Here is a 60948-nt window from a genome sequence, read left to right as displayed (position 1 = left end):
CCCTCTTTTTTGCTCTTTTCCTTCTCTTTTGCTCTCTCTTACCCTCTCTTTAGCTCTTTCCCATTTCTTTTGCTCTCTCCCCCTCTCTTTCTATCTCCTTCCCCTCTCTCTCTATCTCTCTCTTGCGCGCATGCGACCGTGTCCGACGCTGTCCCGCCCCCCGCCATGCCGACCATGCCCCGTTCACGCTTGGCCACACCTGCTCACATCCCGACCACGCCCACTCATGTCCGGTCATGCCCACTTCCGCCCACCGTCACCATGCTGCAGCAGATCAGGTAGACTCTAAGGCCATGTGTGTTTGTCCTCGTGCTGTCTCTATTGCGCATGACAGCTTTGGACAAACACACTTGGCCTTTCATATTATAGGATATATATATATATATAAATATATATGTGTGTGTGTGTGTGTGTGTGTGTGTGTTTGTGTATTTTTTTGTATATTTTAGTACATCTATAATAATTATTTACATAAATTATTAATATGTTTCAATATTTTATGTTTAATAAATACATAGTGCACCTTAAGACTTCTCATATCTAGTTAGAGCACATGAAGAATTAGTGTACTCCTGTAGGGTTTGCGCACATAAGTCCTACAGGAGTACACTAATTCTCCATGTGCGCTAACTTTATGTTTTTTGAATCAGGTCTTGACATGTATAGAGTCCCTCACATTTATTTTTTAATAGATTCTAAAGTACCATTATTTGGTATGAAGCCTTGAAAAGTTGCATTTGCAATCAGACCAAAAATAGATACAGAGAGGATTACACATCTGATGGAACAGCTATACTTGAACTTGTAACACACTCTTAGTGGAGTACACCAAAATTTCCATTTATGAAGCAAAATTAGGTATGTCAGGATTTGTGCTGACTATAAATGTATAATTAGCAAAGCAGTACAAGAACATCCCTGCAAAGTTGAAAATAAAAATGTTAATGCTTTTTTTTTTGTCAAATTGGCTATGGCACAAGCATACTAGCAGCTACTTGTGGATGACGAGGTTGCTGATGCACAAACAATAATAATGCACAAAGGGCGTTTTAAGCAAAATGTTTGCAGTTTGGAGAATCCATTGCTCAAGGCATAGTTCAGAAAGTAATAGAGGACCTCCTATCAGTACTTCCAGGTGTGGTACCCTATTTTGATGATGTCCTAATTGAAGCAGATTGCATACAGTCATTAGCCACACAATTGCAACTTGTTTTAAAGAGCTTTTTGATGTTGGTCTAAAATTTAAAAAAGTGTGTTTTTGGTGTCACCAGCGTAGATGTTCTAGGTTACAGAACTGATACTAAATTAAACTGATTTGAAGGCCAAAGCTATCGATAAAGCTTCAGTTTCAACAAATAAACAAGAACTTCAAGCAAGGGTTACCTAATTTAAACTTGTTTATACCTGATAAAGCCACTGTTGCTGAACCTCTTCATCTTCTACTAGATATAGATGCCATGTAGAAATGGACACACATTCATAATAAAGATTTCAATAATGGAAAGAAACTGTTATGATTTGGAAAAAGCTTGGCTAGACATCCTGTGCCAGGAGAAGACATTTTCACCCTCCCCCTTGGTTGAATAAGTGCCTTCACACTATGGGAGTAAAAATTAAAATACTGGGTATTTTGCACCCCAGTTCAACCTAAAGTAGTAAAAGCCACACTACTTTGTATGTATAGAGAAAGAGGATTTTTATTTTAATCCTGAGAAAAATAAACATAGTATTTTATTTTAAGTTAAAGTTCTCAAACTACATAATACAGGGGACTATAAAAAAATATTTTAGCTACTTTCAACAAAATTAGAATCTTTTCTCACAAACGGTATCTACTGTATAATAGTGATGTGAAGCTATACATTGTGTGGATTCATGTGCAAATAAAACAATACACTTTTTTGTTTATGATAACTAAAATAGTTTAAAATATGAAATAGCGATTACTAAAATCTAGTTTCTATAACAACTATAGACACATACTTTAGTTTATTTGTACATAAAAAATAAATGTAAAAAAATAAGATTCTTGATTAACATTTGTAGTATGCTAAAAATCATTATCCCAATTTAATTTGTTTTCTTAATTTTTTTTAAAAAAATTTGGAAAGATTATTTTAATACAGAGTATGTCTGATAAACCATAGTACTTTGATTTTACTGGATAAAAATATGAATTGCAGTTTACATCTCCCAAGACCACATAGGATAAACTTCTGATTACTAAATTATACATATACTGTATCAAGACACGATAAAGGGACATGAAACCCAATGTTTTTTGTTTCATGGGTCGGACAGAGAATAACATTTTAAAAAAAGTTTTCAATTTACTTCTATTATAAAATTTGCTTTGTTGAAGAAATATCTAGATAGGTAGCGTGCACAAGTCTGGAGAACTACATGACAGGAAATAGTGCTGCCCTCTAGTGCTCTTGCTAATGCATGAAATGGTTTAAAAACTGTTGCTATATAGTACTGCAGACACGTGCACGCTCCTGAACTTACCTTCCTGCTTTTCAATAAAGGATAACAAGAAAATTATTTTTTTTTTTTAAATATTGTATGCTCTATCTGAATCATGTCCCTTTAACAAGAGGGCTATCTAACATATTTATAGAAGCTCAAAAACCCACTAAACAAATGTTTTTACACAGTGTAATTTTTTTTTTTACTCATGTTCTCTGTACTGACCTTGGTTCAAAGTTCATTAAGATATTATCAAGTAATCGATATTCTCCCATATAAAAGGGACCAAGTTCGGAATCGTCCCTTTTTGGTGTAATCTGCTCAATTACCTATTGAAGAGCTAAGCCTGTGACAAACACAGTTACTAGAAACAGAACTACCAGGAAACCAACTAAAATCAGCCAATAAAAAGTAAGTACGATGTGCTCTCAGATATCCCAAAGACTGTGTATTTTTATGTTGCTTAGATACAAACCAGCACTGGCTGGGGAACAGACCTGATGGGGTTTTTATATTGTTTTTAGATATGATTCAGTACTTATGGACTGTTACAGTCATAGCAGCATTCCTGTTGGGGTTTGTTTCCCATGGTCAGTCAGAAACCTGCTCTGTTGTACAAGGACTTCCTGGTCTCAATGGTAGGGATGGTAGAGATGGATTCAAAGGGGAACCAGGTGAGTCAATACAGGGACTGAATCATTTAATGTTACTTAAAAAATGGCATCTATGTATGTTCCACACTGGGAAATATGAACCAACATGAAACAAATTGTATTTCACAGATACTGTATACAGATGGATTGATTGATGATAGATAGATAAATAGATAGATAATGATCCTTAATTTAAATCATTAGTCCATAGTCAGTGTCACAAATACATTTTTAATGTAAAAAAATACTTTATTTATTTTCTTTTTTTACTAATATCAATATTATTTTACTCAAAAGGTTAAATAAGTAACAATATTATGCACCTCTCTGTCTGTCTAGCTTTGTGGCTTCTGTATTACAAACATTGTTTTCTGTAAATGCCATCAATAGGACCAACATGCTTTATAATTATAGGTCCAACTGGAGCAGTAGGGGTAAGAGGTATTGCTGGCGCTCCTGGGAAACAAGGGCCAAAGGGAGAAAGAGGAACTGATGGTGCCCCAGGTAATGATATCAATTGTGCAATATCATATTATTATTATTATTAATATTATTATTATTATTATTACATAGACATTAAAACAATATATATATAGTGATACAAAAATTACAAATATTAATAAATAAACTAAATATGAATAAACTAATCCACTTTATCTGTCCATCACAATTAGGAAAAATTGGCACTCAAGGACTTTTGGGCCAAAAGGGGGAAAAGGGTGACAGTGCAGTGTCAGGTAAGTATTTATTATGTATATACAGATAACATTATTAAGAAACATTATTGAGTTAAAGGAAATTAGTAATGTTTATTTACAGAATTTTGTATTTAATATAAACCCTACTCAAATGAAAACAGATACATTCAGTGGTGAATTTGTTTTTGCCTTCTTGTAAATTTCCCTTATTATTGGCAAAAAGATCAAACCATGGGGTTGATCAAAATCCTTTAGAAAAACATCTAATGGTATTTAACATAAAATGTAGATTTTTGTAGATAAATAATTTGATACATTTTTCTAAAGGATGGTAACCCAATGTTGGTTATATTATAAAAAAAATCATTAAAATTATGTACTTTTAAATTTTTGAAACATAACAAATGTGTAAAAAAAAGTAATAATTAAAATGTCTCTCATTAAGATTTTTGTTTAAGTGTAGTTTAGAAATGTAATTAAAATAACAGTCAATACCTTATAAAGGATTTTTTTTAAGATGTTAAACACAATAATGTAGAAAACCTTATCTTATGATTATTAACAGAAAAACACCATTAAACTCTGTGATATTTAAAAATAAATAATTTCATAGTTTGCTTTTTAAAAGGATTTTGATTGACTCCTTCATTCATTACAAAGCACATACCAGTTCCTACATTTATTTGTTTCAATTGAAAAAACAAATTGTGTTCAGACCTACAAAAAAAAATCTACATTCCACATTTAAATCTATTTATTTATTATAAATACATTTGTATGTTTGGTTGTTTTGTGTTCACTACAATAGTTACCACATGAATAAAAATAAAATTATGGTTTAGAGGAATTATATGTTTATGTTGTTTCTTACAGAATGTTCGGTGTTTGCCCAGGTAACATGTCCTGATGATTAAACTTTACCAAAATACTATGATGTAATTCTATTTAATTTCAATTAAAGAAAATGCCAAGCTTTATAATTTTAAGCAATTCAAAATTTAGACCTTCTTAAAGCATCAGTGATGTTTTAATATGTGTATGGTATCATCTTAGGTCTACTTTTATTTATGCTGTGAACAACATGCGTAATACACCTATTAATGTCTTGACTATTTCACATTGTAGCATTGGAAGCGCTTAAACGACAAGTAGAATCTATCAGTGGACAGCTGAACAGTATGCAACAAAGCCTGTTAGCTCAGAAAAAAGGTTAGTGTACTGAATTATTCTATTCTTTTTAATATCCAAAATAAATTAAGATATGCTTAGGGGTCAAAGGAATAAGATCCAAACTTTATTACAGACAATTAAAAATCACACATGGTGAAAAACTTTTGATTACGTGTTCCACATAGTTACAATGCTTAGTTATAGAACTTTCTGATAGTTCATTATATTTTTATTTTTTAATAAGCTATGATGAATTTGCTATTTAAATACATATTTAAACATATATAGAAAATAAGAGAGTGAACACAAGAAACAGCGAATACACAAAGAAAATTGAGATTCATTAGACAAATTTACTCAGTATCTAAAGTGACATAAAATAAAAAAATTATATTTTATGATTCAAATAGAGCATAAAATGTTCTATTATAAACAACTTTCCAATTTACTTCCATTATCAATGTTGCTTCATTCTCTTGGTATCCTTTATTGAAGGAGCAGCAATGCACTACTTGGAGCTAACTGAACACATCAGTAAGCCAATGATAAGAGGCATATATGAGCAGCCACCAATCAGCAACTAGTTACCAGCTCCTGAGCCTACCTAGGTATGCTTCTCATCAAAGAATAGAAGTGAGCAAAGCAATTTTTTTTTAAAAAAAAACATTGTATACTCTTTCTGAATCATGAAAGAAAATGTTTGGGTTTTATGTCTCTTTAACATAAATATTTTTTTAGTTTATATTTGTGTCTTTTTCAGGTGTGCTTTGCAGATATAGAAAAGGGTATTTTTACAAAGTCACTCATGATATTGTACAAAATTATTATAAGAAAGTATTCTAATCTACATTGCTCAGAGTGCAAGAGTGCAAGAGTGCTATATTTTAGTAGATGGTAAACAGTGACTGTATAATGTTATTAATTTGATTATCTTTAATTAATCACAGTTCATTCAGAGATATATACCTCACATCAGTGAGTCTCAACTTTTTATTTCATGGGGGCTGCAGAATTTTTTTAACATCCTTAAGAGATGTATATATATTTATGACTATTAACCCATTAAGGACAAATAATTTTCCCAATCTCCTTGCTTAATGAGAGAGGCAATTTTGGCATTTTTATTCCGTATTGGTTTCACCATAATTATCTCCTTTCTTGGTAACTACATATTATATACTGTGTTTTAACAGACAAACAAGGCTTTCTTGTGATACCCTATATGGGTACAAAAATAACAATACATATTAATTTAACACTAAAAATGAAAAACAAAACTAGTATTGCAACAAAAAAAAACCACCCCAAAATAGATTATTTGGTCCTGATTTTAAGAATACCTCATATGTCTAGGTTTCCGAATAATTTATAACAAATAGAGGCCAAATACTGCAAAGATGGAATTATTGGTTGAATACTAAAAGATTGCAACATTTTCTATGCTTGTACTGTACTTTAAATAGGGATCGACAAATTCAAAACCTCTAAGTTAAAATATATATTTGTAAAAGCACCCTGAGCATTTACATAGAGAAATTTACACACACACAACATTAAAAGGGACAGTCTAGTCAAAATGAAACTTTCATGATTCGGATAGGGCATGCAATTTTAAACAACTTTCCAATTTACTTTTATAATCAACTTTGCTTTGTTCTATTGGTATTATTAGTTGAAAGCTAAACCTAGGTAGGCTAAGCCCTTAAAGGCAGCCTCTTATCTGAGTCCATTTGACAGTTTTTCACAGCTAGAGGGTGTAAATTCATGTGTACTATATAGATAACATTGAACTCATGCACATGGAGTTATATAAGAGTTAGCACTAAATGCCTGAAGTTAATAGATAATAAATAAATGGTCATGTGATAGGGGGGCAGTCTATAGAGGCTTAGATACAAGGTAATCACAGAGGTAAAAAGTATATTAATATAACTGTGTTGGTTATGTAAAACTGGGGAATGGGTAATAAAGGGTTAAACAGTTAAAAATTATTGAGTAGATTGTCCCTTTAAATACCCCTATGAGTACAGTGTTATCACAGTGTATACCTTGAACTAGTTTTTGGGCACTTATAGGGTGGAACTTCAGTGCTGCCCATTTCAGATTCCTGACCTGCAATTTTACCAGATTAATTTAGTGGACCCATGTCTCATTTCAAACTCTTCAGAAGTACAAAGACTCAAGACAGTCCCATCATGGCATAACATTTTCCAAAGTAGACATCCAAGGCTACTACATATTGGGTACATTGAATATATTCAGGTTGCCATTTCCCCACCAATAGCTGAAACATTTAGTGGAATCATATTTTCTGCTGCGTTTTTTACACACAAAACACATTTTTGTTGTTCGTTTTACAAGCAAGATGTTACTATAAAGACCCCATATTTGCATTTTACTACTCCCCCCAAGTACAGTGGTATCCTAATGTACACATTCACCTGGTTTTTTGACTTTTCTAGGTTGCAATTTCAGTGCTACTCAGTTCAGATGCCAGGCATACAATTTAGCCAGATTAATTTATTAGGCCTATGCCTAATTTGGAGCTCTTCAGAACCCCCCAGACTCAAATTAGTCCCATCATGGCATGCTATTTTCAATAGTAGGCACCCAAGGCTACTAAATATAGAGTAGGGTTATTAATGTTGCCTTTCTACCACCAATAGGTGATACATTTTTTGGAAGCTTTTTTTCCCCTTTGTTTTTTCAACTCAAATCACATTTGTGTTGTGAATTTTACAAATATGATGTGTCTTATTACTATACAACCCCATATTTGTATTTTACAACTCCACCCCAGTACAACAGTACTCTCAATGTACACCTTGACCTGGATCTTGGGCAGTTATAGGGTACAATTTTAGTTCTGACCATCTCAGATTCCAAACTTACAATTTTGTTTGAATTATTTACTGGGCCCATGTCTCTTTAGAAGCCCCACATTCATATAATTTTTAAAAGGAGACGCCCAAGACTACTACATATTGGGCTAATTGATCTTTACTCTTAATGAGATTTTAGATAATTTCTTAATGTTTTTGCTATCACTCAGTTTAAACAGACATACAGCCTTTTTATTCACCTATATATATATATATATATCTCAGGCTAACAATGGTATTGAGCTGGTTGTTTGTTCCTGTGAGTGTGCTTCTCTCTGTACACACACACACACACACAGAAGCACACTCACAGGAACGAACAACTGGCTCAATACCATTTTTAGCCTGTTCTATGGCACTTTACCACCTGGGTGCAGCATGCTTTCCACAGAGTAGAACTTTCCTGTAGCATATCAGTCTGAGCCCGACTATTACGGTCAGTCCAGCACCAAAATACCAGGCAATTCCTCTCTGAACAAGGAACACAGCAACCCCAGACAATCGTTTTGGCCTTTGTTGGGCCTCGTCAGTGAGGTGTAGCCATATTCTTCTAAGCACACTGAGCAAGGAGTCCACATCTGGTTTCCCCTTTTTCCCATAGGGAGACTAAATACACACAGAGAGAAGCACACTCACAGGAAGGAACAACCGGCTCAATACCATTGTTAGCCTGTTCTTTGGCGATTTACCACCTGGGTGCAGCTTCTTTTAGCCCAGTAATGCTTTTCACAGAGTAGAACTTTCCTGTAGTATATCAGTCTGATCCCGCCTATTACGGTCAGACCAGCAGCGAAATACCAGGCAATTCCTCTCTGAACAAGGAACACAGCAACCCCAGACGATTGTTTCGGCCTTCATTGGGCCTCGTCTAGGGTTGCAACCCGCCCCGGTTTCACTGGGATAGTCCCACTCTGAGGCTCTGTGTCCCGTGTCCCGGAACTAGCCTCAAATGCCCCGGGCTAAACGCTCCCCTGGCGAAGCAGTGAGCAAAGTGACTTTAAAAACCATTAGCTGGCCAGAGGAGCGCTTAGCCCAGGGTTACAAAAATGGGTAGGTGGAGTGTGCTGCCTGCAGGAGAGACGGTAATTAGTGTGGGACAGTGGGAGGGGGAAGAGGGAGGAGGGGAGTCATCACATCCGGCTGCAGGTGTTGGTGCGGTGGCCACGCAGCGGGCTGTCTGCCTGCAGAAACATGGCCAGACCACGACCTCCGTCGACTGTAGGTCCACTGCAGCAGCAGCAGCCTTCCTGGAGCCCTGGCCCCGGCTGGCCCTAAGCCCACAAGAGCAGTGCAGCCATTCACAGAGAAACTGTGAGTAATATTTGGCTGTGTCTGCTGTTTTTTTCTAATTGGTATGGTCCTTTTTTGTGGGGGCTTAATTATGTGTAAATATAATATTATATATATATATATATATATATATATATATGTAGTGGGTAGAAGAGGGAGGGGGCACACAAAGAGGCAGATCTGGGTGCAGTATGTTATGGCTTCACAGACAGAAAATTTATGTACATACAGATGGCCACTCACTTGATACTACCTCAATCGATATAAGGTAAGAGTTTAGCGTGGGGGCTATAATTAGCCTTCTCCTTGTCCAGTATATAGCGTTGTTTCTCACTGCTCTGGAGTATCCAGTGTAAAGATATTTCTCCCCTGTTGGTGCAACTTTTAATCCTTGTTCTAGACCGGTTTATTTCTTCTCTATTTTCCCTTTTATTTGTATCAGGGGGGAAGGAGTGAGGGAGCTATTTAGCTGGATAGAGCAGACTGATTGATATATGTAAAATCCAAGTTTATTACAATCCCCAATGTGAGGGGCAAAAACCACACTGGTGTTTCACTAAAATACCACTGCAATCTTGTAAAACACTTCACAACACACTTGAAAACGAACAAAATAAAATCAGCGTATTCTGATCTGCATAGAAAGTACTGCTGCTGCAGTGTGTGCTCTAGGCTTTGGGCTTGTTAGCAGAAGATAAACCGCAACTCGCCTCTATGCCTATAGTGCTACACAAGCAGAGCGTGTTTGTGTCGGGGGCAGAGCCTGAAGCGTTTTGCGACGCTATTGCTGCTCGCTTCTTCAGAGGTGGAGCCGCCCCCCTACATCTCTAAAACTTATACACGTAGGTCCTTAAATGTGTACACAGCATCAGCCATTTTGACTACTGGCAACTAGTAATATACTGTGGGCTGTTACATTTCAGTAAAATATTTATCAGCCTGTTATTTTGCAATGCTTGTACGAGTACTTATTTCACCTGATATCACTTTAATTATTTGCTGATGAGAATTCATTTCATTCTTTTGCAAGTTTATCCTGTGACTATGAGGAGTAATCTAAGACCTTAAAACAATGTTTTAAGGCTAAAGACTACCCTGATAATCTAGTAGAGAAAGCATATAATGGGGCAAGAACTGCAAATAGAGATACTATGATTAATATAGAAAAACAGGTAGTGACAGCTGAACAAGAGGGTTTGGGACAAACCTCTATAAAAAATAAGAAAAAAAGAGTTTTCAATTTTGTTACCACTTTTAATGAGGGACATTCAAACATTAGAAAGATTTTACGAAAAATTGGGGTATTCTAAGGAAAGATCCACTTTTAAAAGAAAAGATTGGAAATAAGCCGGAAGTAATTTTTAAAAAGAATAGAAGTATAAAGAATATTATAGCACCCAGTAGAGATTTATACACACTATGGCCTTAAATGACTTTTTTAAATGTTTTAGAAAGAACTGTGTTTGCTGTGATCATGTAAATATCTCAAAAGAGTACAATAAACAGATAGGTATAGACCAAAGAGGTAAACTACACAAAATAAAAGGAAGGCTGAACTGCAGGTCAGACTTTGTGGTCTACATGATAGAATGTAAATACAATACCTCTTTGAAATACATAGGAAGAACTAAACGCTCTCTGAAAATCAGATGTTTAGAACATATTCAAAATATTGAAGCAGGAACACTGAAAACCCCACTTATCAAACATTTTAAAGAACATCACAAAAGTGATCCTTCACAATTTTATTTCAAAGCGATAGAACAGGTACAAGTAGGACCTAAAGGTAGCAGCAGATTATTGGCTTTGAGAAAGAGAGAGACCTTCTGGATCCATGCTCTAGGGAGTTTGGCTCCAGGAGGTCTAAACAAAGATATAGATCTAGCCGCATTCCTCTAATATAATTTAAAGGGGAGATAACAGTTTTTTGAGATATGCCTTAGTAAGTGTAAATACAGGTACATAAAAGATTCAGCAAGTACAGAATATGAGCAGGCAAGTGTCAAGAGAACAGTGACACCTTTCATTTGGGTGATAGGAGATTTAATGTACTATTCTCATCACATAAATTATAATATATATATATATATATATATCCTTCACATATACAGATATATATATAGATGTTAAAGTAGGTGTATATCATATACATATATCAGGAATAGACATAACAGAATTCTTTCTAATACAAATTTTCATATACAGATGGATTCTATCCATAGAACCTACAGGCATCCAATTAGTTTTTATTAGTTTTTTATAGAATTGATGAATTTTAACTTCAATGACACATTTTAAGGGGTTTTGTAGGGGATTTGAAATTTTAAATACTTTCTTAGATTCATTATAATGTTATATGAGCTTGGGATAAGTATTTTATCTATATAAGGCTGTAAGATAATATTATAATTATGCCCCATTTTTATATATATATATATTCTCACTTGAAACTTGCAAAAGAATGAAATGAATTCTCATCAGCAAATAATTAAAGTGATATCAGGTGAAATAAGTACTCGTACAAGCATTGCAAAATAACAGGCTGATAAATATTTTACTGAAATGTAACAGCCCACAGTATATTACTAGTTGCCAGTAGTCAAAATGGCTGATGCTGTGTACACATTCAAGGACCTACGTGTATAAGTTTAGAGATGTAGGGGGGCGGCCCCACCTCTGAAGAAGCGAGCAGCAATAGCGTCGCAAAACGCTTCAGGCTCTGCCCCCGACACAAACACGCTCTGCTTGTGTAGCACTATAGGCATAGAGGCGAGTTGCGGTTTATCTTCTGCTAACAAGCCCAAAGCCTAGAGCACACACTGCAGCAGCAGTACTTTCTATGCAGATCAGAATACGCTGATTTTATTTTGTTCGTTTTCAAGTGTGTTGTGAAGTGTTTTACAAGATTGCAGTGGTATTTTAGTGAAACACCAGTGTGGTTTTTGCCCCTCACATTGGGGATTGTAATAAACTTGTAATCAATCAGTCTGCTCTATCCAGCTAAATAGCTCCCTCACTCCTTCCCCCCTGATACAAATAAAAGGGAAAATAGAGAAAAAAATAAACCGGTCTAGAACAAGGATTAAAAGTTGCACCGGCAGGGGAGAAATATCTTTACACTGGATACTCCAGAGCAGTGAGGAACAACGCTGGATACTGGACAAGGAGAAGGCTAATTATAGTCCCCACGCTAAACTCTTACCTTATATCGATTGAGGTAGTATCAAGTCAGTGGCCATCTGTATGTACATAAGTTTTCTGTCTGTGAAGCCATAACATACTGCACCCAGATCTGCCTTTGTGTGCGCCCCCTCCCTCTTCTACCCACTTCAGATTGCACTGAGATCTCCTAGGGGACACTCGGTTATAATTTTGGAAAAAGGCTGCAAGAAAAGTGGATCCAATCCTCATCTATATAAAGATTAACTTTTTTTTCACTCTGGTTTGATTTTTACAATATAGAGGAGGACAGTGTTGACCCATTTGTTACATGCCAAGTAATAGATACTTTTTATTTGTAAACTTACAGGTATTTAGATACTGCTGTAGGTTACAATTTGATGTAATTTGGTCACACTGTATACATTGTGTGGTAACTGTCCTCCTACCTGTTGAGCTCTGATATTTTCTGTGTGCTTTTTATATATATATATATATATATATATATATATATATATATATATATATATATATGTAAACACTGATAGAGTATGAGCGCACTAAGAGATTCTATAATAGCTCAATGCGAGAAATAAGACAGAAGTTCAATATGTATAAGTACCTGTGTATTGCTAGTTCAAAGCACGCTGAGGAGAGCAGGCAAGTGTTGATTGCTGGAGATATGCAGCTGTGGCGTTCTGAGCCCGGTCTGTGTTGCACTCCAAACAACAAATAGAAATCCAAAGACAGTTGAACGCTCAAATAGCGCAAGGAACTCCACAGTTAAAAAACACTACTTTTATTGATACAAAGTTAAAAACATAACAGCAAAAAACGCAGCTGTGTTGAAGCACTATAAAAGAAAATAGACACAATGTCAGCGATCAGGACCCCACGCAGACATGTTTCGTGCGGTTGCGCACTTGATCACTGCTTGATAGCAGTCTTGACCGCTCATTGCTTTATAGCTCTTTTCTTAAAGGAACAGTCACATTGTATTTGACAATTGTGTCTTCTCATACTATTCTCTTTTTCACATTTATTGAACAATTTTTTGGAGAAAGATTTTTTTTGAAAATTTTGTTTATGAAATTTAAAGTTGATAAATATATGTTAACTTTGTTCACCTTTACTTAGGAAGAAGTTTCTTTTATATCTACTTTGTTATAATTATTTAGCCAAAATTAGTTGTAAATTCTTATGCGGCTAGTATTTTCTTAGAAAACCATTAATTTGTTGGTAAAATTTGGTGACTTAATGTAGAATAATATTTTAGAATAATATTTATAGAGAAACATATTTATCTGCACTTCTTTTATCAACAATAGATTCTCTCTTGGTAATGTATTAGTTCAAATTTCATAATGTTTCTGTAAGAATATACAGTTAAGTCAGAATTTATGTTTGTATGGGAATTGATGTGCATTACTGAAAATAGGATTCTAAAGAAATGCTATGTGAACTAACATAAGTTTTTTGATTTGTCATTTTTCATTACTATACAACACAAGAGATTAAACTTGTTAAAAATAGAAAATAACAAATGGCTTAAAAATAAACATTAAAAAACTTTTGAAGTTTCAGTTTACAAATAAATCAAAATCCCTTCTCATGTTAAGTCCTAGTGGGTTACAAGTGTTGAGTGTAAATATCCAAAATACCTCACGCTTGTTTAATTTATCTTCCCTGTCTCCCCCTCGTTTCCATAAAGGAACATGATCAATGCCTTGGAGTTTTAATAATGAGGCATCAGAATTGTGGAGGGTTTTAAAGTTTTAAAACATTTATACTAAATGCAATAGAGTACCTCTTGACACATAATTTTTTTGCGTTTGGCAATGATTTCTTTCTCCAAAAACGTGGAACAGCTATGGGGGCAAAATTTGCCCCATCATACGCCAACCTTTTCATGGGTTTGTGGGAGCTGTTCCACATCTTTGGAGAGAGAAATCCTCACAGAGAAAAGGTTGTACATTTTTACAGGTACATAGATGATTTGCTTTTCATCTATGATGGTGAGACAAAAGAAGTTGAAGAATTCTGTGCTTATCTTAATGAAAACAGGTGTGGCTTAAAATTTATAGGAGAGCATAGTCCAAAGTCTATACATTTTCTAGATCTCACATTACTAGCTGATGAGGAAAGTGAAACAATAGTTTCAACCCTTTATAGAAAGCCAACAGCAGGAAACACCTCATTACTCTTTGAATCATGCCACCCCAGACATGTCCTAAGAAGCATTCCAAAAGGCGAATATATTAGGGCCAAAAGAAATTGTTCCAAGGAGGAAGATTATACTAATCAGTGTGCTATTATAACAGAAAGACTAAAGCAGAGAGGCTATAGTGAGGACACCTTAATCAAAGCTAAAGAAAGTGTACAGCAAAGATCAATAGAGGATTTACTTAAATACAAAGCAAGAGAAACCAATTTGAAAGATAGCGAGAAACCAAGATTTATCACCACATACAGCACAGATTATAAAAATATCAGTAAAATCATAAAAGAAACTATTCCCATTTTACATTCTGATCCAGTGCTAAAAGCAATAACCAGCAATGGTGTAGACGTAATATCCAAAAGAGGAAAAGCATTATCAAATTACCTTTCCCCATCTAATCTTCCAGTTAAACAAAATAAGTGTTGGTTAAAAGAGAGAAAAGGTTTCTTCAAATGCAGAAGAAATATTTGCAAAACTTCTAATCACGTAATTGAGGGAAGCAATTTTACCTCTCATGCTACACAGCTAAAATATAACATCAAATACTACATTAATTGTTCAACTACACATGTAGTGTATCTACTAAAATGTGAACTTTGTAACATTCAATATGTAGGTAAAACGATGCGCAGTATAAAAGACAGATTCTTACAACACTTAAGGTCGATTGAGGATGATGATACGGATACTCAGGTATCCAGACACTTTAAAACCCTCCACAATTCTGATGTCTCATTATTAAAACTTCAAGGCATTGATCATGTTCCTTTAAGGAAACAAGGGGAGACAGGGAAGATAAATTAAACAAGCGTGAGGTATTTTGGATATTTACACTCAACATTTGTAACCCACTAGGACTTAACATGAGAAGGGATTTTGATTTATTTGTAAACTGAAACTTCAAAAGTTTTTTAATGTTTATTTTTAAGCCATTTGTTATTTTCTATTTTTAACAAGTTTAATCTCTTGTGTTGTATAGTAATGAAAAATGACAAATCAAAAAACTTATGTTAGTTCACATAGCATTTCTTTAGAATCCTATTTTCAGTAATGCACATCAATTCCCATACAAACATAAATTCTGACTTAACTGTATATTCTTACAGAAACATTATGAAATTTGAACTAATACATTACCAAGAGAGAATCTATTGTTGATAAAAGAAGTGCAGATAAATATGTTTCTCTATAAATATTATTCTAAAATATTATTCTACATTAAGTCACCAAATTTTACCAACAAATTAATGGTTTTCTAAGAAAATACTAGCCGCATAAGAATTTACAACTAATTTTGGCTAAATAATTATAACAAAGTAGATATAAAAGAAACTTCTTCCTAAGTAAAGGTGAACAAAGTTAACATATATTTATCAACTTTAAATTTCATAAACAAAATTTTCAAAAAAATCTTTCTCCAAAAAATTGTTCAATAAATGTGAAAAAGAGAATAGTATGAGAAGACACAATTGTTAAATACAATGTGACTGTTCCTTTAAGAAAAGAGCTATAAAGCAATGAGCGGTCAAGACTGCTATCAAGCAGTGATCAAGTGCGCAACTGCACAAAACATGTCTGCGTGGGGTCCTGATCGCTGACATTGTGTCTATTTTCTTTTATAGTGCTTCAACACAGCTGCGTTTTTTTGCTGTTATGTTTTTAACTTTGTATCAATAAAAGTAATGTTTTTTAACTGTGGAGTTCTTTGCGCTATTTGAACGTTCAACTGTCTTTGGATTTATATATATATATATATATGTATATTTTATATAATAAAAAATGATTTCATAACGAATTTGAGGCCGTGAGAAGCTACGCCCCAAGCCACACCCTCTCCTCACCCACTTAAAAAGTATCCAGGAATTTTCTGGACAAAAGGTGACAACCCTAGCCTCGTCAGTGAGGTGTAGCCATATTCCTCTAAGCACACTGAGCAAGGATTCCACGTCTGGTTTCCCCTTTTTCCCATAGGGAGACTAAATACACACAGAGAGAAGCACACTCACAGGAACGAACATCCAGCTCAATACTATTGTTAGCCTGTTCTATGGCGATTTACCACCTGGGTGAAGTTTTTAAGCCCAGTAATGCTTTTCACAGAGTAGAACTTTCCTGTAGTATATCAGTCTGTTCCCGCCTATTACGGTCATTCCAGCACCGAAATACCAGGCAATTCCTCTCTGAACAAGGAACACAGCAACCCCAGACAATCATTTCAGCCTTAATTGTGCCTCGTCAGTGAGGTGTAGCCATATTCTTCTAAGCACACTGAGCAAGGAGTCCATGTCTGGTTTCCCCTTTTTCCCATAGGGAGACTAAATACACACAGAGAGAAGCACACTCACAGGAACAAACAACTGGCTCAATACCATTGCAGTCATCTGTGGATAGTCTCCTACATATTGGTGAAGTGTTGTATCATTAGTTAGTAAATGCCAGTTTTTATTCAGAGTGTCTTTTACTTTGCTCCAATGGGCATTATATTTAGTGATGAACCTGATCTTATTTTCTTCATTTGTGTCATCTCTGTTCTTACATTTATATAACAGGTCTTTTCTTTGGTGTTGGGAGGCTCTATAAAGAGCTCTCTTAATGCACCTTTTGGAGTAGCCTCTATCATGGAATCGGGTCGCCATCTCTTTGGCTTGTTTTTTAAATGTTTTTTCATCAGAACATATTCTACGAAGCCGCAGAAATTGTCCGTAGGGGATGCCCTTTTTCAAATTTGTGGGGTGGTGGCTCGACCCCAGGAGGAGGCTATTGGTTGCCGTGGGTTTGCGAAAGACTTCTGTCTCAATTTTCCCTTCTTTTTTGCTAATTTTCAAATCCAGAAAATCAATTGAGTTTAAGTCATGATTACAGGTAAGAAAAATGTTACGGTCATTACAGTTCAAAAGAGAATAAATGTCATCAATTCATCCTCAGTGCCATCCCATAATAGCAGAATATCATCAACATATCTGATCCAGAGGGCCACATGTGCATCAACCACTTCGGAGTAGTCCCCAAATACAATTTGGCTCTCCCAGCCGCCAAGGTGTAAACAGGCGTAGGTTGGTGCACATGTGGCCCCCATGGCGGTACCTTGTATCTGTTTGTAGCACTTTGCATCAAAGATGAAGATATTGTTGTCCAACACAAATTTTAATAAGTCAATTACAAATTTGGTATGTTTCTTATAGCCAAGACCCCTTGTATTGAGAAATTCTTCACATGTTTTAAGACCCACATCATGCGGGATAGAGGAGTATAGGGATTCAACATCCAGGGACACTAAAATAGTGTCTTCCTGAATGTTGATCCCATCCAGTTTTTTTATTACGTCTGTTGAGTCTTGTACAAAAGTACGAAGATCATTGACAAATGGCTGTAAAAAATGATCTACATATTTACTAATTCCTTCCGTAGGACCTCCTATCCCTGATATTATGGGACGTCCCGGAGGGTTGGTGAGGGATTTATGTAGTTTGGGAGTCCAGTAAAATACTGGAATTTTAGGTTTTTGATTGAATAAAAAACTAAACTCATGGCTAGTGATTAAATTATTTCTACGAGCATCATTTAGCATAAACAGTAATTCGTTATGGGATTTGTGGAATTCATCAATTGAGGATTTTGAATATTGTTTAGGATCTGATAGCTGTCTCATGGCCTCTTTAATGTAGAGGTCCTGATTAAGGATGACAATATTGCCGCCCTTGTCGGCCGGCTTTATGATAAGTTCAGGGTGTCTAGTAAGCTCATTAAGGGCTTTACGTTCCCGTTTGGTGAGATTATCGTTAACAATGCCTGTACTTTCAATTTTCATCAGATCAGCCGTAACGTTTTGTACAAAAACGGAAATGTTGGGGATAGATGAAAAAGAGGGCATGTAGGTAGATTTTTTCTTAAAGTTAGTTTTAGGGTGTATGTCAGTAATTTCATTACTTTGTTCAGAGAACAAAGTTTCTAGATTATGGAGTGCCTCTGTTTCTTGTCTACAAGACAAGTCTATCTGAGTTTTAGGAGTCATAATCTTTTTTAATGCTAACTTCCTAGCAAAAAGGTGTAAGTCTTTAGTGACCTCAAATAGGTCTAAGCTATTAGTAGGGCAGAAACTAAGGCCCTTTTCTAATACTTTAATGTGTTCACAATTTAAAGGGAAGGATGAGAGATTAACTATACCCATTTTTTGTGAGTGTGGATAGGGGCCTAATAGAGATTTATTTCCTACTAGTTGTATCTCAGACGGTTTCTCGTCATCATGTATTGACTTTGATGTCGTCTGTTCTCTCTCCCTCTCATTCCTCTCCTTTCCTGAGGCCTCCCCGTGCCTCTTCTTCCCTCCTCGTCTGGTCCTACCCCTAAAGGGTGTACCTGTGAGGTATTTTCGTTATTGTTTTTATTTTCCCCATCAGAATCCATATCGGAGTTATCTGTGTTTCTTTATTTAATTTGTCAAATGATGAATCATTTTCAAATTTATGTAGACATTCATAGATATCATCTACGTCTGTTTTACATTTCTCAAGTTTCTTAGCGTCTTCTTCTATTATTAGTGCAATGAGATCCAATGAACATTGTTCTTGTAGCTTTTTCATATTCTACCACTTTTTGATACCACACTTAGACATGGCATTTAAATTATCAGAGGAACGTTGGTCCACTGATATTAATGAAGCATTTACACTAACAGGAGATGTGCAGATAGAAGCAGAGGATGATGCTATCCATGACGTTATTTCTGCATTTAAGCTTTATAAAAAAAGACTAACCAAACAGATTAAAATTAAATGGGAACATCAAAGCCTTAGCAATTATTTAAAAATGGAAATAATTCCAAGAGGCCTTAGGATACGATTAGATCCAGGTATTAATCTGAGAGGTTTAGATGCAGATAATGACTTCATAACTAAGTGGAATGAAATATTAACCAAATGTTCATTGGATCTCATTGCACTAATAATAGAAGAAGACGCTAAGAAACTTGAGAAATGTAAAACAGACGTAGATGATATCTATGAATGTCTACATAAATTTGAAAATGATTCATCATTTGACAAATTAAATAAAGAAACACAGAAACTTATTGAGAAACTACAAAGCGAAATAAAATCACGCAAAAGAAGGAAATTAATAAGGGACCAGGAAGACTATAGAAAAAATAAAATCTACATCTATAGAAACCACATTAATTCTCGAAACTATTATGATTCAGGTACTGATAACTCCGATATGGATTCTGATGGGGAAAATAAAAACAATAACGAAAATACCTCACAGGTACACCCTTTAGGGGTAGGACCAGACGAGGAGGGAAGAAGAGGCACGGGGAGGCCTCAGGAAAGGAGAGGAATGAGAGGGAGAGAGAACAGACGACATCAAAGTCAATACATGATGACGAGAAACCGTCTGAGATACAACTAGTAGGAAATAAATCTCTATTAGGCCCCTATCCACACTCACAAAAAATGGGTATAGTTAATCTCTCATCCTTCCCTTTAAATTGTGAACACATTAAAGTATTAGAAAAGGGCCTTAGTTTCTGCCCTACTAATAGCTTAGACCTATTTGAGGTCACTAAAGACTTACACCTTTTTGCTAGGAAGTTAGCATTAAAAAAGATTATGACTCCTAAAACTCAGATAGACTTGTCTTGTAGACAAGAAACAGAGGCACTCCATAATCTAGAAACTTTGTTCTCTGAACAAAGTAATGAAATTACTGACATACACCCTAAAACTAACTTTAAGAAAAAATCTACCTACATGCCCTCTTTTTCATCTATCCCCAACATTTCCGTTTTTGTACAAAACGTTACGGCTGATCTGATGAAAATTGAAAGTACAGGCATTGTTAACGATAATCTCACCAAACGGGAACGTAAAGCCCTTAATGAGCTTACTAGACACCCTGAACTTATCATAAAGCCGGCCGACAAGGGCGGCAATATTGTCATCCTTAATCAGGACCTCTACATTAAAGAGGCCATGAGACAGCTATCAGATCCTAAACAATATTCAAAATCCTCAATTGATGAATTCCACAAATCCCATAACGAATTACTGTTTATGCTAAATGATGCTCGTAGAAATAATTTAATCACTAGCCATGAGTTTAGTTTTTTATTCAATCAAAAACCTAAAATTCCAGTATTTTACTGGACTCCCAAACTACATAAATCCCTCACCAACCCTCCGGGACGTCCCATAATATCAGGGATAGGAGGTCCTACGGAAGGAATTAGTAAATATGTAGATCATTTTTTACAGCCATTTGTCAATGATCTTCGTACTTTTGTACAAGACTCAACAGACGTAATAAAAAAACTGGATGGGATCAACATTCAGGAAGACACTATTTTAGTGTCCCTGGATGTTGAATCCCTATACTCCTCTATCCCGCATGATGTGGGTCTTAAAACATGTGAAGAATTTCTCAATACAAGGGGTCTTGGCTATAAGAAACATACCAAATTTGTAATTGACTTATTAAAATTTGTGTTGGACAACAATATCTTCATCTTTGATGCAAAGTGCTACAAACAGATACAAGGTACCGCCATGGGGGCCACATGTGCACCAACCTACGCCTGTTTACACCTTGGCGGCTGGGAGAACCAAATTGTATTTGGGGACTACTCCGAAGTGGTTGATGCACATGTGGCCCTCTGGATCAGATATGTTGATGATATTCTGCTATTATGGGATGGCACTGAGGATGAATTGATGACATTTATTTCTCTTTTGAACTGTAATGACCGTAACATTTTTCTTACCTGTAATCATGACTTAAACTCAATTGATTTTCTGGATTTGAAAATTAGCAAAAAAGAAGGGAAAATTGAGACAGAAGTCTTTCGCAAACCCACGGCAACCAATAGCCTCCTCCTGGGGTCGAGCCACCACCCCACAAATTTGAAAAAGGGCATCCCCTACGGACAATTTCTGCGGCTTCGTAGAATATGTTCTGATGAAAAAACATTTAAAAAACAAGCCAAAGAGATGGCGACCCGATTCCATGATAGAGGCTACTCCAAAAGGTGCATTAAGAGAGCTCTTTATAGAGCCTCCCAACACCAAAGAAAAGACCTGTTATATAAATGTAAGAACAGAGATGACACAAATGAAGAAAATAAGATCAGGTTCATCACTAAATATAATGCCCATTGGAGCAAAGTAAAAGACACTCTGAATAAATACTGGCATTTACTAACTAATGATACAACACTTCACCAATATGTAGGAGACTATCCACAGATGACTGCAAGGCGTTGCAATAATCTAAAAGACATGTTGGTTAAAAGTGAATTCAATAAAGTTCCAACCTATAATTGGTTGGAACAAAATGCACAGAAAATTGTAGGCAGCACTCCATGTGGCCACTGTGTCTGCTGTCAATACATGCAGAGAAGTAAAACATTCAATACAAATACAGGACATATATATAAAATCAACTCCTTCATTAACTGCTCCACAAAAGGAGTTATATATTTACTTTACTGTTCCTGTAAAAGTTTTTACGTTGGTAAAACTTTTAGAGAACTTCGCTCACGAATTTCTGAACATAGGGACGATATTAAACAATGCAATATTGACAGCCCTGTGGCAAGACACTATGCACAATTTCATGAATCTAAAACTGATGATTTGAATTTCATTGGAATTGAATCCGTAAAACTTAGTATGCGTGGCGGGGATATTGACAATATCCTGCTACGTAAAGAAACAAAATGGATATATAAACTAAATACCTTAGCACCTCATGGCCTCAATGAAAAATTAGAGTTTGCTTCATTTTTAGTTTAATCCTCTGTGGATATGTGCACATCATCCTGTGTGTGACAACATAGTCTTTGGTAGTATCAAAAATTAAAAATTATGAATGGCGTAATTGTAATACTAAATACAAAAAACCATAGTCTTATTTACGCAATCTGAACATACACACACACTAGTAACATAACAGATTAGATGTATAATATAATCTTCCAATGTATCGAATGTAAGTATGCAAGCATGAGTGTTTAAACATAAATGTATCCTTGTATATAACCCTTTGCTGTACTGATCTACAAAAAAGCAAAATGTTGCTACAAAGTATCAAAGCCGTTTTGAATGACAGATTTCTCTACCAATGACATTCACTACCAGGGCGGCCAAATTCTTATAAATCAGCACAGCCACTGACGTGACGTCAGCACCCGGAAGAAGCTCCATGCTGCTGTATTGAAAGGAGTGAAACGAGCTTTAAGACTCGTCGGTTTGCAGCACTCTGTCAGAGGACCTTTTGCCTGACTGTGGTCTACCCCTTGTCTCATCTGGATATTTCTGTGTCTCAGGAGCTACAATTCAGGGTAGAGCAACCGCGTGAAAAAGACAGGTACTCCAATGAACTGTTATCTATTTGCACTTTACACATGCCTGTGAAAAAGACGCGGCGAGGGTAAGCTCCCCTTGACTCCTGATGACCTCACGCTACTATGTACATTTAGACACGAAGGGGTAAGACTGTATCCACTTGGTCTGTGCATCTTTAAGGACATGCACTATACTGCGGATTACAATTATATATCACCTATACATGCAAAGTGACGAACATTTGCCTATTTTTGTATACTGGTGCACCAGTCCCCTGCACGGCCCATCTGACATTTTTATGCATCTTCTATATCCCTGTATGTATGTGATTGTATGTTTGGATGTATGCACTTATTTAATGTAATTTTATTAAATTTATTTGTATTTAAGAATTCGCCCTAGTCTTTTACTTATTATATACAGCTGTGCTCTCTTTTGCCTAGACTTTTAGTTACCTGTATTTTAGGTTTCTACTCTCTTATTTACGTTGTTAGATATTCACTTTTCTAGGATGCACCTGTATCTTTTATTGACTAATTAAGAGTGCTACTCACCCTGTTTTTCGATTGTCTGGGGTTGCTGTGTTCCTTGTTCAGAGAAGAGTTGCCTGGTATTTCGGCGCTGGACTGACCGTAATAGGCGGGATCAGACTGATATACTACAGGAAAGTTCTACTCTGTGAAAAGCATTACTGGGCTAAAAGAAGCTGCACCCAGGTGGTACATCACCAAAGAACAGGCTAACAATGGTATTGAGCTGGTTGTTCGTTCCTGTGAGTGTGCTTCTCTTTGTGTGTATTTAGTCTCCCTATGGGAAAAAGGGGAATCCAGACGTTGAATCCTTGCTCAGTGTGCTTAGAAGAATATGGCTACACCTCACTGACGAGGCTCAATAAAGGCCAAAACGATCATCTGGAATTGCTGTGTTCCTTGTTCAGAGATGAATTGCCTGGTATTTTGGTGCTGGACTGACCTTAATAGGCGGGATCAGACTGATATGCTACAGGAAAGTTCTACTCTGTGAAAAGCATTACTGGGCTAAAAGAAGCTGCACCCAGGTAGTAAAGTGCCAAAGAACAGGCAAACAATGGTATTGAGGCAGTTGTTTGTTCCTGTGAGTGTGCTTCTCTCTGTGTGTGTATATATAAATATTTATTTATATATATATTACTAGTCACTGAAAAAACACCAACACTTGATGTCTGTTTTATTTTATAGTTTTGTGTTCTGGGAAAACAAAGTGTCAATCTTGAGCATGTATTTTTGTCTTGCATCTAAGACAGCTGAAGAGGGAACTACCGCCATCCTCCAAATGTTCTGTCACTCAGTAAAACAGCTAACACCAATTCCTTTTAAGTTGTAAAGAGGTCCAGGCCAAAAAAGATAACCTTGAATTCCAGCGGTTTTGAACTAGATCTTATTAACAAGATAAAGGTTTGATTTGCTGGAAATTTGATTATATAAAGGTTTCTCTGTCTACAGAACTTGGAAAAAATAAAAGCACATCATATTCAAAAATCACTTTCATTTAAAATAAAAAATGCCTTCAGCTCCGCCAAGACTACAATGAAATTCCCAGCAAGCAGAACAACCCTGACAAATATGTGCTTTGAATTTCCAGAACATGGGGCCAATTTATCATTGCACAAGCATTTCTCGTGAAATACTTGTGCAATATCGCCCCTTGCAGGGTGTCAATCATTCTGATCGTATCAGATCAGGCTGATTGCTGTCCACTGCCTCAGAGGTGGCAGACGAGTTAATGAGCAGCGATCTTTAGACCGCTGCTTCTTAACTTTTGTTTTCGGCGAGCCTAAAGGTTTGCTCGGAAAATTCTGCATTCGCAGAAAGATAAATGGGCCCCCATATGTTTACTTAGCTCCAAAGTCAAGCTTTTTTTCCAGGGCAAAATCAATGTTCATTTAACTTATGGTGGTAAAGTGAATCAGAGAACTCTGACTATGATATGCAAATATGGAAATAAGATTCCCTTGGCTGCAACTAAGCTCTTTTTCTGCTGGTGTGAACTTATTAGTGAGAAAAGAGAAGAAAAGACAAGAGAAGAAAAGCAAAGAAAAGAAGCTGGAAAGATTGACAGCATAAAAATACAAGGGAATATTCTTATTCTTCTAAGGTCTGGCAGAAATAAGTATCAGTTTAAGCAATTTGCAGAGACTTTCTACATTAAAGAAAAAAAGACTAAGGGCTAGATGTGAAGTGAAGTACTGGTTTATTGTGCGCCATTTATTGTTCAAATATGCATGGTCAGACCTATGGTTCATTTTTTAAATGTGCCCCAACTGCCCCCCAAAAAATCTGTAGTGCCTTTTGTAAAATACAAAATTGTAGCATCTTTTGTTTTTAAAAAATAACTGCACAAAGCAGTTTTAAGGGGCTAAATTTGGCAGATGTGTGGTGTTAGAAAAAAAAGACCTGTACATTGCGGTGAATAGCGACTGTGTTTTCTCAATAAATATATATGTATATGCTTATATAAGAGCTAGGAAAGGGAGGGCACTCTCAGGATTTATATACATCAAAGTTAGTTTATTGTTTATAACAACAACGTTAGAAAGTCATAAGGATAGGTCGACGTTTTGGCTTACATAGAAGCCTTCATAAAGGCTTCTATGTAAGCCGAAACGTCGACCTATCCTTATGACTTTCTAACGTTGTTGTTATAAACAATAAACTAACTTTGATGTATATAAATCCTGAGAGTGCCCTCCCTTTCCTAGCTCTTATCTACAATCCATTGAGGATTGCACCCAGGTGCTTCATTATTAGTTGAAGCTGGAGTGCTGGAACACGTGCTAATTGGATTATATGCTTATATACATATATATGCATGTGTTAATATGTGTATATATACATATAAACACATAAACATATATGTATATAATCATATACTGTACATATATATTTATATTTGCTGCCCATCGATGCGCAAATTACCCACTTCGCTGTGCTAGGTTCTCATGTCGTCTGTGACGGCATGAGAACGAGGCTCCTATTGGAGCCTATGAAAGGGTGCTCTCATGAGCGCAAATCTTTGGTGCATAGTGAACGCGAGGTCGCATTGCACCTAACTTGTAATACCATATTCCATTTACACTGGTATTACTCAGTGGAACACAAATATTGCTTTTGTGGAAGCAATATTTTGCGCTCCCTTTATAATCTAGCCCAAAATGTCCTGTTGCTACTCTAGGTAGTAAGCTTAGAGGTTTGGAATCTCCTGCCACTGGTAGGGGAAAAAATAGTTTTATTTGTTTTTTGTTGTTTATTGTATATATTGTATATATGAGTATAAGTATTGCTTCTATTAAAGGGACAGTCTAGTCAAAATTAAGGTTTCATCATTCAGATGGGGCATTCAGTTTTAAACAACTTTCCAATTCACTTTTATCATCAAATTTGGTTTGTTCTCTTGGTTTTCTTAGTTGAAAACTAAATCTAGCTAATTTCTAAGTCCTTGACCATTTATAAATTAAAAGATGCCTTCAGAGTCAATGGGAGTACCGACAAAAGTTTTACTTTTTCCAGTAAATGTGGGTCTGTGAAATCTAGAATAGATTTGGTTTTTTTAATTCTAGCAATATACAGATGCAATTCTTCAAGACCAAGGAATTACATTTCTCTGATCATGCGTTTATTAAATATGATTTGAGTCTCCAGGTTAGGATAGAGTATGGAAATGGTATGTGGAAACTGAATGTGAGTTTGGTGGATGATGAAGATATAAGGAGTCAGTTTTTTTAAAAAGTATAAGTGGATAAAGAAAAGAAAATGGGCTTTTGTGAATGTTCTTGAATTGCAGGAATGGGGGAAGGCTGAGTTAAAGAGATTTTTTATTAAGAAGGGATGTGAGAAGCCTAGGAATGGAAGGATTGAGTATGAACAATGACAGTGGAGACTGGAGTATCTTAATGAATTAAGGAGATTGGGTTTGGGTGTGCATGATGAATTATAGGAAGCTAAGTAGGTTATTAGGAAATGTATGACTGAAAAAGGAATAAAGATTGTTATGCAAGCCAGGATGGAGGCATATGAGAAGGATGAGTCTTGCTCCAGTTATTTATTTAAAGGGACAGTCTACACCAGATTTTTTATTGTTTAAAAAGATAGATCATCCCTTTATTACCCATTCCCCAGTTTTGCATAAACAACACAGTTATATTAATATATGTTTTACCTCTGTGATTACTTTGTATCTAAGCATCTGCAGACTGCCCCCTTATCTCAGTGCTTTTGACAGACATGCAGTTTAGCCAATCAGCGCAGACTCCCAAATAACTCCACGGGAGTGAGAACAATGTGTATCTATATGACACACATGAACTAGTACTAACTGTGAAAAACTTTCAAAATGCTCTGAGCTAAGAGGCGGTTTTCAACAGTTTAGAAATCAGTTTAAGCCTAGCTAGGTTTAGCTTTTCAAAAATACCACCAAGAGAACACAGCAAATTTAATGATAAAGTCAATTGGAAAGTTGTTTAAAATTGCATGCCCTATCTGAATCACGATAGTTTAATTTTGACTAGACTGTCCCTTTAAGATAGTTTTTACTGGAAAAGATGGCTTTTCTGGAGTTCTGTTATGGAGAAGTTGAGTAGGAAAAAGATTGTTCATGTGTAAGACAAAGGAGGAAAAATGTACCTGATATTGAGAGGTTTTTGATTGTAAAGTATGTAAGTATGTGTATAATTTTGAGTATGAAAGATAGTATTGTAGGGTGTATGATGAGGTATGCTGCAAGTGGGGTGTAACGAAGATCTGGGTTGTGTGTTACAAATAATAGAAGACCTGAGTGTTTTGCATCACCATGGTTTTATGTGAGGATAGAAAAATATTTAAGAAAGTATCAGTTTGCGAATGTTTCAAAAGGATGTGTTGAGTGATATTAAGAAGGTAATGGCATTCTTACAAGAGAGGGATAAAAAAAATGTGATTGGGGTTTTGAGAGTGTGCAGGTATGGAAGAATGTGAGTGACAAATTGTTGGTAAATATAAAGAATGATGTATCATGCATGACTGTGTATGGGTGAATGCCTACAAGGTAATTTCAAAGGCTTAGAATGTTAGTTTATTCAGAAGGGTCGATTTATCAAGCTCCGTATGGAGCTTGATGCCCCTTGTCTAAAGACCACTGCTCCATAACTTGTCTGCCTGCTCTGAGGCCGCGGACAGGAATCAACGATCGGGTTGATTGACACCCCCTGCTAGCAGCCGATTGGCCGCAAATCTGCAGGGGGCAGCATTGCACCAGCAGTTCACAAGAACTATTTAACCACATAGAAAAGAGAGAGTAGAAACCTCAAAATATGAGGTATCTAAAAGTCTAGGCAAAAAACTGCACAACTGTGAAGAATAAAGACAGTCATCAGATTCTTAAAGTGCAAAACGTTTAATAAAAATATATAAATATATATATAGCTTCATGCATCCAAACATTCAATCCACATACATACAGGGGATCCCCGGATGGCAATTGGAAAAACATAAAGGCCGTGGGTAAATCTAGTACACCAGTATCCAACAGGATTAAATGTCATGAAGATATCACGTATATGTTATAATCCACAGATAGAGTGACCGTCCCCAAAAGTTTCTCAAGTCAGGTGAGTAAGGTCTATACCCCTATATCATATTAGAGTATAACTACGTTAGAGTGTTAGAAGCCAGGGGGAGCTGTGCATCACCGCGTCTTTTTCACAGGTGCGCTAACATGCCAAACAGCAGTGTGATAGATGCAAGTTCACATTGATACCTGTCTTTTTCACGCGGTTGCTCTTCCCTCAGCGGTTGCTCCCATAACGTAGCATCTTCTGGGGTAGACCAAGAGCGGGCCAAGGATCCACTGAAAAAGTGCTGCAAACCGACGAGTCTTAGAGCTCATTTCACTCCTTTCTTTGAAGCAGCATGGAGCTTCTTCCGGGTACTGACGTCACGTCAGTTGCTGGGCTGTTTTATTGGAAAATCACTTTATAAGAGATTGCTGCCATTCGTTGAAAGATCTGTCAATCATAGCGGCTTCAATGCCAGTTATATTAGATACTTTTGGCAACAAATTATTCTCTTAATAAGCAAAATAATATATTTACGAAGAAATCGTTTGTACAGATACAATTTGATTGTTGCTCACACACTCATACATACATTCAAGAAAAATATAAAACAATTTTCATTCAACATATTTATTACTTTATTAATGTCTATAATTATAAATGTATTAATTACTATAGATTACATTATTCACATTGGTATACGATGAGCTATTTTTAATCACATATTTTTGATATTGCCTATAACCACATTATCCAGAGAATTAAGACTAACTGTTCTACTAAAGGGGTTATTTACTTGCTCTATTGTTCGTGCAAAAGTTTTTATGTTGGGAAAACTTTTAGAGAACTACGTTCTCGAATTTCAGAACATAGGGATGATATAAAAGATTGTAATATCGATAGGCCAGTAGCAAGACACTATGCGCAATTTCATGAGTCAAAAACCGATGATCTTAATTTCATCGGAATGGAATCAGTTAAATTGAGTATGCATGGTGGGGATATAGATAATATCCTGATACGTAAAGAAACAAAATGGATATACAAACTTAACACGTTATCTCCTAATGGTCTAAATGAAAAACTTGAGTTTGCCTCATTCTTAGGCTAATCCTCTCCCTCTGAATGCACATTTGTCTTAATTCTCTGGATAATGTGGTTATAGGCAAAATCAAAAATATGTGATTAAAAATAGCTCATCGTATACCAATGTGAATAATGTAATCTATAGTAATTAATACATTTATAATTATAGACATTAATAAAGTAATAAATATGTTGAATGAAAATTGTTTTATATTTTTCTTGAATGTATGTATGCGTGTGTGAGCAACAATCAAATTGTATCTGTACAAACGATTTCTTCGTAAATATATTATTTAGCTTATTAAGAGAATAATTTGTTGCCAAAAGTATCTAATATAACTGGCATTGAAGCCGCTATGATTGACAGATCTTTCAATGAATGGCAGCAATCTCTAATAAAGTGATTTTCCAATAAAACAGCCCAGCAACTGACGTGACGTCAGTACCCGGAAGAAGCGCCATGCTGCTTCAAAGAAAGGAGTGAAACGAGCTCTAAGACTTGTCGGTTTGCAGCACTTTTTCAGTGGATCCTTGGCCCGTTCTTGGTCTACCCCAGAAGACGCTACGTTATGGGAGCAACCGCTGAGGGAAGAGCAACCGCGTGAAAAAGACAGGTATCGATGTGAACTTGCATCTATCACACTGCTGTTTGGCGTGTTAGCGCACCTGTGAAAAAGACGCGGTGATGCACAGCTCCCCCTGGCTTCTAACGCTCTAAAGTAGTTATACTCTAATATGATATAGGGGTATAGACCTTACTCACCTGGCTTGAGAAACTTTTGGGGACGGTCACTCTATCTGTGGATTATAACATATACGTGATATCTTCATGACATTTAATCCTGTTGGATACTGGTGTACCAGATTTACCCACGGCCTTTGTGTTTTCCCAATTGCCATCCGGGGATCCCCTGTATGTATGTGGATTGAATGTTTGGATGCATGAAGCTATATATATATTTATATATTTTTATTAAACGTTTTGCACTTTAAGAATCTGATGACTGTCTTTATTCTTCACAGTTGTGCAGTTTTTTGCCTAGACTTTTAGATACCTCGTATTTTGAGGTTTCTACTCTCCCTTTTCTATGTGGTTAAATATTTATCTCTCTAGGATGCACCTGTACACCTTGTATGATTAAATAGACTGCTACTTACTTGTTTGTTGTAGTTCACAAGAACTGCTGGTGCAATAATAAATGCAGACAGCGTATGCTGTCGGCATTTATCATTGTGGAGCGGACATGATACGCTACATCGTATCATGTCCGCTCGCACTATTATAAATATACCCCTGAATTTTATCCAAAGAAAGGATGTAGTCAGGTGGAGAATGTGGTACATATTTTGTGGAGCTGTGAGTATGCAAGGAATGTGTAGAAGGTACTTGGACTAATGATTATGGTTTTGACCGGAATCAGATTGTTTATGTTTGAAATGGTTTTGTTTGGCTTGTGTGGTGGACATAATATTCAGTCAAAGGTAATGGGGTTATTAGCTTGTTGTGTGAAAGAACTTTATGGGATGTTCGTAATATTTCAGTTTTTAAGAAGGGGATAGTAGATGTAAATACTTGTGTTCATATGATCCGTGGAAGGTTATATTTGTATTTTTGTCTTGATAGGAAGAGGTTGAAAATAGTTGAATCTAAAGGTAACTGGAAAGCAAAGAAGTGGAAATACTGGTGTGAATAATTTTGTATATATAGGAATGATTACTGTTAAGTGTTCTAATGTTCTAGATGTATTATTTATTTTTTTGCTTGTTTTTTTAATATTGGGTTAGCGTGAGGGTTCATAGGGATAGATAAAGGGACAGTATTTAGGGAAATGTTTTAGGTAAGGTTTAGTGGGCTTAGTGAAGGTTAGTGTTAAGTTTTTTTTTAGGGATAGTATGAAGGGATAGTTAATAGGGATGGGCGAATGTGTAAATTTTCGAATTTCGAATGTAGAACGAATGTTATTACGGAAATTCGAAATCTAAATCCGAATGTCGATAAGAACGAATATTCTTAAAAATTCGAAAATCGAATGTTATTTACAGTTTTCGAATGTCACTTTCAAATTCGAATGTTTATAATTATATTGAATGTCCACATTCGAAATTTCGAATTTAACATTCTATTTAACAAATACTATTCAGAAGTTCAATAGTTCATGTGGTAGGGTGGGAATCTAGTAAATTGATAAATAATAGATACAAATATATCATTTCGAATGTTTCCATATAGAATATTGCATAATTCGAATATTACATTTAAAGAAAGTATTAGAAATACTATTACAAACATATAAATTCGAATTTTTCTAATTCGAATATAAATTCAAATTTTTCGAATTCGAATATTGCATAATTCGAATATTACATTTAAAGAAAAAGCATTAGAAATACTATTACAATCTAAATTCGAATTTTTCGAATTCGAATACACGTATTGCATAATTCGAATATTACATTTAAAGAAAAAGCATTAGAAATACTATTACAATCTAAATTCGAATTTTTCGAATTCGAATATTGCATAATTCGAATATTACATTTAAAGAAAAAGCATTAGAATTACTATTACAATCTAAATTCGAATTTTTCGAAAATAATATTTTCGAATGTAATCGTAAAATTCGAAAGCGAACATTCGAAAATCGAATGTTAGAATGACATGTAAACATTCGAAATTCGATTCGAACAAACGAATGTGTTAAAATTCGTGCCGTTTTTTGAATGTTGCGAAACATTCGCCCATCCCTAATAGTTAATAGTGTTTTCTTTAGTCTCTTACGATTAGTTAGGTTGTTGTTTTTTTGTGAAGAAAGTTATTTTTGTCATGTGAATTTTAGTGCATTGTTTTTTGTTTTGCATTTATTGTGGTGATATTTTACATTTTATTTATTGTAAATAACATATTTTCTTAATAAAACAAAAGATAGAAGGATCGAAAGCAGAAAATAACAGGAGAATGCACTTATTCTTCTAAGGACTGGCAGTGATAGGCATGTGATAACTGGGACATGCTTTTTTGGCGATTGCTTGCCTAGATTTTTTCCAAAAGGTTATATGCAAGAACCACTTTTTTTTGCAGCCGTTTAAATAGCTGATGTACAGATTATGACATTTGTCTTTACGGACCAAAGCTGCATTGCTGTACTCTGCATAGCAGTTATCCTTAAATAATATTCCATATTATTTAGTATTTCAAACATTACTTAAATCAATAAATGTTTCAGCCTTTCAATATTTATGAAGCCAAATAAGTCAGATGTTAACAACCAATTTCTTTTGTTTCCTTTAGCTATGCTCTTTTCTAGAGGGTCGAGTACTGCTGGGAAGTTCTTTGTTACAAATGGTGTGGAAGCCAAATATAATGACGCAAAATCAACTTGCTCCAGTGCTGGAGGTCAACTGGCTTCACCACGGAATGTAGAAGAAAACCAAGCGGTGTTATCGATAATTTTGCTTTACAACAAGGCACCATTCCTTGGTATTAATGATATACAAACAGAAGGCAGCTTTAGATACCCAACTGGTGAAGTAATTAGTTACAATAACTGGAATACTGGGGAACCTAACAACAGCAATGGTGTGGAAGATTGCGTTGAAATGTTTCCAAATGGAAAATGGAATGATAAGAATTGTGAAGAAAAACGTCTGGTCATATGTGAATTTTCCTAATAGTTATGTTGTAAAGTTACAATAAAACAGGAAGTGACTGACTATTTTTACATAATCTATAAATGCGCTAATAATTATTCTGCCCTAAATGAGCTACATTCCTGCTAACTTCTGGTATATATAAAATTGAAATAGTTTAAAAAATAATCACATTGTAATTAAATGTGTTGTTATTTAGCAGCAAAGCTTTCTGTAAATATTATTTAATATGAACACTTTATATGTTTTTAATTGAGCTCAGAATTCTGTGCAAACGTGCAACACTAATCTATTAGTTTCAAATAAAAGCTTTTAATGCTTGAAAATGATAAAGAATTGGATCCCCACTACACCTTAACATTGGAGGCTGACATTACTTCTGCACATGAAATGTTGACAGTAACAGTGTGGTACATGTGCCCATTGTGGAACTTCTGCCATAAGCAAAGATCACTGCTGTCTTGCCTTCTTTATTTATTTATTTTATATTGGCCATGATGCTAGAAAATGTAAATTGTATATCACAGAAATGTGTCAGATAAGTTGAAGCACTGTAATCACAATTGTGCATATGTGAAAAGTGACAGATAAATTACCAGAGGGAAATATTAAACATAAAGTACTCTATAAGGAAATATTAAACATAAAGTACTCTATAAGGAAATATTAAATATAAAGTACTCTATAAGGAAATATTAAACATAAAGTACTCTATAAGGAAATATTAAACATAAAGTACTCTATAAGGAAATATTAAATATAAAGTACTCTATAAGGAAATATTTCAGTTAAAATCTATTATACCAAATTTTTAAAGATTTAGGGCTAGATTACAAGTGGAGCGCTAAATTATCGCGCACTCGCAAACAGGTAAATTTGCCTGTTTGAAGGTTTACGCGATAATTAATCAGCCATTACAAGTGGCTGGTTATTAGTGGCTGGTTATTGTTACCACAAGCTTGCAGTAGCAATTAGCGCTTATAAAATTAACCAGAGATCAGATCTTTGGCTACATTTATAAATGTGCTTCAAATGGCCCCAAGATACTGTCTAGTGTATTTTATTAAAAAATAAATGGCTAGATTACGAGTTTTGTGTTAGGAGCTGTGCGGTGCACCGCTCACTTACCTGCAGCGCTGGTATTACAGGTTTTCAGAAACCTGGCGTTAAAAGACAAAAAGTGAGCGTTGAGCAAAATTTTGCTCCAAATCTCACTTCAATACCAGCGCTGCTTAAGTCAGCGGTGAGCCGGTTGTACGTGCTCGTGCACGATTTCCCCATAGGAATCAACGGGGAGAGCCGGCTGAAAAAAAGTCTAACACCTGGAAATAAAATTTATGTTTACACCTAACACCCTAACATGAACCCTGAGTCTAAACACCCCTAATCTTACACTTATTAACCCCTAATCTGCCGCCCCCGACACTGCCGACACCTACATTATATTTATTACCCCTAATCTTCCACTCCGGACGCTGCCGCCACCTACATTATACTTATGAACCCCTAATCTGCTGCCCCCAGCATCGCCGATACCTATATTATATTTATTAACCCCTAATCTGCCGCCCCCAATTTCGCCGCAACCTACCTACACTTATTAACCCCTAATCTGCCACCCCCAACGTCGCTGCCACTATAATAAACATATTAACCTCTAAAAACTGCTGCACTCCCGCCTCGCAAACACTAGTTAAATATTATTAACCCCTAATCTGCCATCCCTAACATCGCCGCCACCTACCTACATTTATTAACCCCTAATCTGCTGCCCCCAACGTCGCCGCCACTATACTAAATGTATTAACCCCTAAACCCAGGTCTAACCCTAACCCAAACACCCCCTAACTTAAATATAATTTAAATAAAATTACTATCATTAACTAAATTATTCCTATTTAAAACTAAATACTTACCTATAAAATAAACCCTAAGCTAGCTACAATATAACTAATAGTTACATTGTATCTAGCTTAGGGTTTATTTTTATTTTACAGGCAAGTTTGTATTTATTTTAACTAGGTAGAATAGGTACTAAATAGTTATTAACTATTTACTAGCTACCTAGCTAAAATAAATACAAAAGTACCTGTAATATAAGACCTAACCTAAGTTACAATAACACCTAACACTACACTATAATTAAATAAATTAACTAAATTAAATACAATTAAATAAATTAAATTAAATTAAATTAGCTAAATTACAAAAAACAAACAAACACTAAATTACAGAAAATAATAAACAAATTACAAGATATTTAAACTAATTACACATAATCTAATAGCCCTATCAAAATAAAAAGCCCCCCAAAATAAAAAAAAACCTAGCCTAAACTAAACTACCAATAGCCCTTAAAAGGGCCTTTTGCGGGGCATTGCCCCAAAGTAATCAGCTCTTTTGTTTACCTGTAAAAAAAAAATACAAACACTCCCCCAACAGTAAAACCCACCACCCACACAACCAACCCCCTAAATAAAATACTAGCTAAAAAAAACTAAGCTCCCCATTGCCCTGAAAAGAGCATTTGGATGGGCATTGCCTTAAAAGGGCAGATTAGGGGTAAATAAGTGTAGGTAGGTTGCGGCAACATTGGGGGCGGAAGATTAGGGGTTAATAAATATAATGTAGGTGTCGGCGATGTTGGGGGCAGCAGATTAGGGGTTCATAAATATAATGTAGGTGGCGGCGGTGTCCGGAGCGGCAGATTATGGGTTAAAAATATTATTTTAGTGTTTGCGATGCAGGAGGGCCTCGGTTTAGGGGTTAATAGGTAGTTTATGGGTGTTAGTGTACTTTTTACCACGGGGTAGGGTGTACCGCTCACTTTTTGGCCTCCCAGGACAGACTCGTAATACGGCGTTATGGAAGTCCAATAGAAAAAGACTTTCACAAAGTTTACGTAAGTCGTTTTGCGGTAAGGCCAAAGAAGTGTGCGGTGACCCTAAACCTTCAAGACTTGCAATACCAGCGGTAGTAAAAAAGCAAAACTCGTAATCTAGCCGAAAGATAGCAGCATCTTTATTTTTTAATAAAATTACTATACTAGGCAGTATTTTGGGGCTAAAGTTGGTGGGAGTGGGGTGTTAGAAAAAAAACAGCACTTAAAAGTTTGCTGTCTATGGGAACTGATGCAGTTCATCTTGAAAAAGGCACATTTGCTGAAACGCGTAGATGGTATTGGACAAAATCCGTTGGGCTGGCCAGCTTCGGTAACGGAACTTTCTCCTGCTTACTCCTGTGTACTGCATTCTCTGTGGGGAGCGGAATTCCACAATAAGAATAAGCGGACATTGTGCTAACAAATTACTTGTGCTCCTGGTAGCATTTGTAGTTGATTGTAGACTTACTACGAATAAGATATATATGGAAAGATAAGGAAGTTTTTTGAAACCACTTACACCGGCAACCTGGTAAGGCTATTGGTGCGGCAAAAAGGTCACGTGAGGACTAAAGTAACGGTTCACCTTGAAACGCCAGTCAGACGCCGCAAAGAAAAAGCTGATCCGGGGAAAGGTAACACTATTTCAAGCCTTTCGGATTCTGGTGAGTGCTGTTAAAACTTCCAACTTGGGATTTAAAAAACAAAAACTGCTTATATATATCTATGCAAATAGAGGATACACCGCCACCTAACAATTGACTCTGAATAGTAATTGTCTCCAATAAGGGGTACCCCAAAAAAAATAACAAACTGCTTTTTCATTGTTTTTATTGGAAAGTCTTCTAACGGTCTAAATGATATATTGTATCAGAGGACATTTTTGTTGACAACGGATTTTGTTACACTTCTCAGTATAAATATTTGCAACAAAGCCAGCATATATCTTTTTGCAACAAAGCCATTTTTACTGAGTAAGAAGTATTGGGGAGATATCTTTGGTCAATTGAGATTTCTTAGTGATTTTAAATATTTGATTGTAATATATATTGAATAAGGTGCACCTTATATACAACTGTTCAATTTTATGTAATAAATAATAAAATTTAATTATAGATTTATTAAATTTGTTAATATTTTATATTTTGTATTGTTTGAAATATAACACATTTTATAGCATATTTTTATTTATATTTATATTCTATATAGTGCTATTACTTTATAGGTAGAGCTGTTTTAGCGCACTCTAATTGTGTATACTTAATATTTTTTCAGTGTGGGTTTTGGGAAACCACACTTTATAGAGTTGCATAAATCTACCGCAAAGGGTTAACACACTTTTTTGCATACTTACTTTTTTCCCATTAACCCTTTAAATCATGGATGTTTTTAAAGTTAGATTAGATCTTTTTTCTGAAATTGAAAGATTGGAGGATTCAACTGAATCTTTGACACAAACCCCATTAGGGAATGTTTCAGAAATGTGTGAAAGTCTAGAAAAAGTATTAGTAAAAGAGATGAAGCAAAAGCTGGAAGTTAGCTTTTTACAGAAATATATTAATTTGAACATTGTACCCAGAGGCTTGAGACTATTAAAAGATTGTACTTTCCAATTACAAGACCATTTACAAAAAGAATGGTTTGAAACCCTAAGTGTCGCCTCTATTAACTTAATGAAAATAATTGTAAAATCTAGAAACATTAGTCTAAGGGAATTTGGAGAAAAGATTGAACATCTTAGTAATGAATTATCCCCTTGGAATACAGAGACTGAATACAAAAATATCCAGACTAACATTATAAATAACTTGAAAAATATCAAAAAAGAAACAATTGAGATCAAACTTAGAAAAATGAATAGAGATATGATAGATTATAAAAACACTAAAGATAAAGATACATTTAGTGACATTCAATCATCTGAATCAGAGACAGACAAACCAAAACAAGAAAATGATCAGCAATGGAGGATCTTCTCTAAAAAGAATAATAAAAAGAATATCAAATTTAATTCTAATACAAATAGAGCTAATTTGAGGGATGATAATACCAACTATGAATATAATCAAAAAGGTCCTTTTTCTAATTCAAGGCCCTCAGGTGAATTTCCAAAATCAAATTATAATTACCAACACAATAATAGTTGGAACAGAGAGAAAAACAATGGTAATAGAGAGAGAAATTTTGATAATTACAACTTTCCAGCCTATCGAGGAAATAATTATAGAGATAGAAAAAGTGACAATTATGGTCATTCCACATACCAAAGAGATAGCTATAATTATAATAGGTCCAACTCTACCAGACAAAACTGGAGAGTTAATAAAGATGATTGGAGACAACCTGAACAAAATTGGACTAATCATAATAGATATGAACCCCTAAGAGATTTAGATCTAAGAACAAATGTAGATAGTCCTCAACAAGGTACTTCAGTCTCTTTTTTAGGCGAGGACAAACGAGAAACAGAAAGAATGAAACAGAAAAAAAGAGAAAGAGAGGAACCAGAGGAAGAGGAGGAAAGAGAGAAAATGAGAAGAATGCGATAGACAAACAAGGGATTTTTAATTTGAGTTCCTTAAAACTAAGTGAAAACCAATATAAAGTATTGCAAAAAGGTCTGACATTCGCACCATCAAATAAATTGAACAAATTCAACACTTTAATAAATGTAAATAGTTTTATTAGAAATGTCACCCTGAAAAGATATTTTATAAAAAATCCTGTCGAACGTGAAATAACAAATGATAATAGAGGCTTTCATCATACCAATCTAAAGCCTAAATCACAATTTGTTCCATCCTCAGAAAAAGGTAGAAATATAGAAATGTTTGAAAGGGCAGTAAAAAAGGACATAGAAAATCTGAATTTAGATAAAATAAAATATAACCTAACAAAAAAAGAAAATGAAGTTTTAAAAAATCTACAAAACAATTCATCAATTACCATAAAGCAAGCGGACAAGGGGGGGGGATTGTTTTATTAGATACTAATGATTATTTAAAAGAGGCTAATAGGTTATTAGACGATGTGGAAACATATAAGAAAATTAAAATCAATCCAACATTGAAATTAAATAAAGAATTGATAAAACTACTGGATAAAGCACACAACATAGGAATTATAAATGGAAAGGAATATGGCTTTTTAAATATTGAACACCCTAGAATCCCAATTTTTTACTACCTTCCCAAAATCCACAAATCCCTTACAAATCCCCCGGGAACGCCTATAATTTCTGGGATTGAATCCATTTCATCTAATTTATCAGAATATGTGGATAAATATCTACAAGATTATGTAACTTGTCTCCCATCTTATCTAAAAGATTCTACTGAACTATTAAAAATTTTAAAAAATATAAAGTGGGAGAAAGATTTTATTCTTGTAACCTGTGATGTGTGTTCGTTATACACCAACATCAGACACCATTTAGGCCTCCAGGCAGTTGAATATTTTTTAAATAAAAGAAGTGATATGCCCCTGGAACAAATACAATTTTTACTGGATAGTATTTCTTTTATTTTAAATAATAATTATTTTAATTTTAATAATCAATTTTATTTGCAAACAAAGGGAACGGCGATGGGCACCAAGTTCGCCCCCAGTTATGCCAATCTTTTTATGGGATACCTGGAAGAGATTCTTATCCATGGATCCCACTGGGAGGCGAACTTGGTGCTCTATCGTCGTTTCATAGATGATATAATCTTAATTTGGAAGGGGGATAGAGAAATTTTAGATATGTTTTTAGAAGATTTTAATACTAATGATTTTGATATCAAATTAACCTATGAAATTAGTACTAATGCAATTAGTTTTTTAGACCTAGATATAGAAATCCAAAATAACGAGATTATTACAAAAACTCATTTTAAAAAGGTAGATTCAAATGGTTATATCCATAATACCAGTTGCCATTATAAGAAATGGCTGGAAAATATTCCAAAAAATCAATTCTTACGAATCAAGAAAAATTGTACCAGACAAGAGGATTTTGAAAGACAGGCTACATATTTGGAAAATAAATTTAAAAAGAGAGGCTATAAAGAGAAACTTATAAATGAAGCAAAAATTGAAGCTAGAGAAAAAACACAACATGAATTATTACAATATAAAAAGAGGAAAGATCAGAATGAGGAATTTTTAAATATACCATTTATTACAGATTATAACATCAACCATAATAAATTAAGAGGAGTTTTAAACAAACATTGGCATTTACTGCAAAGAGATCCCTATATTGGTGAAGTGTTAACAGATAAACCAAAAATAGTTTTTAAAAAAACAAGAAACCTGAAAAATATTCTTGCACCCAGCACTTTTAAACCCCCTAAAATGAATCCTATTGATGTAGACTTAGAAAGACAAAAAATAGAAGGATTTTTTCCCTGCTTATCGTGTAAAGCATGTAAATACAGTAATAAAAAAACAAGTGTAAAATCAACTGTTACCCAAAAAGATTTTAAAATCAGAGATATAATAAAATGTTCTGATAAAAATATAGTGTATTTAATTGAATGTCCTTGTCATAAGCAGTATTTGGGGGAAACCTCACGTATGTTGAGGGATAGAATTAGAGAGCATATCCTCAATATTGAGCATGGATATGAGAAACATCTGCTCTCTAAACATTTTAAAGAAAAACATAACCAAAATCCAAAAGGCTTAAAATACTGGGGCCTGAAGAAAATCAAACCAGACTGGCGGGGGGGAGACATAAATAGAAAACTTTTAAGAACAGAAGCTGAATTAATTTTTAGTTTTAAAACCTTGACCCCCCTAGGCTTAAATGCAGAGCTAGACCTTAATCCATTTTTATAAATCATCCATTTTTATAAATCATTTTATAATTCTTATATTAATGTTAGTTTCTTTAATATATCTCCTTTATATATTTAATTTTATATATCCAATTTTATAGAATCCCCCTTTTATTAATTCCATTTCTTATATATTCAATTTTATATTTTTATAAATTCCATTTCTATATATGATAGTCTTCTTATGAAATGCCTTTTTATTATATTATGTTTTTATAATACATTGATTGCATTTTACCTCCATATTTAGGATTAAGTATACAAAATAAAAAGATGTATCATAGCACTAAAATGGTAAATATTAACATGTATGAAATAATTAACTTTTATTTTGATAGCATATTTTACCTATCTGTATACACATATTAATACACCATTACTGAGATATCTCCACCAAAAGGATGTATTTAATATAACCACCAAAGATAACTAAAAGCAAGACATTTGAAACATAAGATACGAGCAGTCCCTTTAAGAAAATGAAAAAAACTTTCCCTTTAAGGATCCCGGCATAAAAGACTCCCCGACAGGATGCAGTTCATCTTGAAAAAGGCACATTTGCTGAAACGCGTAGATGGTATTGGACAAAATCCGTTGGGCTGGCCAGCTTCGGTAACGGAACTTTCTCCTGCTTACTCCTGTGTACTGCATTCTCTGTGGGGAGCGGAATTCCACAATAAGAATAAGCGGACATTGTGCTAACAAATTACTTGTGCTCCTGGTAGCATTTGTAGTTGATTGTAGACTTACTACGAATAAGATATATATGGAAAGATAAGGAAGTTTTTTGAAACCACTTACACCGGCAACCTGGTAAGGCTATTGGTGCGGCAAAAAGGTCACGTGAGGACTAAAGTAACAGTTCACCTTGAAACGCCAGTCAGACGCCGCAAAGAAAAAGCTGATCCGGGGAAAGGTAACACTATTTCAAGCCTTTCGGATTCTGGTGAGTGCTGTTAAAACTTCCAACTTGGGATTTAAAAAACAAAAACTGCTTATATATATCTATGCAAATAGAGGATACACCGCCACCTAACAATTGACTCTGAATAGTAATTGTCTCCAATAAGGGGTACCCCAAAAAAAATAACAAACTGCTTTTTCATTGTTTTTATTGGAAAGTCTTCTAACGGTCTAAATGATATATTGTATCAGAGGACATTTTTGTTGACAACGGATTTTGTTACACTTCTCAGTATAAATATTTGCAACAAAGCCAGCATATATCTTTTTGCAACAAAGCCATTTTTACTGAGTAAGAAGTATTGGGGAGATATCTTTGGTCAATTGAGATTTCTTAGTGATTTTAAATATTTGATTGTAATATATATTGAATAAGGTGCACCTTATATACAACTGTTCAATTTTATGTAATAAATAATAAAATTTAATTATAGATTTATTAAATTTGTTAATATTTTATATTTTGTATTGTTTGAAATATAACACATTTTATAGCATATTTTTATTTATATTTATATTCTATATAGTGCTATTACTTTATAGGTAGAGCTGTTTTAGCGCACTCTAATTGTGTATACTAAAACATATATATGTAGTCAGGCTGTGACTATGGATCTTGTATCCGAAACGCATAAGCCTGTTTGTGCTACGGCCCAGGCTACACCATGTTCGTTTATTTGCTGCCCCATGTCATATTTTAACAATTGCACTAATAAAGTCAAGTTTTTTATGGAACAGCTGACGGATTAATTTCTTTCTCAATCTTATATAAAAATATATACATATATATTTATGTGTTAATATGTGCATATACACATATTAACACATAGATATAAAGGTATATAATCATATATTTAAAATTGCTGCCATCGATACGTGACTTATCCCCTTCGCTGAAGTTCTGATGCCGTCTCTGAAGGTTTTAGAACGAGACTCCCATAGGAGCCTAATGAAGCGCGCTCTTGTGAGCACAATGTTTTCCAGCAATGTAAAAGCAAGGTTGCATGTGCATTGTTGTAAACTTGTAATACCAGTGCACATTAGCATGCTCAGAGCAGTACAGCGTTATGGAGCAGCGCTCTTTGTGACCGCTGCTTCATAACTGCTGTTTCTGGCGAGTCTGAAGACTCTCCAGAAACAGGGGCCCACAAACTCCGTACGGAGCTTGTTAAATGGGCCCCTATGTGTAAAAAAAGATAACAGGTACAAAGCTTGTATCATTGATATTTCCCTGAACTATGGCCCTGATTATTAAAACTGATATGAAAAACTATGCTCACACTCACAGGGGATTTGTCAAGGGATTCTGTAAGAAATGTGTTGTCTCTGAGAGTTGTCTCCCATACAAAGTAATGGAGCTCTCGGGAAGGGGAAACTTTTCCTGGCTAGTCAGCAGGTAGCAGTGGGCAAACTGTATAAATGAAATACTGAAGTTAATAAAATCAGATTGCTCTGTTTTCAGTGTATAGTATCTTACAATTGCCTCTATTTTCATATACTTAATAATAAAGTAACAGCACTACTAAATAATTCTATAAACTATACAGTCAATCAAAAGGGTGCACGAGAGGTATTGCCAATATACCAAAAATAAAAATAAATAATTCTCAACACTTCAAAAGAATATAAAAAAAATGTAACTATTGAAAAATCAAATAAACTTCAAGAAAGACATAGGGGCCGATTTATTATTGTCCACCGCACATCGATAAATGCTGACAGCATACACTGTCTCATTGCACAAGCATTTCTGGTGAAATTGTGCAATGCCAACCCTTGCAGATTCGCGGCCAATCGGCTTCTAGCAGGGGGTGTCAAACAACCCGATCGTATGCGATCGGGCGGAATGCTGTCCGCAGCCTTAGAGGTGGCGGACCAGTTAAGGGGCAGCTGTCTTAAGACTGCTGCTTCTTAACTTCCGCTTCAGGAAGTGGAGTGGGTCGGAAGCAGCATCCACTGCTTCATAAATCAACTCCATAGTGTGCCCAACATGCTCTTCATTCACACAAAACATGCATACAAAAAAATGTCCATCAAAAACAAAAGAAATAAAAAAGTACAGAAGCAAAAATAAAAACCCCTAGGCGTCCCTAGGTCAATTGAAATGCTGTCAGCGTCACAAGCAGATAAATGACTGGATGGATGTAGTACACAGATGAAAAGCTGAATGAATGTCACAAACAGATGGATGACTGTATGGATGTCGCACACAGATGAAATGACTGGATGAATGTCACAAGTCTGTATGTCATCAGCATAGTGTCTCTTTAAATGCAAAAATTGATTTATATCCTTTTCTAGTTCAGACTTAATAAGATAGTCAATCTTTGAACTCTTTAATTTGAATAACCAAGCAACCAAGCAAAAGTTTAAATGTAGTAACAGCTTTGGTCACCATATGTTGGTCCTTAAATTACCAACAACAAGATACATTATCACTCATACACCCTATTACACTCTGAGCTTGCTTCCATTGAGCCATTAAAAATGGAGCTGTAAGCTACCGAAGCGACCAACAGCTAAAAGTAATTTACGGCTCCATTTTAGTACCAGGTTTCCATTGAAAAGGCTTCCGCTTTGCGTGCGGTCGCTCTTTACGTGTAGGTGTAAGTTAGCGTTGTGTTAAAGCTTTCACCCGATGTCAGATTAATAGGTTACTATGGTAACCCGACCTTACAATACACTCGATCGCATATACGGCGCCGCATAAAAGTGCGGCACCGTATATTTCCCCCGTCGCTCAATGTTAAAATAAAATCAAACACGTAACGCATGCGCAATATCTACCTCAACCGCAACCGCCCCCCACAGCAATAACTAATGTATTAACACCTAATCCGCCAACCCCATATCTCAAAGTATCTATTTAAACTGTTAACCCCTAATCCGCCATGCCCCCATATTTCAATTAACCAAATTAAACTATTAAACCCTAAACTGCCATGCCCCATAACGCAATCTAGCTATTTAAACTATTAACCCCTAATCCGCAAATAACCCACAATGCAATTACCTTAATAAATCTATTAAACCCTAATCTGCCAATAACCCACATCGCAATTATCTAATCACTAAGCCCCCTTACTTAACACCCCCTAAATTAACCCAATTACATAAATTAAACTAATCCGAAATTACAATTAAAATAAAAAACCTAACATTACTTTAAAAATAAAAGATACAAAGTTTAAATTAAGATAAAATTACAGAAAATAAAAAAGTATAACATTACAGAAAATAATAAACAGGATTATCAAAAATAAAAAAATTAAAACTAATTCTTCTGAAAAAAAAAAAAAAAAAAAAAAAAAAAAAACCCTAATCTAATGCTAAACTAAGAATAGCCCTTAAAAGGGCCTTTTGTAGGGCATTGCCCTAAATTAAACAGCTCTTTTCCTAAACAAGATACTAAGTCCTCCTCTAACAGTAAAACCCTCCACCCACCAAACCTCCAAAATAAAAAAAACTAACACTCAAAAATCCTAAACTACCCATTGCCCCTCAAGGGGCATTTGTATAGGCATTGTCCTTAAAATGGCATTCAGCTCTTTTTCAAGCCCAAATCCCTAATCTAAAAAAAAGAAAAGCCTAACTCTAACCCCCAGTTAGGTACTCATGGTTCCCTGAAGTCCGGCGGTGAAGTCTTCTTCCAAGCGGCAATCTCTTCTATCTTCATCCAGGACCGCGGAACTGAAGACCGGCGACCTCTTCTTTCTTCATCCAGGACCATGGAACTAAAGACTTGTGACCGTGGAACTGAAGACCGGCGACCACGGAGCCACGGAGCCATGGAGCGTAGAGGATCCACTTCGTACGATCGCCGCTGTACACTGAATAGGAATTTCAAGGTACACAATTAAAAATGGCGTCCCTTGCATTCCTATTGGATGATTTGATTCTTCAAATTCAAATCGGTCATTGACAATCTGGCCCCACCTACCATAGCTCAGAAACCACGCTCTCAACCTTCTACCCTGGCATACTCCTCTGACATGGTACCTACGCAGATGTTCTCTTACTGCTGAGCACCACTGGAGAAAATCTCAGAGTTCAGCGGACTTTCTTCACTACAAGTTCATCTTGAACTCCTAATATTCTGCCCTTAATCTTTATAAGCAACAACACTTCTCTACTCTCATCTCTACTCTTTCCTCTAACCCAAAGTGTCTCTTTTCCATGTTCAATACTCTTCTCCACCCACCCCCAACTCCCAATACAACTTCTCTCACAACTCAAGATTTTGCCAGCCACTTCAATAACAAAATAGACTCCATCAGATATGAAATCAGCTCTCAACATACTACCAATCTCCCATCCCTTCAAAAGCTCACAATCATCCAAAACCTAAATAGCGATAAATTTAGCTCCATGCAGTCGCCGGTCTTCAGTTCCACGGTCGCCGGTCTTCAGTTCGCAGGTCCTGGATGAAGAAAGAAGATGTTGCTGGTCTTCAGTTTGGCAGTCCTGGATGAAGATAGAAGAGGTCGCCGCTTGGAAAAACACTTCACCGCCGGACTTCAGGAAACCGTGAGTACCTTTCTGGGGGTTAGAGTTAGTTTTTTTTTTTTTTTTAAATAAATAAATTTAGATTAGGTATTTAGGCTTGAAAAAAGATGTTATTTTTTTTATTTTGGGGTGTTTGGTGGGTGGGGGGTTTTACTGTAAGAGGGCAGACTTATTATTTTGTTTAGGAAAAGAGCTTTTTAATTTAGGGCAATGCTTTACTAAAGGCCCTTTTAAGGGCTATTGGTAGTCTAGCATTATATTAGGGAGTTATTTTATTTTGGGGGGGCTTTTTTATTTTCATAGGGATTAGGTTTATTTTTTTTATTTTTGATAACCCTGTTTATTATTTTCTGTAATGTTAGACTTTTTTATTTTCTGTAATTTTAGCTTAATTTAAACTTAGTTTCTTTTATTTTTAAAGTAATGTTAGGTTTTTTATTTTAATTGTAATTTAGGATTAGTTTAATTTATGTAATGGGGTTAATTAGGGGGTGTTAGGTTAGGGGGCTTAGTGATTAGATAATTGCGATGTGGGTTATTGGCGGATTAGAGGTTAATAGATTTATTAGGGTAATTGCGATATGGGTTATTGGCGGATTAGGGGTTAATAGTTTAAATAGCTAGATTGCGTTGTGGGGGATGGCTGATTAGGGGTTAAAAGTTTAAATAAATACTTTGCGATATGAGGGTATTATGGGTTAATAAATATCCAACAGCAAACAAGAAAAAGAGTGTGTCAGGGCAACAGGCTTTAAAAATTAAAACATAGCTTTTATTGTGCCAAAAAACGTAAGATCAGTTATATCTAGTAAAAACAATGTTTAAGAATACGGGTTAATAGATAATTTGCATTGTGGGGCCATTGCGGAATAGGGGTTAGTAGTTTAAACATATACTTTGCGATATGGGAGTTGGCAGATTAGGAGTTAATCATTTCAAGAGCTAGTTTGCGTTGTGGGGCATGGTGGATTAGGGGTTAATACATTTTTTATAAGTTGCCATGTGGGGGGGATGGCGGATAGAGGGGTTTTGACGTGTCGGGTTACATTTCAATGGGAAAAAGGTCTCGAAGAGCACCTTTTAACTGTTTTACACCTAGTTGAACTGGGTGTAATTTTTGGTACTGTATCCGCATCCTCCGACAGTGTAGTAACTGTTTGCGCAGGAATTGGAAACCGGGTATTATTTAAAAATTATCTGCTTCCTAAAATTTGTATGGGACACTATAATGTTTTCGGCAGCCTGAGTCCGGTTGCCGAAATTGGGTTATAACGGGCCATTGGAAGCAGTCGATAAACGATATTATTTAACGGTTTGCAAGTGCACGCAAACTGAATTACGGCTCAATGGAAGCGAGCCCTCAGTCTGTATTGCCCTTTCGCAGCCGTCTGAGTTAGTCCCTTGAGATGTCAACTTTCAAAAGACACTGGACCACAATAGCACATTGTTTGGTACTCATTTGATATACAAAGTTCACTTTATGGTTTGTTATGATATACCCACATTCAATCCTATATAATGGAAACCGACTTCGGTCAGGTGTTTACTTACAATTACCTTCCACGTTCATTCGACCGCCTTGTCAGTATAATGTATCCAATATATATTATAATGTATAATGTATCATTGCCGTTTTTTTTGCACATACAGACTTAGTGGATGAATGTTGTGTATAATAATTACATTTTTGATATTCTTTTGGAGTGCTGAGAATTATTTTTTAATTTTTGGCCTCTATTTTCATATTCACATGTTTTTCTATGAGGCTAATAAGTGTTTTGTGTATTTTGACACCATGGGGCAATTTATCATTGTACTAGCAGTTCTTGTGAACTGCTGGTACGATGCCGCCCCCTGCAGATTCGCAGCCAATCAGCCGCTAGCAGGTGGTGTCAATCAACCCGATCATATTCGATCGGGTTGATTTCTGTCCGCTGCCTCAGGTTATGGAGCAGCGGTCTTTAGAGCTTGATAAATATGGCCCCATCTCTCCACCTTTCAGTTTATGAGAAAAAAACAGCAAGATCTGCAGGGTAAAATGTTTAGAGAAAACACCAGATCTGGCAGAAAAATTTCAGCTACTCTCATGGAACTCCCTTGTTCAGCCCGTTAGCAGAAAAGGGGAATCTCATTTTACAAAAAGGAGAATGTGTTTTGTTTTATTTTATATTATAAATAAGAATTTCATAACATTTTTTTGCAAATAGAGTGTAGTGTATTAAATTTTTTACTGTCCACCATTCTTTCTGTGTATTTTCAAATAAAAGTCTGTCTTTTGGTATGTGAATTGTGTCCCTGCATTCATCTGCTGCCAAAATCTGTTTTCTGTGTTAATGATAAAAGTCTCTCTTTTGGTATGTGAATTGGGTCCCTGCATTCATCTGCTGTCAAAATCTCTGTTTTCTGTGTTAATTGTACTCAAAGGCCTCTACTTATCAAGCCGTCAACCGCAAATACGCAGGAATTCCACAGCCTATTTGTGGTGAGCCTGATTCGCCTTAGTTATAAAACCCTACAGACCGGCAAAAGTAGAATTTAGTGACGTAATATACGATCTGCCGGTCTCAGTCCGACACAGATCGATGCTTACGTCACTCCAGATCTTCCCAATGCAAGTTCGGCACAATCTGACTACTTTTGCTAGTTATCAAATAACTAGCAGGTACGCTCGGCACTATTCCGGCCCAGCGTACCTGGTTTTAAATCCGCCGCCCTGGAGGCGGCGGATGCCATAGGAATCAATGGGAGTCTGACAGCAGCGAAAGCTCATTTTCGCTGCTGCCCGATATCCCATTGATTCCTATGGTAATGTTTACACCTAACACCCTAACATGTACCCCGAGTCTAAACACCCTTAATCTGCCCCCCCTACACCTGCCGCAACTAAATAAATTGTTTAACCCCTAAACCGCCGCACCCAGAGCCCACCGCCACCTACATTGTATTTATTAACCCCTAATCTGCCCCCCCTACACCGCCGCCACTATATTAAATGTATTAACCCCTAAACCTAAGTCTAACCCTAACCCTAACACCCCCTATCTTAAATATAATTTAAATAAATCTAAATAAATTATTTCTATTTAAAACGAAATACTTACCTATAAAATAAACCCTAAGCTAGCTACAATATTACTAATAGTTACATTGTAGCTAGCTTAGGATTTATTTTTATTTTACAGGCAAGTTTGTATTTATTTTAACTAGCTACAATAGTTAGTAAATAGTTATTAACTATTTAATAACTACCTAGTTAAAATAAATACAAAAGTACCTGTAAAATAAAACCTAACCTAAGTTACAATTACACTTAACACTACACTATAATTAAATTAATTATCTAAATTAACTACAATTAACTACAATTAAATAAAATTAAATAAAATTAACTAAAGTACACAAAAAAAACACTAAATTACAGAAAATAATAAAATAATTACAAGAATTTTAAACTAATTACACCTAATCTAATCCCCCTAAAAAATAAAAAGCCCCCCAAAATAAAAAAGCCCTACCCTACACTAAATTACAAATAGCCCTTAAAAGGGCTTTTTGCGGGGCATTGCCCCAAAGTAATCAGCTCTTTTACCTGAAAAAAAGTACAATACCCCCCCAACATTAAAACCCACCACCCACACACCCAACCCTACTCTAAAACCCACCCAATCCCCCCTTAAAAATCCTAACACTGATGGGCGGAGTCTAGCCACGCAGGAAGATGGCTGCTAGTTAGAAGGGCTCCCATCTCCTACACTGGCTTTTGGCACATATAGATGGCATGAAAACCCTAATACCCTGTCCCTAGCTACCCATATAATAACAGCTACACCCTGCTTTGATCCAGAGCCTACCCGGGGCTTAAACGCACCTCTATTAGTACCATCTGAATCGGGGCCCAACAAAGCATCAGCAGAGAAGCCTACAGGACGTCGGCAGCGATCCAGCTGCTCACAAGCTCTAAAAAGACCTCACCATCGAGCCGTCCAGACCAATTATCACAGAGAAACATCGGACAGAGACGTTCCGGATCGGACCAAATCAACTGCGCCACAACGCTAACACAGCTAGGTGCCATCGGGAGGTAACTGGCTCTCTGCTCTCACGCTTGCTGTAGACTCAGCTGCAGGCCACTTTTTCAATCTCTGGCCCTGAGACGGTCTTCCTACATAGAGCTCCATATTAGCAATAACCAAGGGTGCGAAATAAATGTGATAACAAAAATCATAAAAGGAAAACCAAATAAAGTTCTGAATAAAGGATATGTCTGTGTCCTCTGGATGAGTTTTTCAGCTTGTTAGCATTCCTCAGTGAGATCCCATAAAAAAGGAAACAGAAAATTGCAACATAGTGTGAATCTGTAATGGCACTTTGAGGAGGAAGTAGTTGTTTTGTAACAAATGACTACTCACATTTGTTGGAGCTTTCCACTAAGCTCAAGGATATGTGCACTCCCACTTTATACTGATGGGAAAACAGTACACTAGGCAAAACTTGGATACAAATTTATTTTAAAATATATAAAAGCGTCACATAAGCCTTGATAACACCACAATGTAAGGGTACAAAAGCAGATATGCTGTAATAAATGCTTCAAATCGCCAAACTTGCAAAGAGGTAAATGGATCAGCAGGAGTGTGACCGCCGAAACCAAAACCTCTTTAGTAGCAAGACAGTAGCGCTAAGCCCCCAGGTGTCCTGGCTAGTGTAGAGACGTGATAAAACTCAATATAGAACAGTTCAGTTCCAACGTACGTTTCGCAGGTATGCTTTGTCAAGGTTCCTTGACAAAGCATACCTGCGAAACGTACGTTGGAACTGAACTGTTCTATATTGAGTTTTATCACGTCTCTACACTAGCCAGGACACCTGGGGGCTTAGCGCTACTGTCTTGCTACTAAAGAGGTTTTGGTTTCGGCGGTCACACTCCTGCTGATCCATTTACCTCTTTGCAAGTTTGGCGATTTGAAGCATTTATTACAGCATATCTGCTTTTGTACCCTTACATTGTGGTGTTATCAAGGCTTATGTGACGCTTTTATATATTTTAAAATAAATTTGTATCCAAGTTTTGCCTAGTGTACTGTTTTCCCATCAGTATAAAGTGGGAGTGCACATATCCTTGAGCTTAGTGGAAAGCTCCAACAAATGTGAGTAGTCATTTGTTACAAAACAACTACTTCCTCCTCAAAGTGCCATTACAGATTCACACTATGTTGCAATTTTCTGTTTCCTTTTTTATGGGATCTCACTGAGGAATGCTAACAAGCTAAAAAACTCATCCAGAGGACACAGACATATCCTTTATTCAGAACTTTATTTGGTTTTCCTTTTATGATTTTTGTTATCACATTTATTTCACATTTTTTTTTCTTTGTGATATTTGGTATATTTATTGTAATAATAACCAAGGGTGCGCTTGAAAGAGGAGCAAACTAGGCAGATAATCCTTCTCCTTCCTCCTATAAATACCCACTAGAGAGTGACCGAGATATTTAAAAATAATTTAGCAACAAGTTGCACGATCAGAGCTATCTCTTGCAGAGACTCTCTCTAAAAATCATTCACTAAAGCCCCTTAAACAAATGAAGCATTACGTTTCCACTAAAAGAGACTCAAGAACAGTATCTGGCAATAACCATTATACCTGAATAGTGCAGCTACAACATAGAGGTATACCAGTCTGATTACATCTATAAACACTCTCAACACTGTTACTAAACTCCTACCCACTGCACACGAGTGATGCCTTGCAAAAGGCAAAATAAAGGAGACAAGACCCCATCCTTAAAGACACTAAATCATTACTTAAAGCCCCATGATACACAGGCCTCTACGTACACAGAAGAAACAATAGATCTGCAGGCAGACATGTCAGCTCAGGCACATCAAGGGGACCCTGATCATAGCTCATCTGTCACTAAAAAAGACATCACACATTTATCATCTAAGGATGACATAAAGGTAGTGCTTCACAAAATGAGAACCCTTTTTGGGGACCTTTGAAAAGACCTTGGGGCCATGGATAAAAGAGTCACTTCCTTAGAAGCAAGCCATGGCGCTCTACAGACAGAAATTCAGTCCAATTCTTCCAACATTCAAGAGCAAGACAGTAAGATACATATACTTTCTGAAAAGCTGGAGGATTTGGAAAATAGATGTTGTCAAAATAATCTAAGGATAAACGGTGTCTCTGAATCTATCTTCCCACCAGCAATAGAGGGATACCTCCAGGCTCTCTTTAGCGTAATAAAAGACAGCCCCTCAGCAGAAGATATTCAGATAGAAAGAGCCCACAGAGCCATAAGACCAAGGCCTCCTCCTAAAGCCCCTCCGAGGGATATAATAGTCATGTTCCTTAGATATAAATATAAGGAGGAACTGCTCCGCTGCGCTAGAGAGAAGCATCCTATTTTACATGTGGGGGAGGAAATTCAGTTGTTCATGGATCTGTCCCCAATCACCCTACAAAAAAGAAAGGACCTTTCCCACATCACTACCATCCTGAAAAAACATAAGATCCAGTACAGATGGGGATTCCCAGTTTCACTGATAGCCACACTTAATAACAAAATGACCATCTTCAGACCAGGAACAGACCTTAATCTCTTCTACAAAGAGCTCTCCCTACCTTATGATTCGGACACCGTCATACCTTTCCAGAGTCCAAGAGATGGACAAAACAGCACGATGGCCTCGGGTGATAACATTAGCCCACACTGAATCTATCTTCAACATACTCTTCTCGGATGCCCCAAGCAAGATACATACCATTGAAACAGAAAAGGTTTCAGACGGCAGTTGTGAGAACCATTTCTTCAGGATGGACAACGGTCTAACTTCTTGATGAGTCCTTTTAGATGGATCCCTTAAGTTCTCATAATTTGAGAACCTAACACCTCCGCACATGTATCCTTTTATCTTTTATAATTGCAAATGTTCAGGTTCTGTGTTTTTCTGTTATGCAATAGTTATCCTTGTTATATGTTACAGTGTTGGTTATTTTTGAAGAACCATGTCCGCCAGAGCGGTGTACAGTTGTTCCATCCACTGTTAGTCCTTTCCCCACAGACATAAGCATCTGCATTAGTCAACCAGGACTACTACAAGTCTATTGTTTAGTTATTTTTTTTTCTTCTAACTACTAATATCACTATTTTTTTCTGTATAAGAATTCTCTGAAATGTCTATATAATTTTATAGTGTTCAAGCATCTATGGTTTTCAGCTGCTTAAAGACTCATATGGCACCCACACTGATTTACTTGAGAACGTTTTTTTTTAGGATTCATATTTACAACGATAGCTGTAGATTTACAAAGAGCATTCCGAGGGATTACACTCTTTACCTACTATAACCAAACGTACATTTCTGCAGCATTACTTAAGCCCTCCCCCCGAGTGGACTTTGGTAAAAAAAACTCATGATTAGTGTTAGTGCACTTATATCACAATTTTATCTTTCTCCTCAAGAACTAAAACCTCAATACCTACCCCATTACTCCCTTCCATCCCTACTCTCTCCCCCCAATTCTCAACCCATTTCCCTCCCTTTCCCCCCCCTCCCTCCCTTCTTCCCAATCCCTCCCCCCCCCCCCCCCCCCCTTCATGCCTTCTATACTAAATGCTCTCAAATTACATACTTCATTGGGCCGGAATTGGAGATACTTGCCTCTCAGGTATTTTCACAGGTTATCTATTTCTCTTGTAAAATACTGTTACTTTCTAACACAGTGGTCGCTTTTGTCGACCGTACACAAAGGTTCTTCATAACATCCCAATTATCTGTTTACTAAGCATTTTTCCTTCCCTTCTATAGATATTCTTTCCTCCCTTCTACTTCTTTGTCTGTTCTTTCACCTCTTCTCCTCCCCCCCCTTTTTTTTCCCACCTACAATATGCCCTCCAGACTCAGCAGATTCCAAGACCATTCCTTTCAACTGACTTCTATAAACGCAAAAGGACGTAATTGTCCAGGTAAGAGGTCCATAGCGATTAGGGAATTGAACAAAACTAAAAAGCCAAATTCTAATGATACAGGAGACACACTTCCAAAAAGGGAGGGAACCGCATTGGTCTCCCATGCATTACCACATAACTTGTTTTGCCTCAGGACCAAACAAAAAAGGTGGTGTGGGCATTCTAATTCATAAATCCCTACCTCTCCAAGTTATACACACTGTCAAAGACCCAGAGGGCCGCTATGCCTTCCTGGTGGGCCTACTTTTTGGCCAGCAACTTACACTCTTAATTATATATGCTCCCAACCAAAACCAGAATAGCTTTTTCAAAAAAGTCTCAAATTTATTACTAGATTATGCCAAGGATGTAGTGCTCTTGGCTGGAGATTTTAATCTCTCATTTGACCCACTAGTGGACGCCTCGAGAGATTGTACCAATGTTCCCAAAACAGTGCTTAAGTCAGTGAAAAACTAATTGAACAATATCTCACTCCATGACCTGTGGAGATTGTTGCACCCAAACGTCAAAGACTACACTTTCTACTCTTCCCCCCATGACTGTTACATGCGGATAGACTATATATTTATAGACACTAATGGCCTCTCCCTCACTAATCAATGTGACATAGGTAATATAACATGGTCCGATCATGCCCCAATCACCTGTTCCATCCTTTAGCCAGATCTCCCAATCACATTAAGGACATGGAAACTAGACAACACATTACCTGACAACCCAGTAATCTTAGAAGACGTGAAAAGAAACCTAGTTGAGTACTTCTCAGTTAATGAGAATACCGCCTCGTCGACTCTTGTGGAATGGGAGGCGCATAAATCTGTAATGAGCGGCCTATTTATCAAACAGAGCGAAGATTAATAAACAATCTAGGGAACAACACTCTAACCTTCTGACCGAGATTAGCACACTTTAGACTCAACATAAACGTGACCCATCTAATGTTACCCTTAAGCAAAACTTAACAAGCGCAAGAAAAGAACTTAAGCACTATCTCATAAAAGTACATCAACGCAATGCCTTATATCTCAAACAATATTATTATGAGGGAGGTAACATACCTGGAAAAATTTTAGCTAGAAGTATTCACAGGAAACAGCTTTCAGCATACACTCACTACCTAAAAGCAACGGATGGACAGCTCGTCCATGATAGTAAACTTATAGCCTCCACTTTCCGTGAATATTATAGCTCACTTTACAATATAGATAACTCTGATTCATCTCCCCATTCACATGACAAGTCATCTATTCTTAGAGAACATACTGACATCTATTTTCGAGATCTCAATCTTCCTTATTTGAGTGAGGAGGCAAAAACATATCTAGAGTACCCTATCACTTTAGAAGAACTACAACAAGCCATCAAAGACATACAGACAGGCAAAATCCCTGGACCAGACGGCTATACCCCCAAATACTATAAAATACTCAAAGACATTCTGTCCCCTCATCTACTCAAGCTTTTTAATAGCTTAAGAGACAGCCCCACTTTATCCAGTTCACTTTTAGAAGCGCACATTACAGTCATCCCCAAGCCAGGCAAACCAGCTACATGCCCTGAGAACTTTAGACCAATTTCACTTATAAACACAGATATGAAATTATTAGCTAAAATTCTTGCCAATAGATTAAATAAATATTTGCCAAGCCTGATATCTAAAGATCAAGGGGGCTTTATTCCTGGCTGGGAGGCCAGGGATAATACCATCAAACTATTGCAGCTAATAAACCATGCTAAAGTCACAGACACTCCCCTGGTCCTTTTCGCAACCGATGCAGAAAAGGCCTTTGATAGAGTCAGATGTTCTTTCCTACACAGAGCAATGATGGAGATGGGAATCCCAGACTCTTTCTTAAATATGTCCTTTGCCCTTTACTCCAACCCAAATGCTAGAATTAGAGTCAACGGCACGCTTTCTGACTCTTTCTGTATAAACAATGGCACCAGACAGGGCTGTCCCCTGTCCCCATTGCTGTTCGCCATTTCTATGGAAGTACTTGCTCAAAAAATTAGAAACAATACTGAGATTAAGGGGTTAGTGGTTGGGGACACCGAATACAAACAGGCTCTTTATGCTGATGATGCATTGTTTTCACTCACAGAGGCCAAGACCTCTATCCCAGAGCTTTTTGACGAGCTGGGCAGAATCTCAAACTTCCATTTAAACATCACCAAATCAAAAATTTTGAATATAAACACCAATCCGAAGACCACACAATATTAAAGTAACAAATTTAATATCCCCATTGCTCAGCAAAAACTAAAATATTTAGGGATCTATCTGTCTCCTTCAGCGCAAGACTTATATAAATTTAACCACATCTCACTTAAAAATGAAATTATACGAGACTTGTCGATTTGGAAAAACAAGCAGTTCTCATGGCTTGGTAGAATTGGAGTTCTGAAAATTAATGTCCTCCCACGAATCTTGTATCTACTACAGACCCTGCCCATCCTACTGCCTGATGGTTATGTTAAGCAATTACAAAAAGCATTTGAGCAGTATATCTGGGCTGGATCCAGGACTCAAATCCCCCCAAAAAACATGTATCTCTCCAAAGATAATGGGGGATTGGGTGTTCCATGTTTGCAAGCATACAAACACACAATAACACTGCAACATATAGTTGAATGGGCTCACAACACCGACAATAAGGCATGGATAAAAATTGATAGGCAAATCTTTAGATTAAATAATGCAGCAACAATGGCATGGACTCTACCTCAAAAAAGACCCAAATTGTTAACTAAATACCATGTTACAGCTGGCATATTGTCAGAATGGGATAGAATCCTGTCCACTAACATCTAAACATGCCCCGCTCACTCCACTCATTGAGCATGTATAACTTCCCTACCACCGTCTGGGCTTCTATATAAAACAACATTACAACCTTAAAATGGGATCCATCCAATTCGCCACAGAAAATGGTATAATTAAAACACAAGCCACTCTGGAGGACACCCATGGGGAGATCTTCTCCTCGTGGCTCCATTACCACCAAATGCTACACTTTATTTCCCATCACAAGTTTAAAAAAGATATTGGTAGGGAGGTCACGGCCTTTGAAAACCTTTGCATTTTGCCAACAACCCGAGCTCACCTTATCTCCAAACTCTACAAAATAATAAACAACCCAGATTCATTAAACCTCCCATCTTACACCCACTCCTGGAATAGGGAACTCGGTCATGACATTGAGGCAGAGACATGGCTTAAAGCTTTCAAGCTAACCAAACAGTCGTCTGTCTCTGCAACAATCCAGGAAATTCATTTAAAATTCTTATGCAGGTGGTACCTAACTCTCACACGCTTGCATAAGATCTATTCTTTGCTCAGCAACACATACTGGAGAGGATGAGGGGAGGAGGGTTCTCTTCTTCACATATGGTGGACATGCCCAAAGCTACACAAGTACTGGATGGATATCTTTACAGCTATCTCGGGGGTTATTTCAACTCAGATCCCATACAATTCGGAAGCTGTCTTATTTCTCTCACTGCCTAAGATGATTGGCCTAGGCAAGCAGCCATTGTTATTGATAACGCTTACGGCCGCTAAAAAACTTATTCCTAAAATACTGGAAAACTCAAACAATCCCCTCATTAGAGGAATGGAGAATATTGGTTGCTGATCTCCTGACCCTTGAGAGATACCATTATTTAAAAACTCAAAGATTAGAGGTCCATGAAATGATGATGGCAATTTGGCTTAAAACTATTTAACCCCTACAACACAGGCTCTGAATGCCTGCTCCTCCTCCCTAACAGGAATGTGTAACCCCCTTCCCTTCCCTTTTTTTTCTCTCCTTTTCTCCTCCTTATTCTCCCCCTCTCAGGTGCCTTCTTCTCTATTTACTTCCTACTCTTTCTTTCAGAAGAGCTATTCTATTCGATCTTATATACTCTTGATTAACAATTGTAAAAATTAAAAATGTAACGCCCTTAAGGGGAACCCGGTTTTATTATGTTTCATTCGACATATATCAATAGATCCCCTTACACATTATTTTTACCATTAGAAAAGACAGCAGTGACTCTCTCTGTACATAATCTGTTGTCAAATGTTATACATGTAGTTTTCTGCATTTGAAATTTGAACTTGATGTTTGCTTTAACATGTAACTTGTTTCATTGTTGTCATTCTAAATAACTCAATAAAGATTTAAATAAAAAAATAAAAAAAGACCTAACACTAACCCCTTGAAGATCACCCTACCTTGAGAAGTCTTCACCCAACCGGGCTGAAGTCCTCAACCAAGCCGGGCAGAAGTGGTCCTCCAGACAGGCAGAAGTCTTCATCCAAGCCGGGCAGAAGAGGTCCTCCAGACAGGCAGAAGTCTTCATCCAGACGGCATCTTCTATCTTCATCCATCCGGCGTTGAGCGGCTCCATTTTCAAGACATCCGACGTGGAGCATCCTCTTCTGGTGACGTCTTCTTCTCGAATGAATTTTCCTTTAAATGACATCATCCAAGATGGCGTCCCTTGAATTCCGATTGACTGATAGAATTCTATCAGCCAATCGGAATTAAGGTAGGAAAAATCCTATTGGTTGATGCAATCAGCCAATAGGATTGAAGTTCAATCCTATTGGCTGATCCAATCAGTCAATAGGATTGAGCTTGCATTCTATTGGCTGTTCCAATCAGCCAATAGAATGTGAGCTCAATCCTATTGGCTGATTGCATTTATCTCCCACTCTCTCAACCATCTGGCTCTTACAGAAACCTGGCTCTCTGCTTCAGACACAGCATCCACTGTTGCACTGTCACATGGGGGCCTCCACTTCAGCCACACTCCTAGGTCTGGCAATAGACAAGGAGGTGGTTTGATATTTTACTTTCCTCTCGTTGCACCTTTCAAGAAATACAGCCCTTATCTTCCCTCACATTTTCTTCATTTGAAGCATACATGATTCATTTATTATCTCCCCTTTCTATATGTGTTGCAGTCATATAACGCCCCCCCCCCCACCTGGCTCCTCAACTCAATATTTAGATCACTTTGCTGCCTGGCTTCCTTATTTCCTCTCCTCGTACACCCCTACCCTCATTCTTGGTGACTTCAACATCCCTCTTGACAATCCCACTGCCTCCTCTGCAAAACAACTCTTGCAACTCACTTCCTCCTTTGGCCTGTCACAATGGACTGACTCTCCCACTCACAAAGATTCCTCTTTCTGACCATCATCTCCTCACTTGCAACAGCACATCCCTCCCTACAACCCTCCTCCCTCTACCCCTCACACCAAACTTTAAAGAAGCACTAAGTCATTAGATCAGCAACAGCTCGCTAGCTATCTCGAACATCTCCTCTCTTCCATCCCCTCCTTTTCCTGCCCTGACCAATCTATCTGCCACTATTACTCTACCCTTAAATACCTACCATTATATTACCTACGCAGATGTTCCCGTACTGCTGAGCGAAACTGGAGAAAATGTTGGAGTTCAGCAGACTTTCTTCACTACAAGTTCATCTTGAACTCCTAATATTCTGCCCTTAATCTTTATAAGCAACAATACTTCTCTACTCTCATCTCTACTCTTTCCTCTAACCCAAAGTGTCTCTTTTCCATGTTCAATACTCTTCTCTGCCCACCCCCAACTCCTAATACAACTTCTCTCACAACTCAAGATTTTGCCAGCCACTTCAATAACAAAATAGACTCCATCAGATATGAAATCAGCTCTCAACATACTACCAATCTCCCATCCCTTCAAAAGCTCACAATCATCCAAAACCCAAATAGCCATAAATTTAGCTCCAGGCGGTCGCCGGTCTTCAGTTCCACGGTCGCCAGTCTTCAGTTCGCAGGTCCTGGATGAAGAAAGAAGATGTCGCTGGTCTTCAGTTCGGCAGTCCTGGATGAAGATAGAAGAGGTCACCGCTTGGAAAAACACTTCACTGCCAGACTTCAGGAAACCGTGAGTACTTTTCTGGGGGTTAGAGTTAGGCTTTTTTTTAAAAAAAAATAAAAAAAATTTAGATTAGGTATTTAGGCTTGAAAAAAGAGGATTTTTGAGTGTTATTTTTTTTATTTTGGGGTGTTTGGTGGATGGGGGTTTTTACTGTAAGAGGGGGGACTTAGTATTTTGTTTAGGAAAAGAGCTGTTTAACTTAGGGCAATGCTCTACAAAAGGCCCTTTTAAGGGTTATTGGTAGTCTAGCATTAGATTAGGAAGTTATTTTATTTTGGGGGGGGCTTTTTTATTTTCATAGGGATTAGGTTTATTTTTTTATTTTTGATAACCCTGTTTATTATTTTCTGTAATGTTAGACTTTTTTATTTTCTGTAATTTTAGCTTAATTTAAACTTAAGCCCACCCCCAACTCCTAATACAACTTCTCTCACACCTCAAGATTTTGCCAGCCACTTCAATAACAAAATAGACTCCATCAGATATGAAATCAGCTCTCAACATACTACCAATCTCCCATCCCTTCAAAAGCTCACAATCATCCAAAAACCCAAATAGCCATAAATTTAGCTATTTTGCCCCTGTTACCAAGAAAGAAGTTTCTGCCCTTATACTGTCCTCCCACCTCACTACCTGTCCCCTCAACCCCATCCCCTCACAGCTACTCCCCTCCCTATCTTCTACTCTTACCCCTATA

The 60948-nt window shown here is 36.5% G+C and overlaps 1 protein-coding gene across 2 annotated transcripts; it reads left to right on the top strand.

Annotated features, from left to right (window-relative positions):
- Window positions 1–478: 478 nt before the first annotated feature.
- Window positions 479–33244, top strand: LOC128639866 (pulmonary surfactant-associated protein D-like). Of its 2 annotated transcripts, none has more exons than XM_053692082.1 (6): window positions 479–2880; window positions 2994–3143; window positions 3537–3626; window positions 3797–3859; window positions 4946–5029; window positions 32823–33244. In XM_053692082.1, the coding sequence occupies exons 2-6, from the start codon at window positions 2996–2998 to the stop codon at window positions 33200–33202; spliced, it is 765 nt and encodes a 254-aa protein (XP_053548057.1). In that variant the 5' UTR covers window positions 479–2880; window positions 2994–2995; the 3' UTR covers window positions 33203–33244. The 2 variants fall into 2 exon arrangements, with proteins under 2 accessions (XP_053548057.1, XP_053548056.1); XM_053692081.1 differs by having other exon boundaries at window positions 484–1135; window positions 2752–3143.
- Window positions 33245–60948: the final 27704 nt, after the last annotated feature.

The sequence above is a fragment of the Bombina bombina genome, chromosome 9 (genome assembly GCF_027579735.1).
Source record: "Bombina bombina isolate aBomBom1 chromosome 9, aBomBom1.pri, whole genome shotgun sequence".
In the NCBI taxonomy this organism is placed as follows: Eukaryota; Metazoa; Chordata; class Amphibia; order Anura; family Bombinatoridae; genus Bombina; species Bombina bombina.
This window is presented reverse-complemented; position numbering and strand designations above follow the sequence as displayed.

Coding starts and splice junctions, on each gene's coding strand:
- LOC128639866 (XM_053692082.1), top strand. CDS start 2,996: ATGATTCAGTACTTATGGACTGTTACAGTCATAGCAGCATTCCTGTTG. Junction 3,860..4,945: donor GGGTGACAGTGCAGTGTCAG/GTAAGTATTTAT, acceptor TTCACATTGTAG/CATTGGAAGCGCTTAAACGA. Junction 5,030..32,822: donor CCTGTTAGCTCAGAAAAAAG/GTTAGTGTACTG, acceptor TGTTTCCTTTAG/CTATGCTCTTTTCTAGAGGG.